Source organism: Arachis hypogaea, chromosome 18 (genome assembly GCF_003086295.3).
Source record: "Arachis hypogaea cultivar Tifrunner chromosome 18, arahy.Tifrunner.gnm2.J5K5, whole genome shotgun sequence".
In the NCBI taxonomy this organism is placed as follows: domain Eukaryota; kingdom Viridiplantae; phylum Streptophyta; class Magnoliopsida; order Fabales; family Fabaceae; genus Arachis; species Arachis hypogaea.
In genome coordinates, this window is record NC_092053.1 from 56236341 (window position 1) to 56301241 (window position 64901).

A 64901-nucleotide genomic window follows, 5' to 3' on the forward strand; every position below is an offset into this window, starting at 1 on the left:
TAGAATATATCCAGGATGGTCCATTCTGAAAGCATGTCAGAAGGACACTTTTTGGTCAACTGTTTGTATCTTTCCCAAGCTTCATAGAGGGATTCACCTTCTTTCTGTCTGAAGGTTTGAACATCAGCTCTAAGCTTGCTCAGCTTTTGAGGAGGAAAGTACTTGGCTAAGAAAGCCGTGACCAGCTTATCCCAAGAGTTCAGGCTATCTTTAGGTTGAGAATCCAACCAGATTCTAGCTCTATCTCTTACAGCAAAAGGGAAAAGCATGAGCCTGTAGACTTCAGGATCTACTCCATTAGTCTTTACAGTATCACATATCTGCAAGAATTCAGTTAAGAACTGAAAAGGATCTTCAGATGGAAGTCCATGAAACTTGCAGTTCTGCTGCATCAGAGAAACTAATTGAGGTTTCAGCTCAAAGTTGTTTGCTACAATGGCAGGAATGGAGATGCTTCTTCCATGTAAATTGGAATTAGGTGCAGTAAAGTCACCAAGCATCTTCTTTACATTATTATTATTTTCGGCTGCCATCTCCTTTTCCTGTTTGAAAATTTCTAACAGGTGCTTACTGGTTAGTTGTAATTCAGAGTCCTTTCAGGTTCTGGATCTGCTTCAACAAGAATATTCTTGTCCTTGCTCCTGCTCATATGACAAAGAAGAAGGCACAGAAAAATAATAATAATAGAGATCCTTTTTTTTTCTTTTTTTTTTTTGAATGAGGGAGAGATGTTAGTAGATGAATAAATAAATAGAATAAGATGAGAGAGAAGGAGAGATAATTTTCGAAAATTTTTGAAAAGGAGTTAGTGATTTTTGAAGATGGTTTTTTGAAAATTGTTAGTATTTTTCGAAAAAATTTTTTTTTTTTGAAATTAAAAATAAAAATGATTAGTTAATTAAAAAGAAATTTTGAAAAAGGGGGAAGATATTTTCGAAAAATGAGAGAGAGAGTTAGTTAGGTGGTTTTGAAAAAGTTAAGAAATAAACAAAAAGTTAGTTAGTTGGTTGAAACAAATTTTGAAAAGATAAGAAGTTAGGAAGTTAGAAAAGATATTTTGAAAAGATATTTTTGAAAAAGATAAGATAAGAAGATATTTTTGAAAAGATATGATTGAAATTAGTTTTGAAAAAGATTTGATTTTTAAAATCTCAATTAATGACTTGATTCATAAGAAATCACAAGATATGATTCTAGAACTTAAAGTTTGAATCTTTCTTAACAAGCAAGTAACAAACTTCAAATTTTTGAATCAAAACATTAATTGTTTATGTTATTTTCGAAAATTTGATTAAAAATAAGAAAAAGATTTTTGAAAAATATTTTTTAAAATTTTCGAAAACAATTAAGAATTTTGAAAAAGATTTGATTTTTGAAAAAGATTTTGAAAAAGATAAGATTTTCAAATTGAAAATTTGATTTGACTCATGAGAAACAATTTGATTTTTAAAAATTTTTGAAAAAGTCAACTCAATTTTCGAATTTGATGAGAGAAAAAGGGAAAGATATTTTTTTGATTTTTGACTTTTTATAAAAACATGAAAATTATGCAATGCATGAAATTTTTAGATCAAAACAATGAATGCATGCAAGAATGCTATGAATGTCAAGATGAACACCAAGAACACTATGAAGATCATGATGAACATCAAGAACATATTTTTGAAAAATTTTTAATGCAAAGAAAACATGCAAGACACCAAACTTAGAATTCTTTAATGCTTAGACACTAAGAATTCAAGAATGTATATGATAAACATGAAAAGACACAAAACAAAAAATCATCAGGATCAAACAAGAAGACTTACCAAGAACAACTTGAAGATCATGAAGAACACTATGAATGCATGATATTTTCGAAAAATGCAAGATGCATATGCAAGTGACACCAAACTTATAATGTGACTCAAGACTTAAACAAGAAACAGAAAATATTTTTGATTTTTATGATTTTCTAATTTTTTTGGATTTTTATTTTATATTTTTCGAAAATTATTTAGAAGGAAAGAAAAATAAGGATTCCAAAATTTTTAATATGAATTCCAGGAATCTTGCCATGTTAGTCTAAAGCTTCAGTCCAGGAATTAGACATGGCTCACTAGCCAGCCAAGCTTTCAATGAAAGCTCCAGTCCAAAACACTAGACATGGCCAATGGCCAGCCAAGCTTCAGCAGATATGGATACTTTTCATGTATAGAATAACTAAGTGTGTGAGAATCTCTTCATTTGTGATGGTAAGTTGAAACCCCAGTCCAAAAATTAGACATGGCTTACAGCCAGCCAGGATTCAACAAATCATCATGAAACACTAGAATTCATTCTTAAAAATTCTGAAGAAAAATATATTTTTGAAAACATTTTTTTTTTCGAAAACAGATGAGAGATTTTTGAAACTATTTTTGAAAAATTTTTGAAAATAAAATAAAAAGAAAATTACCTAATCTGAGCAACAAGATGAGCCGTCAGTTGTCCAAACTCAAACAATCCCCGGCAACGGCGCCAAAAACTTGGTGCACGAAATTGTGATGTCCAGGCTCGAACAATCCCTGGTAATGGCTCCAAAGCTTGGTGCTTTGATCTTAATTCATAATTGTCACAACTTCGATACAACTAACCAGCAAGTGCACTGGGTCGTCCAAGTAATACCTTACGTGAGTAAGGGTCGAATCCCACGGAGATTGTTGGTATGAAGCAAGCTATGGTCACCTTGTAAATCTCAGTCAGGCGGATATAAAATAATCATGGTGTTTTCGAATAATAATTAATAGAATAGGGATAGAAATACTTATGTAATTCATTGGTAGGAATTTCAGATAAGCGAATGGAGATGCTTTCGTTCCTCTGAACCTCTGCTTTCCTGCTATCTTCATCCAATCAGTCTTACTCCTTTCCATGGCTGGCTTTATGCAAGGGCATCACCGTTGTCAGTGGCTACATCCCCTCCTCTCAGTGAATAATATGCTCACGCACCCTGTCACGGCACGGCTATTCATCTGTCGGTTCTCGATCATGCTGGAATAGGATTCACCCTCCTTTTGCGTCTGTCACTAACGCCCAACAATCGCGAGTTTGAAGCTCGTCACAGTCATTCAATCATTGAATCCTACTCAGAATACCACAGACAAGGTTTAGACCTTCCGGATTCTCTTGAATGCCGCCATCATTCTAGCTTACGCCACGAAGATTCTGGTTAGGAGATCTAAGAGATATTCATTCTAGCTTAATTCATGTAGAACAGAAGTGTTTGTCAGGCACGCGTTCATAAGGGAGAAGGATGATGAGCGTCACACATAATCATCACCTTCATCACGTTCTTGGGTGCGAATGGATATCTTAGAAGCGAAATAAGAAGAATTGAATAGAAAACAGAAGTACTTTGCATTAATCTTTGAGGAACAGCAGAGCTCCACACCTTAATCTATGGAGTGTAGAAACTCTACCGTTGAAAATACATAAGTGAAAGGTCCAGGCATGGCCGAGATGGCCAGCCCCCTAAACGAGATCACAGGATCAAAATACAATCCAGGATGCCTAATACAATAGTAAAAGGTCCTATTTATAATAAACTAGCTACTAGGGTTTACATGAGTAAGTAATTGATGCATAAATCCACTTCCGGGGCCCACTTGGTGTGTGTTTGGGCTGAGCCTAAGTGTTGCACGTGCAGAGGCCATTTGTGGAGTTGAACGCCAGTTTCTGTGCCAGTTTGGGCGTTCAACTCTGGTTTTGGATCCTTTTCTGGCGCTGGACGCCAGATTTGGGCAGAAGGCTGGCATTGAACGCCGGTTTACGTCGTCAATTCTTGGCCAAAGTATGGACTATTATATATTGCTGGAAAGCCCTGGATGTCTACTTTCCAACGCAATTGGAATCGCGCCATTTCGAGTTCTGTAGCTCCAGAAAATCCACTTTGAGTGCAGGGAGGTCAGAATCCAACAGCATCAGCAGTCCTTTTTCAACCTCTGAATCTGATTTTTGCTCAAGTCCCTCAATTTCAGCCAGAAAATACCTGAAATCACAGAAAAACACACAAACTCATAGTAAAGTCCAGAAATGTGAATTTAACATAAAAACTAATGAAAACATCCCTAAAAGTAACTAGATCCTACTAAAAACATACTAAAAACAATGCCAAAAAGCGTATAAATTATCCGCTCATCAATACTCAGCCTGGTTGTTGGAGACTGGGAAGTCGAACTTGATGGATTGTTCATAGGCTATTCCTACCGAATTCTCGAGGATGATTCCAGATCCTCCGAACGGCTGGTTGGATGCTCCGTCGACGTGGAGCTTCCACCGTGTGTTCGGTGTGTCGGGAGTCTCTCCTGTGACTTCTATGAGAAAGTCTGCCATGGCTTGGGCTTTGATTGCTTGTCTTGGCTTGTATTGCAAATCATACTGGAAAAGTTCCGCTGCCCATGCCATCATTCTTCCCGCCAGGTCGGATTTCTGGAGGACTTGTTGGATGGCTTGGTCGGTTCTTAAGATGACTGTGTGCCCTTGGGAGTACTGCTGTAGCCTTCTAGATGAGATTAACAGGGTGTAGGCTAGCTTTTCCAACTTGGTGTACCTTGCCTCGGCCCCTTGAAGTATTTTGATGATGAAGTATATTGGGCGCTGGGTCTTATCTTCCTCCCAGACTAAGACTGCCGCCATTGCTTGTGCTGTCAAGGCCAAGTATAAGTATAGGGGTTCGCCTTCTCTGGGTTTGCTGAGTATAGGAGGTTCCGAGAGTATCCTCTTGAAATGGCTGAAAGCTTGTTCACATTCTGGGGTCCATTCAAAGGTGATTCCTTTTTTCATTAGGTTGAAGAATGGGATGGCTCTTTTGGCCGAGGCTCCGAGGAACCGAGACAGAGCTGTGAGTTTCCCGGTAAGTCGCTGCACATCTTTGATGCATCCGGGGCTTGTCATTTTGAGAACGACTTCGCATTTGTCTGGCTTAGCTTCTACCCCTCTCTGTGTAATCATGAACCCCAGGAATTTCCCTGTCTCCATGGTGAATGCGCATTTAAGCAGGTTAAGCCTCATCTTGAACTTCCTTAATGCCTCGAAGACAATCTGGAGGTCGTCTATTAATGTTCTCGGCTCTGCTATTTTTACCAGGATGTCGTCGATATACACCTCTACCGTTTTGCCAATGAGGTCGTAGAAGACTTTGCTCATCAACTTTTGGTAGGTGGCGCCTGCATTCTTCAGTCCAAAGGGCATTACCCTATAGCAATAGGTGTCCCCTGGTGTTATGAAGGCTGTTTTGTCTTCGTCAGGTCGGTTCATCGGGATTTGGTTGTAGCCAAAGTAGGCATCCATGAAACTGAGGTAACGATATCCTGTTGCCGAGTCAACTAGGGTGTCAATGTTTGGGAGAGGAAAGGAGTCTTTTGGGCATGTCTTGTTTAGGTCGGAATAGTCGACGCACATCCTTCATTTTCCACTGGCTTTTTTTACGAGGACAACATTGGATAACCATGTTGAGTATTTGAGTTCCTTGATGAACCCTGCTTCTAGCAGGCTTGCCGTTTGCTTGGCAACTTCTTCGGCTCTTTCTTATGACATCTTCCTTCGCCTCTGGGCTACTGGCTTGGCCTCGGGTTTTATTGCTAGTTGGTGAGACATGGCCTCGGGATCTAACCCCGGCATGTCTGATAGGGTCCATGCGAAGAGGTCGCTGTTTCTCCTTACGATCTCTATGAGGGGGCCTTTGAGTTCATGGGGGAGGTTCTTGTTTATGAAAGTGAATTGATCTGCCGACTCCCCTATCTGGAACTTTTCCATGTCCCCTTCTGGTTCAGGTCTTGGTTTGTCCTCCATCCTGACGTCTAGGCCTGCTAGGAATACGCCAGCTGCCTTCTTTGACTCCTTTCTTAAGGAGAGACTGGCGTTGTCGCAGGCGACCACCGTTTCTAGGTCTCCCCTTATGGAACCGACTATTCCCTTGTCCGTTATGAACTTCATTATTAGGAACTTGGTACATATTACAGCTGAGAATTTATTGATGGTTTTTCTTTCTAGGATGATGTTATAGGCAGTGGAGTCTCTAAGGACTACGAAGTCTGCCATAACCGATTTCTTGGCATCCCCGGTTCCTAGGCTGATTGGGAGAGAGATCGTCCCGTCGGGTTTGATGTAGTTGTCACCAAGTCCCATGACTCCGTGTTGGTGATTTTTGAGGTCGGATTCCTTGAGTCCCATGGCGTCGAACACGTTTCTGAATAGGATATTTGAGTCGGCTCCCGTGTCAACGAGGATGCGCCTAACTAGTCCTGTCCCAACCATTGCTATGGCTACCATGGGAGGGTTTTCGGGGAGGTCATCGAACCATTTGTCCTCCGGGCCAAATGATATCGTGGGGTGCCTTTTGTTGGTGGCGGGGCCGTCTGTCGAGTTGGAGAGCACCCGGGTATCCTTTCTTGCTTCCGACTTAGATTTGGGCGGACTATCTCATCCGACTACAATGTTGACCACAAAAGTTGGGGGTTACTGGCATCCTTTGGGGGTCCTTGTCTTGGCTTGACAGTTCAGTTTCGATCTTTCTCGGAGCGCTCCCTTTCTCGCCTCCTTGGTTCCCTGATGAGCCGGGAGAATTCGCTTAGTTTTCCTTCTCTGATGACCTGTTCCAAGGTGTCCTTGAGGTCGAAGTAGTCTTGTGTTTTGTGACCAAATCCTTTGTGGTACTCACAGTAAAGGTTCTTGTTGCCCTCTGTTCTCTCTTTTAAGGGTCTGGGTCTGGATAGGATTCCTTTGTCTGCAATTTGTTGATAGACTTCTACTATAGGCGTCGTGAGTGGCGTATAGTTCATGAACCTTCCTACCCGTGGCTGCTTGGGTGGCTTGTTTAGGATGCCGTCCCTGGGAGCTTCCTTGTATCTTTCCACCTGGGTTGTCTGCCGAGCTGGCGGGTTGGCGGGCTGCCGTTTATTGGCCGCCACAACCTGGCTAACTTCTTCATCGTTGATGTATTCTTTTGCTATGCTTTGGATTTCCTGCATGGTCCATATAGGCTTGGTCATGAGGTGTTTCCTAAAGTCTTCATTTAGCAGGCCGTTTGTTAAGCATAAGCTAGCGACCGAGTCCGTGAGGCCGTCGATTTCCAGACACTCATCGTTGAACCTGTCTAGGAACTTCCTGGTCGGTTCCCCAGATTTTGGGTAACTCCCAACAAGTTGATTGGATGCTTTTCCTTGGCTATGCGTGTCGTGAAGCGGGCTAGGAACTTTTGGGTTATGTCCGCGAAAGTTGTGATTGACCCTTGTGGGAGGGTGTTGAACCACCGGATTGCCGGGCCGGCTAGCATCACGGGGAACGCCCGGCATCTAACCACGTCGCCTACCCCTTCCAAGTTCATCCTTGCTTCGAAGGCTGTGACATGCTCTTGGGGGTCCTTGGTCTCATCATACCTCATGTCCGTCGGCTTGTCAAAGTTTCTCGGGAGCCGGACCTTGAGGATTGAGGGGTGGAAAGGGGTTGCTTGCATGATGATGGGGTCTTCCTGCCTCCTAGCCTCCTCTCCTTGGGACCCCCAACGGCTTTCTGACTTGCTTCGAGCGAGTCTGAAAGTCGCTTGTGTACGCGCTTCTTCGTTCCTTGTTAGGCTTCTACCTTGGGTGTCATGTGCGCGGGAGGGGGAGTGAGTGTGGGCGTGGGACCGGCTGGCGCCGCCGTGAAAATGGCTGGCGTCTCCATGTGATTGGCCCTTCGCCGCCAACTCCCGCTCGAGGTTTTGCACTCTATGCCTAAGTTCTTGCATGATCTTGACGCTGTCAGCTCCCGTTCCCCTGAAGGAGCGTCTTTCGGGGGTCTGGGTGTACATCTGGTTGGGTTGAACGGAGAGTCTCAGTCGTTCGACAGCGCCAGCTGTCGAGCTCGCTCTGCTCAAACGGGCCCCGCCTCCTTCGCGAAGTTCCTCCGACGTGATGGGTCGCTCCATGTTCGCACTGGGAATCCCCACAGACGGTGCCAATGTTCGATACCCGGTGACCTCGTGTTATCGGTAGATGATGAATGGGAGAGAGAGGAGAGTTCCGAGTTGACGTGGAGCGGTGGAAATCGTACACCGGTGACATCGGAGGGTGGACGGAGAGGGGGATGGCCACCTGCAAGGACACTCCAACGATCAAGTCAGAGTCCGTACGGGAAGTGGCAGAATTAGGTAAAAATGTGACGTACCTTGGGGGAGAGCTGTCCTCTCCCCTTATATACTATGTTGGGTGGGCTCATTAATGGTTAGGCCCACTGGTAGAGAGTGAGCTGTCACCTTCCATGTGAGCGGGTCGTTCGTACTCCGGGTCAGGGTGTTGGGTGCCGACCTAGAGGGCACTGACCCGAATGGTGATGTGCTAGAGGTGGCAAGTTGGTCGGACTTCGGGTCGGGTATAGGTGACTGACCCGTGAAATCCTTTGCTGGAGATTTTTGGGCCTGGGTGGGGCAGTGCTCCGACCCGACGACCTCTTGGGCTAGACTGTGGTAGTCCATAACAGAGTCCCTTCTTCAGAGTTAGCTATGGTGCATATGTTCCATCAAACTCTTAATTAATCTTCCATTAGTTTATTATTTATGGCTAAATATTTTTTTTTGTTTTGCTACATAATACTTGTTTGATTGTTTAATACAGCTTAATCTAAATTATTATCCCATATGGTCAACGTTTTCTTATGACTATCATTGAGATTGAAATTCTTTGTTTTATGTGAAATAAAATAAAATGAATCATTGAAGAGTCAAGAAATGGAAGCAAGGTCAAGATAGAAATTGCAGTTGCATGCACCATTATTGTTGTATTATGCAGCTTGCTCCTAGCTCTCTACTTCACTTGCATAGGTGGAGGAAGTGCCAAGGCAAAAGGTAAGAATTTTCTATTATGTTATGAGGTTTACACAAGCTGCTTCTTGAGTTATGGCAGCTACGGTTAACTTGTGTGAAAATATTGATGCAGAGAATGCAGCAATAATGAATAGTTTCATTGAAGAACAAGAGGGGCATCTAGAGCTTCCATTGTTTGATCTATCTGGTTTAGCTAATGCTACTGGTAACTTTTCAATAAAAAACAAGTTTGGAGAAGGTGGTTTTGGACCTGTATACAAGGTAATACATATGATAAGATATTTTGAAAAAATTAAGAATATAAGCTCATTATGAATTGGAATATTTGCAATTGATAATTGTAGGGATTATTGAAAAATGGGCAAGAAATTTCTATTAAAAGACTTTGTAGAGGTTCTGTACAAGGGCTTAAAGAATTCAAAAATGAAATTGCACCGATTGTCAAACTTCAACATCGTAATCTTGTGAAACTTCATAGATATTGCATTCACAATGAAGAGAAAATGCTTGTATATGAATACATGCCCAAAAAAAGTTTGGATTTCTTTATATTTGGTATGTAATCTTGATTCTCTATCCTAAATAAAATTGTTCATATTTCGCAGAAGTTGTAACTATGTAGAATTCATCTTCTGGTTTTGATCAAATTTGGAAAAATATTGATTTTTATGAACAACTTTCTAGATCAAACACGGAGAAAGTTCTTGGATTGGTTGAAGTGTTTTCGTATGATTTTTGGGATTGCAAAGGGTCTCCTTTATCTTCATCGAGATTCAAGACTTAGAATCATTCACAGAGATTTTAAAGCAAGTAATGTCTTACTTGATAGTGAAATGAATCCTAAAATCTCAGATTTTGGTTTGGCTAGAATTTTAGGAGGTGACCAAATTGCAGCAACAACGCGACGAGTGGTTGGAACATAGTATGAACACTTAACATTGTTAATTTTCATAATTGGATAGTACAATGTATTTACTTAATCATAACATTTCTTTTTTTCACCATTATGCATTATGTATTAGCGGATATATGGCACCTGAATACGCAATAGATGGAAACTTGTCAGTAAAATCTGATGTCTTTAGCTTTGGCGTTTTGTTACTGGAGATACTATCCGAAAAGAAAAACAAAGGAAATCATTGGGAAAATGAAAGCACAGATCTTATTGGCTATGTAAGTGTAAACTAAACAACCAAACTATATCATACTACTGTTCATTTACCTAACTTGATGTTGTTACAGGCATGGGATTTGTGGACTAAAGAAAGGCCTCTAGAAACTGTTGATGATATTCTAATAGAGTCTTGTAACCTCTCTCAAGTATTGAGGTGCATTCATATTAGTCTTCTCTGTTTGGAGCAACATCCATATGCTAGACCAGACATGTCATCAGTGATTATGATGTTTGGAAGTGAAATTGCCTTGCCTAAGCCAAAACGACCTGCTCTATTTATTGGAGAATATGCATATCAATATGATCCTGCCAACGAATTCAGTATCGAAGTCCTAGAATCTAGATGAGAAGTATTACTGTATCACGTCTCTAAACGTTCGGCTTATTCACTTTACATGGTATCATAGTTAGAACTTACAAGCCTTACTTAGCAATTAGGGTGCAATTTGTATAATTCACATACCATAAATTTTGTATAGTATTCATCAGGATTAATAGTTAAATTTATCTTTAAAAAATTACTCATTTTTTAAATTAATAAAATATAAAACAAATTAATCATTTTATTAGTTAGTTGATGATGTGTTACATTAAGTACCACGAAACATGATGACGTAGTAGATTAATACCACTTATCATAAGGTGATTGGTTGATTTGTCAGGTCAATAACAAATAACATATCACGTGTTATCTCATATATCATAAAATATTTAGAATCAAATTAGTCCCTAAACATAAATACGTAAGTCATTTTCATTTCTAAAATTTTAAAAATTGATCAAATTAATTCTTATATAAAGGTTTTTTTTCTTTATAATATCAAATTTTTAATATTTCTTAATCCTACTTATTTTAATCTCATTTTTCACCTTAATAAATAAAATTTTCTTCAAATAAAATAATAAAAATAATCAAATTATTACAAAGTTATTTTCTCATTTATATTTTTAGATTCTATATTTTTAAAGTCTAGTTTTTTTAGTAAAATTTTTTATATAAATAATTTTAATTAACCTTTTGGATCTCATCCAAATTTAGTCCAATTTATCATTAGTTGTCTATTTTCATCTTTCTATATTTGTTTTAATTCAAAATTCTTTTTGAAAAATTAATTTTTTTAAATCTTACAATTGAAAAGACATAGAAAAATGACGATAACTAAATAGTAATAATATTAAAAAAAGCTACATCTACTTATTAATATACTAAAATTGGGTTTTCTCCCAATTAATAAAAGTGAGGTGTCGATTCATCATGAATTCATTTTTTCGCCAAAATAAATATACTATTTTCTCTTCTAAGTTTATTTTATAAAAATATCTTTGTTATAATTATACTATAATTAGCATTAAGTAATAATACATAATTATACTAATTTAGAAAAATATCTTTATTATAGTTATATAAGATCAATATTTAATACAATATTAAACTACTTATCAATCGAAAATATTTTTAATCGTTTTAATTATAATAATAATAATAATAATAATAATAATAATAATAATAATAATAATAATAATAATAATATATGATAATTATATGATAATGGCATCAGTTATTAATAACCAATTTATATTTCTCTAAATAAATTTATTTTAAAAAAATATCTTTATTATGATTATATTACAATTGGTATTTAATGAATAATGCATAATTATACTAATTTAAAAAATATCTTTATTATAATTATATAAAATTAATATTTAAACATTATTAAACTAATTATTACTCAAAAATATTTTTAATCATTTTAATTATATTGATACAATTCTAATTCTAATTCATTATCCAATAATTTTATTAATGGCAAGTTGTTACCTTAATGGTGGTATTACTTGGATGACCCGGTGCACTTGCCAGCTAAATTGTGGGCATTCTCAGTACCGTACCAGTGGGAGAGAAAATGAAATTGGTACTTTGACGTGATTGAGTATATTGGCCATCTATGGTTAAAGATAGTGTTGATTATGCCAAAGCATGCCAAGAATGTTAGAAGCATATGGAGTAATACAACAAATTCCTGCTTCTGAATTACATTCGATTATAAAGCCTTGGCCATTTAGGGGATGGCCTTTGGATTTGATTGGAATGATCCATCCTCCTTTAGCAAAGAATCATAAGTTTATTTTAGTAGCTATCGATTATTTTACAATATGGGTCGAAGATATTCCTTCTGTGAAAGTCAATCAAAATGAGATCATTGACTTTATAGAAGAACATATAATTCATCGATTTAGAATCCCTCAAACATTGAGTATTGATCAAAGTACTATGTTTATTGGCCAACGTGTTAAAAATTTTGCAGCATAAAAAAATATAACTATGGTGACTTCAACTTCATATTATGCGAGTTGAGGCTGCAAATAAGATTTTGATTAATTTGATTAAAAAGAAAATTGGTCAAAGACCTCGAACTTAGAATGAAACTATAAGCCAAGTATTATGGGTTTATCGAAATTCACCCAGAGGATCGAGAAACATCTTTCCTTATAAATTGGTTTATGGTCATGATGCAGTTTTACCTTTAGAAATTAATCTCAACACCATAAGAATAATGAGATAAAATGAATTGCCAGTTGACGATTACTAGAATATGATCTTTGAAGAATTAAACGATTTGGATCATGAATGCATTTTGGCACTTGAAAATATGATTCATCAGAAAGATAATATTGCTCGTAGTTATAATTGACGTGTAAAAGAGAAATGCTTCCAAGTGGGAGAGTTAGTTCTTAAAGTTATATTACCAATGAAAAGAAAATCAAGGTTTTATGGTAAATGATCTCATAATTGGGAAGGCCCTTTCCGGGTAATCGATTTATATTCTGAGAATGTATATTGCATAAAGAATATTGATTCTAGTGTCGAAGTTAAGTCTATAAATGGGAAATATTTAAAGCGATATCGATGTTGGGAGAATAATGCTTAAAATATCAAAGAGAAGCATAAGTAATAGAGGGAAAGTTTTACAAAATATTCTAAATCTTTGGAAAATAAGGCTCTAATAATTCTTCTAACTCAAATCGAAGTCGAACTCTTTCTTCGTCATAAGTAGAGTAAACCATGTTCTCATCGTGTTCTTTGATTTGTAATTGTTGAGTTAAGAAATTAACTAAATTAATTAGTGATGACAAACATTATTTTTGGACAAAATAAATAATTAGTGTTGATTATTGATAATTGTATGTTACTAATTATTTTACTAAATGATTACAGGCCAAAATTAAATCTAACAGCCCAAATTGGAATGAAAATAAAATAACAAGGTTGGTGGGCTGGTAAATCAAGCGAAGCCTAAAAGAAACAAAGCCAAAGAAATCAAACGGGTTGTCTATTGGATATCCGATCCAAGCCCGATTTGAATTCAGCAAATCCCTCCACCTTGCTTCCAAAGCAACATTTTCTTTCTCTGTCTCAGTCAAATCACAGAACTCAGAAAAAGTGAGATAGAGAGCTTAGTTCCTAAGCTAGTCATGAAAGAAGAAGGAAAGAGAAGGTTAAGCAAAGAAGGGTAAGGTCTAATCAACCATTTTGAAACCACATCAAGAAAAAGATCAGAAGCTAAAAGGTAACCCATTTCCTTATACATGCATCATATATTCTTCTCTTCTTCCCAACTCTCTGCTCAGTCCGAAATGGGATACAAAGGAAAGTTATTTTCTGTCCTAATTTGCTGTGTATCTACGGTCACAAACGATTCTTGGGGACCAAGTAGTTTATCAATGGCTCAGATCCGTTTTACCATTGGAAGATTTTTGTGGTTGTTGTTTTATGGCTTTCGGTCAAGATAGAGAAGTCAGAAGCAAAGTTCCTATTTTGAGGATTACTGGGAAAAAGTGAACGGCTGGGTTGGTGAAGCTCAAGGCTCAAGAAGTTGACCTAGGGAGAGAAACCAAGCAACATGCAAGGAGATAAAAGAAGCTTGCTGTTCATTCAGAAGGCAATGAGAGAAAACCAGAGTTTGGTGAGTTGTGTTCTGTGAAGAGTTCCCTGAAGAAGTTCCTCTACTTGGATAATGCTTTCTTTCAAAGAAGCATTCGGCCAACACTGAAGAACAAAATCAGAGGCTTGCAAGTCTGGTTTATCACATGGAAAAGAGGCTGTTGATGAAGTCAATCTCCTTCATATTTTACAGATTATAATGTACTTTTCAATGTTTATCTTTCTGTAATTTCTTGAGTGAAAAGGCATATTGAGAGAGCTAAAGAAAAAGCCATGAGTGGAAAAAGCTGAGTGAAACACTTGAGAAAAAAGCCTAGAGTTATTCTCTGATTTCTTTAGGTATGTGTAAGAACCGCAACTAATCAACCGGTTAATTAAGTGATTAATTGCCCTAATTAGACTTCAAAAAGTTAGAGTGAGAATTTGAGGATTTAAAGGTAATTTTTGGACTCAGTAGGTTTTTCTGAGTCAGAAAATGTGCCTTCTGCGAAAAACTGTGAAAAGTCACGAACCGGCAGTTGAACCGGTTCAACCGGTTCAAGTCTGCCCGATACCGCACGAGAAAAGTGAAAACCGTCAAAAACCTTAGAAAAATATTAGAAATGGAAAACCGGGCGTTAATTTTAAAGGTTTGTCCCGAAGTTGGGCCAAACAGGCTAAAAACGCTAACAGGTTGAACCGGGCCCAAGTTGGGCCCAAGCCCAACATATAAAAGGCTTAATTAATGAACCAACCAGCATCACAACACACTAACAAGCACACACAATCAGAAATTGAAAGGAGGAGAGGAGAAGAGATTGAGCACTATTCATCTCAATCTTCCAAAGCTCATATCTTGAGCTAAAGAGCTCCGATCACCGCACCGTTTGCAGCTACGCGTTCCTTGTGAAGAGCTCTACAAAACCCACCCAAGAAATTCTAAAGTTAATCACGAAATTCTCCCAGTCTCTCTCTTGAAAATTTTGGGTACTTAGGGTTTGTGCCTAAGTGAGTTTTTGTGATTCTTGGTGTTTAGGTTTGCTCTAACCCTTGCTTAGCCTTGGATCCTTGCTATTAAATCTGTTGGATAAGGTAAGAGCCACTAAAATCTTGTGAATTTATGTTTAATTGGAACCCTAGGGTGATTTGAGGTGATTTATATGTTTATAGTTTGATTATTGTGGCTTTGGAGAGCTTTTGGAACTTAATTGTGCTTAGTGGAGTGGAATTGAAAGCTTGGATTTTGGTTGAATGCTCTTTGGTGCTCAAATTTTGAGTTTTAGACATATAGGGGATCGGCCAAGGTATGATTTTGGTTTTCTCTATGTAGTATATAATATTCATGGACACATAGGCTAGTGACCAATAAGATAGGTTGAACTAAAATGATGGTTGGTATGTTAAATGTTGATGAATTGATGAATGTTGGGTTGATTTGTGATGAATTATAATGATGAGATGATGTTGAATGATTGTATGGATTGGAAGTTGGTTCCTTATGATAATTGTAGTGTTGTGATTTATGAAATGGTAATTTTGATCATAAGTGTTATATAGTTGATGTTGGAATTGAGAGTAATGAAATGAGAAGGAGAATGTGGTAAGGTTAGTGTATTATGACACAGCAGGTACATTTTGATGAAAAATGGAATTTTGGATGGTTTGGTATGATTTGGTAGGGGTATGGTAAGATATGGTGGTAATTGTAAAGTTTGGTAAAATTTGGTTTTTGGTGAACTTTGTCTGATCATAACTTTTGCCTCGGTTTTCAAATTTGATTGAAATTTGTTTATAATTAAAGATCTTTGAAAACCCTTTAAATCGATATAAAGTTGGTGAAAATTAAAATTTTGTAGAGGAAATTATGATCTGGCAAAGTTGGTGTTAAAAATCTGAAATTCTGCAACATTGCAGAATTTCCTGATTTTTGATATGTGCGGGCGCACACTCTTGTGCGGACGCACACCCTACAAAATTTCGAACTGTGCGGATGCACACACACACCTATGCACACGCACAGGCAAGGGAGTGCGCTCTGTTTGCAGTGCTAGCACAGCTTGTGCGTGCACATATCTAAGGAAGAATGCCAACCTGTGCGGACGCACACGTTGGGAAGGTTAGTCTGTTGGGGGCACTGGCACAGGTCGTGCGAGTGAATAGATCAATTTGAGTTTTGACACTGTGTGTGCGCACACTCTTAAAAATTCCCTGGACGTGCGCACGCACACACCTTTGTGCGGCCGCACACGTCCTGTTTCTCAAATTTTGCTTGTTTTTCAACTATTCTACCTTCCCAACAAGGTTGTGAGCTTCTACAATACCATTTTAAGATTTTTGGGCCCAGTTTTGAGTATTATAACATGGGATATAACTTAAGGGTTCAAGTACTTGATTTTAAGATAAATTAGAAAACGGAGGCCTAGTTTCCTGGTGTGCTGATAAGGGGTTTCACGTTAGGTGAAGGATGAATGATATATGAGATGAGGAATGATGAACTGTTGATATTTAGATACTGAGTTATGAATGGACAGTGGTTGAGATGAGTTGGGGACTCGGATTGAAGTGATGGATCTCTATATACTGAAAATGCTTTTGAAAACCACTGAAATAATATTTTTATATGATATTATGAGACGCTATGCGCCTGGCAGGGACGGTGGTTAATCCCGCCTGTCGAGGTAGCGGCGACAGCGTAAGGACGGTGGTTAATCCCGCTTATGTTGAGATGTGAGGTCTGAGGCAAGAGTATCCCGGTCGCATCCCTTCGGATCTATAGGGCGAGCAGGCGCCGGTACCTGGACAGTGATCCGGGTACTATATCTCGGGGGTTCCCATATGAGAAATCCGAAGGGCGAAGTCTCCATGGAGATGTGTCGGTTTGGCAGTTGAACCGACAATGTGATATCACAGCTAGTAGGGCAGGCATTCATCATATGCATTTTCTATCTGCTTGTATGCTTTGTTTACTTGTAATGGCTTGCCTAATTGAATAACATGCTTACTTGCTATCTGAATTAATTGCCTTATATGCTTCTACTTGTGCTTTACTTGCATTGTATATTACCTGTGTTTTCTACTGGGATTGAGGAGGTTCGGAAGGCGGTGGCGATGGGATCGCATGGAGGATAGGTTGGTGAAGGCTGTGGGACAGCGGTGTTTGTTTAGAATAGAAATCCCCTAAGATAGATAACCTGGTTTATTTAAGTTAATGTTGGTGTATCATGCTTAATTGTTTTAAAATGCTTAAGTTTGAAATCTTGTGATGGATATGGAGCTTAATTAGGATTGCCTTTGGCGTCCCGGGGTCTTATATCCTACATCACTGGGCACTGTTACCATACTGAGAACCTCCAGTTCTCATACCATATTTTTGTTGTATTTTTCAGATGCAGGTCGTAACCCACCTCAGTGAGTTGCTTTGGATGGTGACAGAAGCGGAGGATCTTGGATTCTTTTGGAGTCTTTTTGGTTTATTTTGTTTATACATCTCTTCTTTTGTATTTTATTTTGCCTAGTGGCATGTATTTGAGAGAACAAAACTTGTATAAGCTGTTTTCACTGTATGGTTCTGTATACCTGTATATGGCTAGCCGGCTTAAACTCCACGAGTCGTGACTAGTTTCCTATGATATTATATACTTATCTTTTGTTATATCTTATCTGTCTCTTGTGCTTTAAACTAGTGGCTTTGCTAGTACGTTTTGTGCTTTGAAATTCTATTTTGAGCTATATCCTTCATTAGGCTTCTAGATTATACTATTCTTTCTCTATATATATATATAAGAGTTTAGAATTGTCGTAATCTCTGATTAATCTTTGCTTTACGACGCGTGGTAAGGCTTAGGCTAATTAGGGTGTTACAGTATGTCTGTGTCTTGTATCTTGTACCTGTGAGGTATCCCTTTCTTAGTTGGGTTAGCACTAAGAGTGAAGAGTTAGGTATTAGCATAGCCAATGTCAAGTTAGGTTAGAACTTGAGTGAGAAAGGATTGGGTCAATCCTGTAGAATTGGTGTATGTAATACTTTTAACTATAGTGAAAATTCCTCCATTGTTGTGGAGGAGACTGGATATAGGTTGCATAGCACAAGGCAACCGAACCAGGATACATGCTGGTGTAAGCTTATCTCTTCTCTGTTGTGTTTTGTTTTCTGATATTCATGAGACAAAAATAAATTGTCTCATAAATTTCCGCTACTGAGTTCAAATAGAATCAGAATTGAAAGTTTGTATTAGAGAGTCATTTCATTAACTTAAAAGAAAGGCATAGATTCAACCCCCCTTCTCTAAGTCTACCACAACCTTCAGTAATCTTTCATATCTTCTCCGCATCTCAGTCTGTTTGTTTTCCATTTCACAAGATCTCGATAGAGATCTTGCTTATTCTTTTGTGCTCTGAAATCAGGCTCATCTAACAAAGCTTCTTCTTCTCGAATTTGGGCAAGCTCTTTTTCGAGTTCTTTTCTGCGCTGTGCTAAATGAGCTCCAGTGCTGGCAGCATGAGCAACATTGATCTCAAAGTCCTTGAATAATTTTTGCGTCAATTTATGAGCAGTATCTAGCTTTAGAGCCTTTTCTTCAATGTTGGTCATTCCTTTCTTTACTTCATTTATTTTGTCTAGAGAGATAAAAGGTTATTGGTGACTTTCTCGAATTTTTTCACTACTCTGGAAAAAAGGAGTGGGACTTGGCATTCAAGAGGGGTACTTAAAATGTTAGAAAGGATGGTGTTCAGGTCATCTCGACTAATCCATTCATTGACAGTGTGTGTGAGAAGGTTAAGAAGAGAAGTTAATTTCTTGATATCTAGAGGGCTCAGGTCCTTCGAGAGATTTTGTTCCGACAATTCTTCATAGTCGGAATCGAAGTTGGCATCTCCGCGTTGTGAGTAATTTTGGACATAACAACGAGGAATTCAGCTAAGTTAGCATCTAGAGGACTAGATGCAGTAACTGAAGGTCTTTCTTTAATCTCAGGATCATGTTGTGAAGACTGCTCAGGTTGAGTAATTTAGTTTGATGAAATTTGGATTCCTGAGACAAGTTGAAATGGAGTGGTTTTCTTTTTAGTTTCTTTTGTATGAGGGCTTGCTTCTTTTGAAGGATAATTGATGGTGAGATCAACATCAACAGTAGGGGAAGAAGGAGGATTGTTTACAGGTTGAGCTGATGGCGATTGTGTTGTAATCGATTCTGTCGAGATGTGTTCCTCGACGATTGGTGGATCAATATTTTCAACAAGGGAAGTGTCCTTGTTGGGCTGTGGATTAGGCTGTTGGACTTCTTGATTGAGTGACAAGTAATGAGAGATTATGTTGCCACTAGAGAATGAGATTGATTGATGTTCTCCTCTTTTATCAGGCATGATTTTTGCCACGGAGGTAGAAGGAGGTTGTTGGAATGGTGCATCAACATTTTCATAATAAATTAATAACAAGTGAATAAAATTAAAGTTAATCGAATAAGATTGGTGTTTTATCAGTGATGAATATACCTTAGTAGTTATTTTGGATTCAGGATGTTGGGCCACAATAGGATTTCTCAATGAGATACTCGATTCAGAGCTGCTAGCAGAAGAAGAATTACTCGAATGAGAAGAAATTGGCTTTGATGAAGGCCTAGCACTTTTATAAGAAGAATCTTCACTAGAAGATTTTTTCTGCAATAAAGGAAGAGAGTTCAAAATAAGAAATTTGAAGATAAATCTTTTTTAAAAAGGGAGAAAGTTAAGTTGAGTGATACCTTTCTCGACTTGCAGCCTTGATAGAAGTTTTCTGCACCTTCTGTTTTTGTTGTCTCGATGTCTCCATTTTTCCTTTTGGGGCCTTTAGGGGAGGTGCTTCTGGAGTACTAGGATGAGCCTTTACTGACTTCTTCATAACATCATCTAAAGTACAATCATATCGAGAATAGTAGTTATTCCACCATTCGATAAAAGATTTGGTAACGAAATCACTGTGAAGGAAGGTAAGTGGAGAATAATGGATTCGATTTTTGTCGTTGAGATCGAGACATTTCTGAACATCTTCTTTTGTTTTGAGAATAACATGACAAAGAGCTGGGTGCTTTCTTGGGAAAGAAGCTTGGATGGCTTGTGAAAAACCCAATCGTCTAGCCACATAATGAGGGGCATGAAAGGTTACTTTGAATTGCTCTTTCTTGTATTGGGGGATGCCTGTTGGGAAGACCTAAATTGTAAGAAAGTTGGACCAAGTTATGTTATTCGAAGTGTGGACGTCATCATCTGAAAATAGATGATGTTGGAACCATGAAAGTCCACGCCTTCGATCTACGAAAGGAGCAAGTCTTAGGTCCTCATTTCGAAAAACTTTGCATGAATGGAGTTTCGAAAATGCTTTTAAAAAAAGTTCCTTTTGTTGAATGTGCATTTTCAAATTTTGGCTGTAGTGTGACTAATCAGAATCCTTCGATGTTTTGGTTATCAGAGCTTGTGATTCCACCTTGTTTTATATGTTTTTCAAAGGTGGCATTGAGCCAAAGTTGAAGTAACCAAAGGGGACCTCCTGCACTGATCGAAGTCCTTTTTCAAAGACTTTCGACCATTTGTCCTAATTTATCATATAAGTTGCCAAGGATTAATTTGGCCAAATTGAATTTATGTCCTTCATGAAGTAAAGCAACTAAGGGGGTGAATAATTTTTGCATCGAGACACTTCTCGAACAAAATATAATAGCATTTAACTAATAATACAAAAATGCTACACACTCATCATCAGTACAAGAGTGTTTTCTTTCCCCATATTGAATTTAATAAATTCACCACAAGAACTTTTTTTGATGATTTTGTACTGTCTACTTGGTTTCATTTCGAATGTGGTAACATGATTGCCCATTGGTAGTCTAGTGATAACAGCTACATCAAAGAGCGTGGAGCCAACCATACCATATGAAAGGTAAAAATTGTTGGTGGTTCTGTTGCAAAAGTAGAGGGTACCACCAATCATCCAATGATGCGTGGTAGGTGTGAAATGAAAGAGACGAAGGAGGTCATGAATACCTTGTGATTTCTAGGTTTTACCTCTTACAGATTCAATCTTTTAATACCAGGAAAGAAAGTTGGCATTTTTGAAGAAAATTTTAGGGTTATTTCGAAAAGATTTTTTACCGTCAATAAAGGGTGCTATGAACAGGTCTTGTTTGATAAGTAAATCTTCTCCTTCGGCACCTGGAAAGTGATGAACAGTTCTTTCAGCTTGCTCTAGAGAATGTATAGAGATGATGAAGCAGTAAGTATCTTCTTCAACAGTGAAAGGAGAAAGAATTTTCTTGTTAGTTCTAATGTTGCTTGGATCCTCAATGATGATGTTTCCAGTCCGAGATAAAATGTCTAGGTCAGGTTGTACAAAAACATCAATCATGACCTTCTTGCCTTCGTCTTTAGTTAATGAAGTTTCTAGAGCTTTAGATGAGGCTATTTGATTGCAAAGAGGTAGATTTAGAAAAGAAGGATGAGTTTGAAGATGAAACGATCACTGGATAAAGAGGAGAAGAATCAGAGAAATTAGAGGAGGAAAAGTGAACATTGTTAAGTGTTGTGAATATGTTGCCAAGTAGAATAAGAGGAAGTAAAAGGAGTTTTTTCGTTTTGTAATTTGTTTTTTCAAATTTGAAAAGAGGAAACTTCCTTGAGAAGGTGAAACTGGAAAAGAGAGAAACAGTAATTAATAGGAAAATATGATTTAATGGGCGTAATTATTGGATTTCTAGAGATATGGGCGGTTAATGAATGTCGTGCGAATTAATTGGTTAATTATGACATTCAAAGGACTTTTGAAGTAGGATTAAGCGTTTTATCTTCAAATTCATTTCAAAAATATGCGTTAATCCTAAGGGGACAATTTGTTGGTCGAAAATAAAATAAGTTTTGAGATATCAAGATCAAAGTTCGATAAGTGCTTTTCGAAGGACATAGTACTCGACGAAAGGGATTTATCGAGGAGAGAGATAAGGTTGATCGACAAGTCTTATCGAAAAAGATTGTTGAGTGAAGATAATTGATGGTAGTTATTCATATCATATAAAGTGCGGGAACGGTTACTTAAAGATTAATGCACGTGTGAAATATATTTGAATTTGATTGGTCGAAAAGTCTTATAAATAGATGAAGATCGGAAGGAACAAAGGTTGGAATCTTATTTCAAAAAATACTCTCGCACTCTCATATCTCCAACAAATTTCTGAATTTCTAAAAACTTTTTTTTCTGTAAGGTTCCTTCCATATCTTTTAAATTTCTTCAAATTTCTTGTAATTTTATTTTCTTTGCAAACTTACTTGTTCTTGTAAATTTACTTTCTTTGCCAAGTTGTTGCTTTCTTTATTTTCCTTTATATTTACGTATTATTTTTAAATTCAAAGTTCTTCGATTTTATCGAAGGAAAGTTATTTTCTTTTTTTTTTTTTAAATTTTTCTTTGTTATTTTAACTAATTAAAAGAACTTTTGATGCACTTTTAAAAGCTGGTACTTATAAGAAAAGTAGGTTTAACTTCCAAATTATTAGATATCGAACCACCCAGATTTGTTAAAATTCTATAAAATATTGTGTAAACGAGGTATAGGCAATTTTAATTCGTTTACACGGTAAATAAAATACATAAAAAAATAAAAATTAATAAATATACTACAAATTACTTATATTTGTAAATAAAATATTTAAATTATTTATCTAAAAAAATATCCCAAGATATATGTATTTATTTAAATAAAGTAACTTATGTTGTATACTCAATAACAAGTCTTTTCTTTTTCTTATTTATTTGTTCTAAACATGCCATGTATACTTTTTATAAAATATAAGTATATTAATTATTAATATTATTCAACTTATCCATAATGATGTGACATAAAAAAACTGTTTAATAATATTTATCTTCATATTTATTAAAAAATAATATAAATAAAGAAAAAATCTAGGAGCCAGTAACTTTTGTGTTTTCTGGCCAGCACTTAACCATCAAAACAAAAGTGAGTGATTTCCCACCATTAAATGTAATCTCACACCATTAAAAACATTATTGATGGCCAATTGATGATTACACAACACCAAAATTGCTGCCCCTAGCATTCCTCGTAAATAAATACGAACACCATGCATGTATTCAGATTCAACAATGACACATTCATATAGAGCCAAATACATTTATTTGAGTTATTTCAACAACACTACTTATCAAACTTAACACTGTAGTTCTAAAAGTAGTACATAACGGTTGCTTAACATATACTATTGTATTTGTTAAGCCACCTTTTTATTTTTCCGAATATGTTAAGGTACTAACTTAATTTAATATAAATTCGAATATTCAAATGTAACTGAATTTGAAGTTATTCAAAAACCATGAATCTTGATCTGATCCTTCATAACAAGACCAGCCTGAACCAACAATTGGGAAACGTTCTTGCGATGGTCACCTTGAAGCTGGATTATCTTGCCATGCTCCTTGTCTTGAACCACATTGCCATTGCAACATAACTCTTTCTTGAGATCTTTGAGTATCTTCTCTAAGCCCAATTCTTTCAAGCCTTGCACTGTGGTCAGTTTCTTCTTCCCATTCCTCTGCTGGATGCGGATATGGATATATTCCTTTGCCCCTACGCCACCCAATTCTTTGGCCTCAGTGAATGGATCGAAGTGGGTTGGGATCTCGATTTCCGAACCGATCATGTATTTTGGTTGTCCAGAGACAATTGGTAACACTGACTTTATATATAAGAAACTGCATAGTAAAAGGATCTTACAAGTTTTATCATTCTAGATACAAATTAAAGAAGTAAAAATTATAAAATCGTTTTATTTTAAATATAGAAAAATGTTAGAGTCATTAGAGTTTATTATTTTTTATCATCATTTAGTTATTAAGTTAATTAGACCAATTCTTTTAATTTAATAATCCAACGATATATTTTATTCTATATTTTTAAATATTAATAGTATATAATAAATTCTGATAATCTTTTAATATTTTTTAATTATATATTAAAAATAAAACTAACACTCCTATAAAATGTCTAAATAATTTTTTTTCTCTTTTTCTTAAATTAATCCTGTATTCTTAAAATTTGTATGCTTTTTTTTTTCAGAACTAAATAACATTTTAATTTGTTGCACTAAAATACTCTTTCGTAATAATTATAATTATATCTATAAAGACAAGAGAGTGTCATTTAGAAATATTACTAAAAATTAGATTATCATTTTCTGAAAAAAAAAATCTAAATTTACTAACAATAATCGAACTTTTTCTTTTTTTATATTGGATTATTAGGTGTGAAATTTCCAACAATGAACCAAATTATGTATTATATATTACTATAGATATTTACAAATCGTCACTTCATTTTGTGTTTTAATAATTAAAATAATATTTTTTATTACAAAACATTAATCTTTTTATAATTAAAAAAATATTAAAAAAATGTCATCACCATAATAATATAAAATACTAAGATAATCAAATATTTCGTAGTTTATATTAAAATTATCTATATATAAAAAAAATTTTAGCCAGAATCATCCATCCAATCTAAAATAAAAGGTAGAAAAAATTGCACAAATAAATCAAGAAAACGTACATATTATGTAGGGGGAGAGAGAGACCAGGGGTTATAATATGTGCTCGAGAGATCTGATGAAGCTTTTTCAAGAATAATGGAAAATGGAAGGGGTTATAATATGTGCTCTTTCGTTTGGTGCAGAATCCAGGGAGGGAGTTTGTGCCGTTATATAGTGTGGAGACTTGAGTGGGCCGCAAGTTTTTTCTGGACAGCTCAGCATAATAGTGTGTGTTTAAAATTTAATGTACGCCAGACCAGGAAAAACTTAATGTAGACGGAAAACAGTAATTGTGACGCTGTGAAAAATAATAGATATTTTTTTACAAATATAGAAACAATATATTTAAAACAGAAACAATATTTTACAATTTTGGTAGTTGTATTTTAACGTGTTTCTAATAATAATAAGTAAAAATATCTTAATATATCTCACGTATTCTCAATTTCTCAAGTAACTTAATGGTATTTATATACGATGACAATGATAAGTGACAATTAGCACTATTATTATCTTGATATAAAAATAATTAAATATAAATTAATTAATACTTTTTTTTTTTGAACTAAAACAAGCTCAACACATTAAAGTGGAACATACATAGAAAGAAAATAATTATACAATGCAACACCCAGAACACACAACACGCTTCTAGCAGGCTTAGGATTGGCATCAGGGCTCACAGCGAATTTCACCCACACCACTCTGTATAGCTCAACACCGTCTTAGTTTGAATTCCCTCAATGCTTGCCCTTGTATTATTGAAGATCCGCACATTACGTTCCAACTAAATGTTCCAGATCACTGCAAAGAATGCTGTCATCCACTCCTTCTGCCCTTGTTGTCTATTGTGCATGCCACGCCAACTCTCAAACAGATCTTTAATGGTTCTAGGAATTACCCACTCCCGACGAAACGACTGCACCCAATGACACCACACCTGCCATGTTACCTCACACCAAAGAAATAAATGCTCAGCCGATTCAGTTTCCTTAGTACACAACACACAAGCGCTATCACTCTGAATGTGGACTCCTATTCTAGCCAGCCTTTCCTTGGTGTTAACTCTACCAACTAGCACAAACCACCCAAAAGCTCAATCCTCGGAGGTACAAAACCTTTCCAAAGTGTAGTTGTGAAGCTATAGCTCGTGATCTCCTCCGACAACGTTTCCGATTGTATGACCTGTATAACGGACTTCGTAGAAAAAACACCTTTATTGTCAAACTTCCACAGCACAATGTCCTCGCGCTCAGCTGACAGCTTCACTGGCCTTAACCTCTCGTGGAGCTGATGGAGAAGTTCCATCTCCCATTGAAACAGTTCTCTCCTCCATTGAAAATTCCATATCCACTCTAGCCCATTCCAAAACCCGCAATCCCCAATTAAACAACCTTGTTGGCTCGAAACAGAGAAAAGTCTTGGAAAACTCACTTTCAGAGCACCATCCAAAACCCAGTTATCCTCCCAAAACCTGATTTTCCTCCCATTGCCCACTTCCATTGCCAGGCCACTAACCAATTTATCCCGAATACCTGGTTCCTTGATATTCAACTGGCAAATGTCCTTCCAAGGCCCACCTATTCCTGTTAAAGACTGAGTTGGAAGCATGACATCCGGGTTCAATTTGTTGCATGAGCACACAATCCTCTTCCACAGCGGGCACTCCTCTTTTGAAAACCGCCACCACCACTTAAACAGGAGCGCTATATTCCTCAGCACTGCATCACCAACCCCCAATCCCCCCGCTTTCTTTGGGGCCTGGACCAACTCCCACTTAACCAAAGGTATACCAGAGTTACCGTCCTCCTTGCACCACATAAAATTCCTTTGTAATGCAATAATCTTGTCTGCCACTGCCTTTGGCATCTTCTATAGACTCAGGTAATAAATGGGGAGGCTATTCAAAACCGACTTGATAAGTACCAGCTTACCCGCTTTATTTAATACCTTCGCTTTCCATAAGCTAAGCTTCTGTTCCACCTTATCTATTATTGGTTTTCAAGTCTTTACTAGTCTCGGATTCGCACCTAGAGAAATCCCCAAGTATCTAACCGGTAGCGCGGCTTGCTGGCAACCCAGTAGTCGACACGCACTATCAATCCATCCCTGCTCACAGTTTACGGAGATCAGATTCGATTTATCAAAATTGATGCTCAGCCCGGACATCAGCTCGAAGCACCGCAACAACCTCTTATAGTTGACAATTGTTTCAGTCTCCGGAGGGCAAAACAAAATGGTGTCATCCGCAAATTGTAAATGCGACAGTTCAATATGATCTCCCCCTACCAGTAGCGGTGCAATGCGCCCATTCCTCATAGCTTCCCCCACCATTCTATGCAGAACGTCAACAACTAGTACGAACAGGAGTGGAGATAGTGGGTCCCCTTGCCTTAGTCCTCTCTCCATCTTGAATGGCTTGGATGGTGATCCGTTTACCAGTACTGCCATACTAGCCGTAGTAACACACTCCTTCACCCAATTTCTCCACCTTTGGCCAAAACCCATTTTCTGAAGCACAACATCCACAAAACTCCATCTTACTCTGTCATAAGCCTTTTGAAAATCCAGTTTGATGATAGTTGCTGACTTTTTTCTAGTCTTCAACCAATGAACCGTCTCGCAGGCTATGAGTGCGCCATCATGAATTTTTCTACCCTTTACAAAAGCCGTCTGCGTCTCTCCTACTAGCCTTGGCATGATTGCTCGCATCCTTCTGACCAACACTTTCGATATAACTTTATACACACACCCCACCATGCTAATCGGCCGAAAGTCCTTCACCTCCTTGGCACCTTCAACCTTTGGGGCTAAGGTCACCCATGTTTCATTCACATCCGGTGGTAGCTTAGCACTGCGAAAGAACTCCATTACCGCTGCTAAGAATTCCGGTCCAATATCCTCCCAACATTTCTTTATGAAGTTCATATTGTACCCATCACTCCCTGGTGCCTTTGAAGATTCGCAATCGCACACTGCCTCCCTGATTTCCTCTTCTGACGGTAACACCTCCAGTGCTTCAGCCTCCTCTATCTGAATAATCTTCAGCAAACCATCCCTGACTCCAATCCTCGGAGCATAATCCTGTCGATACAGCTCCTTGTAGAACTTTTTAATTTCACCTTTTATTCTCGCCTGATTACGCACAAGTCTTCCATGTATCATCAGAGCATCTATCCTGTTATTCCTTCTTCTGGCTGAGGCAATGTTATGGAAGTATCTGGTATTCTTATCCATGTTGGCAGCATGCTTGGACCGTGACATCTGTTTCCAGTGGAGTTCCTTCCTCACGTACCATTTGTCACAGAATCTCACAAGTGCCCTCCGTCTAGCCTCTGTTGTGCCATCATATATCCCATCACTAACCAACCTGTCCAACCTGGTGATCTCCTCTTCAACCTGCTGAAGTTTCTTATCCATGTCCCTGAAGTTATCCTTGTGCCATTTCCGTATTGGTATCGTTAAAGCCCTCAATTTACATGTGAACTGGGCCTCTCCCAGGCTTCTCCATTCATTCTTTACCATTCTCAGAAAACCCTCATGCGTAAACCAGGAGTCCAGACTTCTGAAAGGTCTTGGGCCCCCTCCTACTCTTGCACCTTCTAAAATCAGCGGGCAATGATCCGACAACCCCCTTGGGCCCCCTTTTAGCCGAATATCCGGAAATCGCTCAGTCCATTCAACATTGACCAGCACCCTATCAAGCCGACTACATGATCGTCCCCTAAACCATGTATACTTCCTATCAGTAAGAGGCAAATCTATCAGCTGCATGTCATGCACCCAACTCTTGAATTCCTCCGCGGATGCCGGCAAACTAACTCCCCCTTTGCGATCCTCACCATGCAAGATTTCATTAAAGTCCCCTAAAAAGCATACTGGTACTTGGCACAAACCTGCCACATAGCTTAGTTCTTCCCACACCTCTTTCTTTGCCTCCCTCTCATGTGCCCCGTACACCAAACAAAAAGCACAGAGGAAGTTGGTCCTGGTTAACTCTCCTTCAACGCACAACCACCGCTCACCTTTATATCTATTATGTATTTTAAACACTCCATCATCCCACATTAATAACAACCCCCCAGCCGCCCCTACAGACTCCACAAATTCCCACCCAGCAGTACTAATTCCCCAAATCCGTGCAACATCATATTTAGTAAGAACTTCCCTTTTTGTTTCAACCAGGCCTAACATGTTCAAGTTATATTTATTTTTCAACGATTTCACCATACTCAATTTTTCGTCCCCCCTCAACCCCCTAATGTTCCAACAGCTCACAATCATTTAAACAAATTTTTGCTCACCTTGTTCTTATTCTTCGGCCGGCTTCTTCTTGCCTTTTCTTTTTGCTTTGCCAATCTTCGCTTCGGCGCTATTTCTTCATTTTGTGCTTGCAAAATCCCCATAATGTCTACGTCTTCATCATATAAGACCGCACCCGATTCCACTGCCAGTGCCCAGGTTGCTTTATTTTCTTGCACCTGCTCTTCCCGTGTACCCTTGCACTCATCCCCTGCTGCCTGCTCACATGTTGCCGTTTTCTTCCCGAATCCTACCCGCCCAGGATCAACACCGGCATCCACATCCTGAGTGTCATCCTCTGGGTTGCCATGCTCGTCCACGGTCCCTACATCCCCTGTCTGCGGTATCATGCTCCCTGTGTCGCGTTGCCTATCATCAATCAAGCCTGGAGGTTCCCCTTCCTGGGCTTCCTGATCCTTCCCCTGGCCTGGCCCTCTGGCGGACATCCCCCACTGCGACCCACTCACCATGACGCGCTGAACATCCTCCCCCGCGCACGGTTCAACTCCCACCACCACCTCCTCCACATCGCGAGTCTCCACCACCACCGAACGCCCCGCACTTGTCCCCACACCTCCCAGATCGGCCGCACGCTCTTCTGGGTATCCTGGCCAAACTCGCCCACCATCCAGGGGCGCCGTTGCAATCCACACGCGAGACGGCTGGCTCCGTGTCGGATCCCCAGACCCGCCCGTGCCACTAAGGGGAACCGGGCCACGATCCCTTGTAACCCGATCCCAACTCTGGCCCATTGCTACCTCTGTCCCAATCTCCCGCCCAGCCTTTTCCCCACTCACCCTGCACGCACAATTTTCCCCCTCCAGCCCAATTCTCCCCTGCATAGCTATTGGGCCAGCTGAAGACAAGCCCAAAGCACTCCCCACACACCACCCCACCTGGCAGCCCAGCGGCATCCCATGGTACACCCCATAGTCTCTAGCACACGCTATAGGAACCCCCCATTCCCATAACCGCAACCCTGCGTAACCGTCCTTTCCGAATCGCCCTCATTCATCCCCTCCAATCTTGTAACAACGGCATCCCCATTGTCCTTGGTACCACTAACAGAATCCGGTACATGGAGATCCTTTTTGAGATTCAAATAATCAACGTTCATGTCATTCAAAAATACCTCTCTAATTACCATTCTGTCCTCCTCTTGTGCATTCACCGTCTCCCCCCCGCCGATCAGTGTCGCCGCCGGATCCCACTGCACCGCCGCCTTTCCCCGGGACTTCCCATGGCCTTCTAAAACTATATTCTCAACACTGGCCCTGAGCTCTCCCTCCTCATCGTCCTCACCAATTTCCTGATCTCCCACCTCCTTCACAAACACCCCAAAAACATTATCCCCAACAGTAACTTGTATCCATTCTCGAATTTCATCAAACACCTCCGTTTCGACTTGAATTCTTCCAGCAGTAAACGAAGCATCTTTACCTGTCGTCCCATCACACTTGAGCACGTCTCCCCATTGCCCTCCTATTTTGTTAAACGTGGCTGGCGACCATGCATGCAGAGGTACGCCAGAACACTCCAACCAAACTCTACGAGTGAAGCAACGCTCCGACTCCTCCCATCGCCCAATCCTATAGAAATACTGCAGCAAGGTATCCATTTTGAAGGTAAAAGCTTCACCAGCGTGATCCACTGTATCAAAGGTTAATAGTACTTTCGATGCGCTGATCTCCCTGACATCTACAATATGAGGCATATGCTTACATACCCTTTCCTTCACCGATCTCAGCTTCACCGGCTTTAGAGTTTTACCCACTAGACTCCTCGCCAACCAGTCCATATTTGAATCAACTATGGGGACCTCAATCCTTTTCATATCCCCGCCCCTCGTTTCAGGTATCTGCTGCTGCTGGTTTTGCAACGTCTGTTCCACATCAACGTGGTCCGTAGTACCACCCATCCCTTGAGTGGACTCCCCTGGCTCTGCATCATGTTGGCTTGAGAGGATCATCCGCCTCGGTCCTACCCTCTTTTGAGCTAGTCTTCTAAATTTAGCTTCTCCCACGTTAATAACCTTACCACGTATTCTCCAATGGTGCATCTCTGCAATAGCCTTCATAGCACCGCCTTTTGTTGTGTACCGGACAAAGGCAAATAGGTAAATCAGTCCACTCTTCCATTTGCGGCAAAGATATATGTCATTGATTCTTCCCGTCCAGCAAAACAAGTGATACAATTCTCTCCTTGAAATATCTTCCGGCAGATTATCCACAAATACTGAGAATGAATCCTGTTCCAATCGTTGATATTCCTCACGGTTCCATACCCTATGATCCTTTTCGTGCATAGGAATGCCCCTGGTTCTACCCCTAATCATGCCCCTGGTTCAAAGACTGTAAATTAATTAATACTAATTCATTTTTAATTAAAAATGTATCTAAACTTCTATCTACAAACTTCAATTTAAATATATATTATATCGAAAATGATTATCGACAAATGTATCAATAATTCAGACGGTGAAGTCGTCAATAAATACATCATGTAATTTTATTAGTGTCAAATAATACAAAACGAATTATAATACATTAAAAATATTACTAACACTTCAAATAATTCTTTTTAAATTTGAAAAATATGTTAGTGATAACTTGGTCATCGATAATAGAATTTGTTCAAAATCCGATCCAAGAGTTCTCCAAATGGCCGAATCACGAATCCGTTTTTCTAGATCAGATCCCACCACGGTCCAACTAGGCCAAAAGATTTTAAATTTCTAACTAATATTCAAATTCAAATACTTCCCTTATTTTAACAAATAACATAAGATAATAATATAAATTATAGAAAAATTTTTAAGTGTACTAGTACACTGTTATTTCAGTGATTTTTAACCATTAATCTTAATTATAAAAAATATATATAATATAAATAATTAAGATCAACAGTTAAAATTTACTAATTTTTCAAATTATATAAAGGGAACTAGGCTCCCTTAAGTATGTCACACACTCTTAACTTTCACCTATACCTGTCACTTCTATTTTGACTTAAACGTTAGAGTGTCTTTGTAAATACTATTCTCATCATCTAAAAATCTCATCATGTCATCATCAAGACTAGCAAATTTCCGATCCTTTCCTCAACCGGTACTAGCGAAGTTTTGTAAAGAATTTATATTCTATATTTATTAAATTTATTATCGACAATTTAGTCATTGATAAATATTAATTAATTAAAAATAATTTTTAATGTTAAAATATTTTACCAATACACATAAGCAGTAGCTAACGACATTTAAATTTTAATTTTTTATTATAAGTAGTAAAAGTATATTATCGATGGTTTTTTTTTTATACCAAAATAGAGACTCAAACCCGCGACCTCTTAGATAAGCATGGATATTATCGATAGATTGTCGTCAATAAAATAAAAAAATGAATTTTAATTTGTCATGCACATTATATTTACTGACAACATAGCTCGTGGTAATTCTAATTTTATAAAATAAACACAGCATTTTGGCTTGTCAATAATGTTTAAAATTAAAACGTTAAACAGTCGCTCTTCCCTTATCATTCTCCCTTTCCTTGTTGTTCTTTACCAACTCACCAGTAATAGTTCTTTAACAGAATTATTTTTTTTGTCAATAAGGTGGAAACTCAGGTGAAGTCGACTTTACGTGAAGTTGATACCTGAAAGCCGTTAGATGATTTGACTGATTTGACTAAATTTTCATCCAACGGCTCTTAGGTATCAACTTCACGTGAAGTCAACTTCACTGAGTTTTCACCTGTCAATAATTAATAAGTAATATTTAAAAATATAGATTAAAGATGTATTAAATTGCTAAAATAAAAGAATTGAGCTATTAACTAAAAATACTAATTAAAAATTGAACTTTTCTCATAATAATATACAAAAATTGAACATAATTGTTAAAAAAGGACTACAAGTAGTTGAGCCCACATAATATATTTCTTATATTTCTATCAGAACCTCAATTCACAATATTCAATGGACAGTGTTGTGCTAAATTTTTCAAAAAGGGCCTTAACATATAGCAAAATGATGAATCATGCATTTAACAGCAATTACCAAGAATTAATGAATTATAATTATCAGACTCTTAAATTTAAATAGAGATTATACACATCAAGATTGGTTTTCACACTCCTTGCTCCACAACCCATTTCATTAAAAAAAATTCAAAATGAGTTTTGTACTAATTACCATTTTCGTCATGAAACATATGTCATTTTTCATGTTCCTAGGAAGGATGACCATCAAACAAGAAATCACTTCTATCTATCCACACACAATAAAATATATAAAAATAAAAAATAAAATCTAAGATCAATTCAGTTTTATCATATCCAACCTCTTTCCTTTTCCTTTTGACTATTCTTTTGTTGGATCTCCTTACCTCTTCTAGCACTTCCAACTTGCACCCTTTGTCCCAATCTCCCTCTACTTCCAATGGAAACTCTAACCTTCTCCATCCCTACATTTACACCAACCCTTCTCATTTGTGGAGACTTCACTTGTATCTTCTTATGAAGGCTTCTTCTTAGTATGCTACCTATCTTCTTAACACCACTTCTTACTTCCTTAGGACTCTCACATTGTGTCTGTTCTGCCAGCACAAACTTGGTGTCTAATTCTCTATTTACATCTTTATGATCTGTGGCTTGGTTCGCGGCTATAGGTAGCAGTGGCGATTGGAACTGAGTTAAGCTTGGTATGCTTGGGAGTGGAATGAGAGAGTTACGCCTTGCAGCAATGGCGGAAGGAACACGTGGTGTCATTGTGCAGATAGAAGCTCTTCCAGACCGTTTTGGCAGTAGGAGTTTCTCGGCCATCTCAGGGTTGTTTTCCTTTTCGGCATGATCAATACACTTGATGGAGTTCTCTATTGTGGAAAAGGGTATTAGAGGCTTTAAGAAGTTGTTTTCCGTGAGTGGTTTAGCAGAATTTACTTGGTCCTTGCACCATCCACCACTCACCGGATCATTGAAATTCTTGTTGATACTTAGTGGTCGATTCACAAGCGATGGCCTCGGAAGTGCACTGTTTGGTTCTTCTTGTTGCTTCATTTGGTGCTGCTCGGCTATTTTCGAATCCACATGTTGTCGCGCCAGCTTTCTTTCGATGAGAAGTTGTGCTTCCAGTTCCTTGACCTTCAAGAAAGAAACAAATACAAAGTTAAGAGAAAATTCAGAAGAAAAAGTTTAAATGTGAAAGAGGCTATATTCTATCCTGTGAATAAAAGGTTTAAAAATCTGTTCTAATAAGATACCTTGTCATGGAGGCTCTTGTTTTTATTATCTCTTTCTTTCATCTTGGACTCTAATACATGGATTGTTTCCTCCATCTTCTTGAGTTGGAACTCCTTCAGCTTTGCCTCTTGTTTGGTTTTCTCAGCCTTAACACAAAGGAGAGTAAAATTAATAGAATGAGTAAAACGGCGAAATCTTACAACAGCATTGCAAAAGTTACAAACAAGCATACCATCTGCTTGTGTCTAAGAAGTTCAACAGTGTCCAACTGCTTTTTGGCAGGGCCGAGTTCTATTCCCCTTGCTCGACTAGCAAAGTTCAGAGAGCAAACTGTCTCGCCCAAATCAGTTTCATTAGGACTAATTTGCACGAACATGAGTGCCTTTGAATCCCCTCCTGGAAAAACAAGCTAGTTCGTCAAAATTTAGAATAAAATTTGCATACATACACGGGATAAAAGTCAATCATAAATGCAAAGGAACCAAGTCTAAAGGAACATGTATAATAAGTACCTAATGAGTCTTGAAGCAAATGCGTAAGTTTCGAGTTCCTGAACCATGAAAACAACAATAAAAACTTCAGTAAGGTAGTTGATGTCAGTGTTTGAACTTTGAACAAGGGCTAATAATATATCTTTATTTTCATAACCTGAAAGGGATATGCGGACTTTTTGTTGCAAGGGCAGATATGACATCTCCAAGTGCTGACAAAGACCTGTTAATGTTTTGTGCCTCCTTCAGTCGATCGCCTTGGACATCTGTCTTGGCCACTCGCTCGCTTCCTGCTAAGTCCACCAGCCATAACTTGCTTCTTGTGCATTCCCCATTCAACAAGTTCTCCCCTTTAACCATAACACAATGAATGCTGTAAAGAGAAAGAACAAGTTAATGGCAAGGTTGGAAGAAAACCAAAAACTACAAATTTTACAAAGATCCAAAACTTATTTAGCCTAAATAAAAAATGAACCTGACCAGTGGGATCTACTGCTGTGTTCATTCGCATTGGTTGAGCTTACAGCCCTTGCATTGCTACCAGTTTGCAGGACTTCCCAGACTTCACTCATATTGTTCACATGAGCCTCAACTAACCCAGGAACATGATGCATTCCTTCACCGACTTGCCTTATTTCCAATCTACGATTTAACAAATTTTTTTATTAACAATCAAGTCATTGTTCATAAAATGGGAATAAGTTTCTGGGCTGATCATCGCATGAAATTTATCAAATGGTTAAATATAATATACCTTCTAGCAGTTGCTCCTGGCTGATTTCCTGAAAACAGCAAATCTCTGATTTGTTCATTGTACACTTCTAAAACACTTACTGATACATCGTAACTGTAGTGTGTCTGTCTCTCCCTGATTATGTCAAACATTTTCTCAAGAGTCCTGAAATTAACTCCACGAGCCTCCTCAGTGCCCTCCATTGTGAAAGTCTTCCCGGTTCCAGTCTGCCCGTATGCAAAAATGCAAACATTGTATCCATCTAGAACTGAGGTTGCAAATGGTGCCGTGTCTTCGAAGATATCAGCTACAAAGTAAACCAATAAAAATCAGTAAAAAATGAGCAAGTGTCTTCATATGAGAACTATCCTAAGAAATTAACGCATCGATGCTAACTACCTTGTTCAGCTTGGGGGCCAAAGACAGCATCAAACTTAAAAGTCTTTCTAGGAGCACCATTTGACATTACAGTTAGCTCACCATCTTTCGCAGATTCAAAATCTATGGCCATTGTGGCTCCTGCTGCTAACTCTTCAGCGTTAAGGGGCCTACACCTGCAAAAGACTCGTATGTTTCCTGCAACAGATAACAAGAACAGTTGTTGAACCATTGTGTATGTGTTATCATATCACATACAAATCTAAGAAAACAAGAGCAAATGAAGATCTTTTACCTCTCAATTCCAAAACCTTGTTGTAAAGTTCTTTTCGTTCCTTTTCCCCCTCGATATATTTGAACTTGAGATCTTCATGAGATTCTTGTTGTTCATTGACTATAAAAAGAGACAGCAGGACAAATTATCACCCTATATAAGATTGAAAGGTATATTTTATCAATGTCTTACTTACGTTTGGCATTTATCATTAACCCCATTTCGCTGATTTCTGCTTGACATTTCCTGTATGCCTCTGCTTCCTCTAAGAGCTTGATGTGCTCCATTTTCATGATCTACTCAGGAAATTAGTTAACAAGTTAAACAAAGTTTTACTTTTTGAATTTGGTTGCCATTCAAATGTGGTAGGATATGTACCTTTAATTTCCTCATCAAGTCTCTTAATGATGAAAACCACTTGCTTTTCTCTTTCACTTGCCCCTCTATGGCAAACGCTGCAGAGAAAACAAGATCATTTGGTCCATAAATGAAGATCAATTTTGAGTTTCAGGTGGTTATGATTCTCACCCCCAAAGATCAATTTTGAGAGTTTTTTGTTTGGTTTATAGAGAGCAAAATAATTATGGCCTCGAGAATTTTATTAAGGGGGAAATGAAAATTCACAATCATTTGTAGAGGAGCTACCAAACATAAATCACTTTATTTCAAAATCATCTCTATCTACATCATTTTGACAAAATTAATGCTTCATAGAATCAATTCTACAGACATACGTTTGGTTGTGCTTCTAGAGTCCCAAAAATCAATTGTGTCACCTCATAATTGATTTTGGATTTTCTCTTCCACTGTTTGATTCAAATTTTAGTTCAGGTCAGAATCAAATATAGTCTTCCAAAATCAATTATGGGGTATGTAAATTTTTCTTAACAGACATAAATCACTGTCCATAAATTAAAAAGATTGATGCCAGAAATTATTCCAAATAATTATATATAGAAGCAATTCTACAAAAGCAGAAACAAAACAGACGGCAAAAAGGCAGGTGAATACCCAATGATCCTACGTGCATCGACTTGCGCATGAGCTCATTCTGTAGCTCTTTCAGAGAGTTCCAAGCTTCTTGGCATTCCTTGCTCTTCTGCTCATTCTCCCTTCTAATCATTTTCAACTCCCTCCTTGTTTCTGCCAGCACTTTTTTCAGCTTCTCATACTTCTCTTCCACCCCAATATTTTCGGTATCCTACAAAATAAAGTTGAGAGCACATAACAATCTACTTTCTGCTTTCATTTCGAATTTTATTGTCAGTTTGTATAGAAACCTACTTCTGAGGATTCCAACTCAGCATCCTGAGATACACAAATATCTTCTAGCATTTCATTTTCTCCTGAATTCAAAAGCAAAACATTATTGATAAATTAAATTATGGAGTATAACCATCAACACCTATGTTGAAATTTCAAAATTCAGAATCCCTTTACAAATTATCAAGAATTGAACTCACTTGGAGGGTAATTTAGGGGTGACTCGTCTGCAGTCAAAGGCGGTGGAAGAAGCTCAAAGGAAGCATCAGGGGGCACAATCACATCATCATGTGTAAAAGTTTGACAAAAGTTAGAGAATTTAACAGTAGGGGTCTTGTGGCCATTGTCAACTTCAGAGCCATTGATTCCGTTCTCTAGGGAAAGCTCCATGGATGACTCCAAATTCTTGCAGTTCTTGTTACAAAATACCTCTGGGGAATCACCATAGCTGATTCGAGCAATCTCTGGTGATCCAGCACATATCACCAAATCTGGTGAAGTCAGAGAATACCCCAACATTGATCTACCTGGAAAAAAAAATATTCATCCCATAATTCTATTAGGTACTCAAGAACAAAAATTAAAATTAAACTAAAGAAAACAAAATAACTTTTAAAAATTTCAAAATTGTGCAAGGAAGCCAAACCCTCTTACCATCAAGAACAGTTCTCACAACTGGATCATCAAATTCTACACTATTCCTTTCAAAGCGTCCACTGTTCCCTTGGAATCCTACACCAAGAACTCAAAAACCTATTATTAGTACTGAAAAATCAAAACAACAAAATGGGGTTCATCAAAAGCATAAAAAGATTCAACTTTTAAAGTAATCCGAACCATAGCTTGGGCTTCCACCACAAGATTCGGGATCTGCAGCCATAGCTGAACAACCAGAGCTCAGCGATGCGTGTGAATCAACGTCTACGCCAAAACCCATAAAGAAAACACAAGAATTCACATAACAAACCAAAATGGTCCTTCAATAAACCACCCATTTAAGAACTAGGCATGACATCAAAGCGGAACACACACACACAAACACACACACACACACACACACACACACAGAGAGAGAGAGAGAGAGAGAGAGAGAGAGAGAGAGAGAGAGAGAGAGAGAGAGAGAGAGAGTTATTACAGTTGGAGCAGTTAGTGGAATAGGTTTCAGTTTCTTGTTGTAAAGAAACGTCGGTGAGAAGAAGTGGGTCATCTTCATAGAGACGCCATTGGTTATTCTCCATAGATAAAGAGGATAACGAAACTCTTTGTATTTTGAATTCAGCAATAATAAACAAAGCATAGGAAAAGAGAAAAGAAGTTATGCTTTAGAATGTGGTGATGGTGATGATGATGACTAAAAATTAAAAAGTGGAAGGTTATTCTTTCTGAAACTGGCTTTGATTTCGTTTTAGAATTGCAAATTTTCCTTAATGAGAAAATTGGACCGTTGGAGGCTTTTGAAATTTGAAATGTAGCAAGCGGGTCTGAAGAAATAGTTTCACAGCACAAATAAAACTACAACATGGCTTTGGGGAGAAGATTCTGCATTTGCTATACTTTGGATTCGATCATTTTGGATCAACCTCAAACCCAAAGGTATTGGAGTATGAGACACGTGACAGTGTGACACTCCTTGCGACTTTCGATTAAAAGGTGGAATGTATGTACATATACTCACCTTGTACTTGTACTTTTTTTGGTCTAGACTAACGCTTCGAAGGATTTTTTTTAATAAATAAAATAAATATTTATTTACGGATATAGATAATTTAGAATATTTTTATCGATTTGCAAACATTACTTATCTTATTTACAGTACAAACAAAAAGACACATCACAAAATTCATGTATCACATTTACACACTATAAATGAGATAAGACTTAGACGCGTCTAGATAAGTAACTTGTTTAGAGCGTCTATCTTATCTCATTTACACAGTATCACATTTGTATACAGAATCTGATGCGTGGGTTATCTCATTTACACTCACATACTTAAGTAACTCGTTCACAACATCTATAATGTTACTATTCATACCCTTGAACCTTCATTTCTCTCTTTGTCGCACGTTTTGTTGATATTCTTGAGATACTTGGACGTTATAGTGCGCGGAAATGCACGGGATGATGACACCAACCGCCTGAATCCAGGTCAGTGTTGTTATTTTTTTATCTTTTAATTAAGTAAGTATATGTGATTATAATTATGGTACTTTGATAGGTTTTGTGCTGTTACACATGAGTAGAATAGATTATGTTTTGGTAATATAAAATAAGTTAGTTGGCAAGTTATTAGTATTTATTAGGTGTCGAATGTATTTTTAATAAATGTTAGTTTATTAATTAATTTAATTTAATTTATTAATTAACTGCTTATTATGTTATCTTATTTTTTTAACTCAAATTTTATATTTTTAATTTAATTTTAAATATGCTAGAGAATTTAGTTTGAAACCAAAATTTTATAATTGAAATAGATTTGTTATTAAAATATTTCTTTTTTTAACAGAGGCCTCACCTACTACAATCTAGGCGGGTGAGCCACACTCTTACACTACCGGACACCATTGTCTTTTACCTGAGGGAGGCCGGGTTTGGCAATACTGCGCAGCTCAGGGACTTTGTCTTTGACAATTACCTAATTACTATATTTGTGGAGCATTGACGTCCGGAGACCCACACTTTTCACCTGTCTTGGGGTGAGTTCACCACCACCTTGCAGGACGTTGTGTACCACTTTAGGTTACGTACACACAGAGAGCCAGTGGGTGAGTGCTTGTGTGATTTTCACACATGGTACCAGCACTCGACCTGGGAGTGGGTAGAGGAGCTCCTTGGTGTCAGGCCTCTTCATGCTCAACAGCAGGGGCACAAAGGAAGGAGTAATTCTCCATCAAGTTAACATGGCTGAGGGACCGAGTACGATATATATCAGCTACTACAGATGCAGCAACCTTCTGACAGTACACTAGGTGTTACATCCTGTTGCTGATTGGGGGTTACCTGATGATAGACAAATCAAATAATTAGGTCTATATCAGATGGTTGCCCTTATTAGAGGACTTCGCGAGGTACCACAATCTGTCTTGGGGATCCGCTGTGCTTGCTTGGACGTACCACTCCTTATGCCCTGTAGCACATCGATCTACTACAGACATTGTTGGATGCACTCCTCTACTGGTCTTGTGGATCTACCATAGATTTTCTCAATAGTGTCCACTCGATAAACATATTTTGAAGTTTTTCGCTGACCATGAGACAACTATTTTCATATACGGTTATTGTAGTTTCTATGTATGTAATTCAAAAACTTGTTGCATAAATGGAGAGATTGTTATTGTTGTATATGTCCATAAATTGATAGGTATGGCCCAACAGAGTAAGTACCAATTTGACCAGGGAGTCCTCCGATATTACCGTTACCGCCTTGTGTAACTCCAATTAGCAATACACCACCATATTTGCCATACAGATGCGTGCTATCGACGGAGATGAAGAGCTTGCAATGCTTGAAAGCCTCCACATAGGTAGAAAAAGCCTAGAATACCTTATCAAATTGGCTGTAACCGTGTACCACCAAGTGCCCATCATAGTACGGCATGACCCTGAAATCACATATTATTCTGGGACAACAAATCTGCAATGCTTTGAGCAACCTCAGCACCTTATTATATGACTCCTTGTAATCACCATATTTCTAGACAATTGCCTTTTACTTTGCCATCCAAACCTTTCTGTATGTAGGTTTGAAGTGATAGTTTTACCTAACTGCACCTTGTAGAACAAGGATAGTGACTGATGGGATAGATTGTATAAGGGGCAAGATGACACTACAAATGACGTTATTGTTCAATTATCGATGGTCTTGGGACATGGTGGGGCTAAACAGGTGTGCATACCTCCAAATTTATGCACCTCCCTAACGAAATAAAATATATACGGTAGGCATTTATAACCAAAATAGTCATGATAAATAAGAATATACACCACAAATAAATTTGACCTCACCAATATCCGAGATCCTGTCGGAGGACAACACGGAGACTCCAAGGATATCATGCTGCAAATTGCCTGCAATGTGTAACACCTTACTACACAGAGCTTTACGCTTAAGTTGTAAATCAAAGGTGGTGAGGTATTACGACCACTAAACAAAGAAGTACATACGTATATATATTTGAAAGATAGTTTAACTAGGAGTCTTGAAAGAAAGAATAAGCAAAAACAAAATAGGAATTGCGTCAATCCAAAACGTTAAGAAATAAAAGCTCGATACAGAAAACCAAAGAGATAGATATAAATATAGATATAGAATTTCAAGAGAGTTATATAACAAGCTCTAGTCTCGACCTGCGAAGTAAGGGCCGGCTGGATATATATATATATATAGCCCAAAATACAACAAAAGCACAATCCTATTTTCTCCAAAGTCAATCTCTAAAAAGGATATACAAGTTAATATAAAAAGGTAGAGAATATATATATATATATATATATATATATATATATATATATATATATATATATATACATATATATATATATATAATAAAATCTAAAAGACTCTTCGCATTCCAGATAGAATCCAGCACATTCAACGAGGTGCATCATGTCTTGTATCTAAAAATAGAAAAAAAATACCCGAAACGGGTGCCAAAAGGTTCCCAACAGGGTAATAGTTCTAAATAGAGACGATGTAACACTACACGAATCCATTAGGTAATTCTAAACTCTAACAACCAAGATCCAAGCCTAGGGTTATACTAGTCTAAAACCGGATAAACATACTACATATTTTTCTATATCAATGGTCCAAAATCTCAAGTTCTCTTTAATGCTCCTATCAACCTTTCTCTTTTCACTTTAATACCACAGAATTTTCAGTATTAAATTTAGTAAATGTTTAGCAGAGACAAACATAAGTAATAGGTTGCAAACACAAGCAAGAACAACTACAGCATATATTGCAAATAACAGATAAACAGAGATATACACATAGTGTAAGATCCCAGATTTTTGAAAATTAAATAATAAGTAATTTATGATTTATTATATTTATTCAAAATGAATTTTTAGAGATTTTTATATTAAACTGGGTATTTTCTTATTTATAATTTAAAGTTTTAGTAATTGAAAAATAATGAGAATTTTATGTGCTTTAATTTGAATATTAAGCTTTTGAACCTTATTTTATAAATGAAGGAGAATTTATTTAATTATCTCTAATTTTTGTTAGATTAGTATTTATTTAAAAATAATTTACAATTTAATAATAAAATGGTATTCCAACGATTATTTTATATTTAATTTGAATTTAAGTTATCACTCTATCCTTTTATTTTTATTAAAATTACCATACTACCTTAACCCCAAAATTACCAAAAGAAACCCTAATTTACACACTCTTCAAACCCGAATTCTAGCCACACCCACTCTCCTTCACCCATTCCCAACCGCTCACCCCTTTTCTTTACACACCCCTACAGTGGAAAAGAAAAGAGAAAAGGAAAGAAAGAAGGAAGGGAGAACTGAAGGAGAAGGAGGGGAGAGAGAGGGAGCCGCTATCCAGCCTGCCGCTGGAGCCCCGCCGTTGCCAAGTTGTCATCGACGTCAGTTTGAGGAGAGATAGGAGACGTTGAGAGAGGGACACCGTTGGAGCCATGAGGATCATCATCATCATTCAGCGACTGCTGATGCGTGAGCATCTTCCCTATCTTTTCCTAGTGAATTTGTATTTAATTTATTGAGTTTAATCAAGAATTAATTATCTTTTAGCCACTATAGATGTTACTTTGAGTCGTGTGCAATTCTGTTTATTTTAGGTAGCATTTGGCTGGATTTGATGGAGTTTCCACAGAAAAAGAGAAGAAGGCGAATGATACTGTCAACCCTGACCTCTCTACACTCAAACCGAAATAACTCGAGCTATAGAGGTCTAATGGATGTGATTTAAGTGGCGTTGAAAAGCTATCTTCCAGAGCTTTCCAACGATATATAATAGTCCACACTTTTCTCCCACCAATTTGGCTAAGGCTGCGCCTAACTTGAGATTTCTCAAGTTAGGTGCAAGACAGCATCAACAACACGCAACAATGAGCATGACTCCAAGTAAGGCGCACTAAAGCTTGAGTTAGGCACATGCCACAACAAAAGCACGCCACATTGATTTTGCTTCACTCAAGTAGGGCGCAGTAATACAAGCCTTGTAGCTCCAATCACTGCATACCTCAAGTAAGGCGTGGCTTGATGCCAAGTTAGGTGTGCCTCCCTACGAAGCAAGTGGTCCCCATTCATCAATTGAAGACGCTCGGATTGCTTTAATTAATTCTGATTTAAACTTTATTTTTATTTAAAAATAGAAAAAGATATTATTTAGTTTTAAAAAAAATATAATTTAAATTTATTAGGATTAGATATAAAAGGGAAAAGAAACTTCTCTTCTGGGATATTCCATCTCATCCCAAAATTCACAGTTTACCAGAATCCTAGTTTTCACTCTGAACCATGAGCAATGGTGCACGAATTGTAAATCACACTTTTCACAACTCGTACCACTAACCAGCAAGTGCAATGGGTCGTCCAAGTAATACCTTACGTGAGTAAGGGTCGAATCCCACGGAGATTGTTGGCTTGAAGCAATCTATGGTTATCTTGTAATTCTTAGTCAGGATATCAATTATAATTATTAGTTTGGATTGCAAAAAATAAAAGAGCATGAATTAAATACTTGTTATGCAGTAATGGAGAATATGTTGGAGTTTTGGAGATGCTTTGTCTTCTGAATCTCTGCTTTTCCCTTGTCTTCTTCTTCACGCACGCAAGGTTCCTCCTATGGCAAGCTGTGTGTTGGTGGATCACCGTTGTCAATGGTTACCATCCGTCCTCTCAATGAAAATGGTCCAGGTGCACTGTCACCGCACGGCTAATCATCTGTCGGTTCTCACTCATGCTGGAATAAGATCAATTGATCCTTTTGCGTCTGTCACTACGCCCAACCCTTGTGAGTTTGAAGCTCATCACAGTCATTCAATCCCTGAATCCTACTCGGAATACCACAGACAAGGTTTAGACTTTCCAGATTCTTAAGAACGCTGCCAATGGATTCTAGCTTATACCACGAAGATTCTGATTAAGGAATCCAAGAGATACTCATTCAATCGAAGGTAGAACGGAGGTGGTTGTCAATCACGCGTTCACAGGTTGAGAATGGTGATGAATGTCATGGGTCATCACATCCATCATATTGAAGTGCGAATGAACATCTTAGATAGAAACAAGCGTGTTTGAATAGAAAACAGAAATAATTGCATTAAGTCATCGAGACACAGCAGAGCTCCTCACCCCCAACAATGGAGTTTAGAGACTCATGCCATCAAAGAGTACAAATTTTGGATCTAAAATGTCATGAGGTGCAAAATAAATCTCTAAAAGTTGTTTAAATACTAAACTAGTAACCTAGGTTTTCAGAAAATGAGTAAACTAAGATAGATAATGCAGAAATCCACTTTTGGGGCCCACTTGGTATGTGCTGGGGCTGAGACTTGAGCTTTACACGTGCCTAGACTGTTTCCAGAGTTGAACGCCAGGTTGTAGCCTGTTTCTGGCGTTTAACTCTAACTTGTAACCTGTTTCTGGCGTTTAACGCCAGAATACAACATGGAACTGGCGTTGAACGCCAGTTTACATCATCTATCCTTGAACAAAGTATGGACTATTATATATTGCTGGAAAGCCCTGGATGTCTACTTTCCAACGCAATTGAGAGCGCGCCAATTGGACTCCTGTAGCTCCAAAAAATCCATTCCGAGTGCAGGGAGGCCAGAATCTAACAGCATCAGCAGTCCTTTTTAAGCCTGAATCAGATTTTTGCTCAGCTCCCTCAATTTCAGCCAGAAAATACCTAAAATTATAGAAAAACACACAAACTCATAATAAAGTCCAGAAATATGAATTTTGCCTAGAAACTAATGAAAATATACGAAAAATTAACTAAAATATACTAAAAACTACATGAAATTAACCCCAAAAAGCGTATAAAATATCCGCTCATCACAACACCAAACTTAAATTGTTGTTTGTCCCCAAGTAACTAGACAAATAAAATAGAATACAAATAAGTCAAGAAGCAACAATATCTCAGAGTTTTGAGTGAAGCTCAGATTCTAATTAGATGAGCGGGACTAGTAGCTTTTTGCTTCCGAACAGTTTTGGCATCTCACTTTATCCATCTCACTTTATCCATTGAAGCTCAGAATGATTGGCATCTATAGGAACTTAGAATTCAGATAGTGTTATTGATTCTCCTAGTTCAGTATGTTGATTCTTGAACACAGCTACTTTATGAGTCTTGGTCGTGGCCCTAAGCACTTTGTTTTCCAGTATTACCACCGAATACATAAATGCCACTGGCACATAATTGGGTGAACCTTTTCAGATTGTGACTCAGCTTTGCTAAAGTTCCCAATTAGAGGTGTCCAGGGTTCTTAAGCACACTCTTCTTTTTGCTTTGGACCTTGACTTTAACCGCTCAGTCTCAAGTTTTCACATGACACCTTCACGCCACAAGCACATGGTTAGGGACAGCTTGGTTCAGTCGCTTAGGCCAGGATTTGATTCCTTTAGGCCCTCCTATCCACTGATGCTCAAAGCCTTGGATCTTTTTTATTACCCTTGCCTTTTGGTTTTAAGGGCTATTGGCTTTTTCTGCTTGCTTTTTCTTTTTCTTTTTCTTTTATTTTCGCCATTTTTTGTAAGCTTTTGTATTCACTACTTTTTCTTGCTTCAAGAATCATTTTTATGATTTTTCAGATTATCAAATAACATTTCTCCTTTTTCATTATTCTTTCAAGAGCCAACATATTTAACATTTATAAACATCAAATTCAAAAAACATATGCACTGTTCAAGCATTCATTCAGAAGACAAAAAGTATTGCCACCACATGTAAATAATTAGAATTTTCCTTATTAAAAACTCAAAAAAAATATTGCCTCCTTATTCTAAAGAAAATTTGCTATTTTATTCATGTTTAATGATGATGAGAAAAATAAATTATAGCTTAATTAGAGATAAAATCAAAATATAGATACTAATTACTACTACTCATATATAACTTCTAAGGTAAAACTCAAATAAGAACAATTATCACAGAGTTAAGGCTAAGATTAGAACTCAACAACCTTGAATTTGGGAGGTGGATGCCTCTTTAGTCTGTGGAGTACTTGGCCCTTCAAGAGATAGTTTCTGATGCTTTAATTCCTTCAGTTCACGCCCTTGCTCTTCTTGTTCTCTAAGCAGTTTGCAGAACATGTTGTTTTGATTTTGCTGTTTTTCCTTCAGTTGATCCACAACTTCTTGCAACTTGGTGATAAATGCTTCTAGGTGCTCCCAGTATTCAATTTGAGGAATTTCCGGGAGGAACTCCTGTGCTTTTCTCTTGATGGGGTCGTCCTGCACTTGTTGTCCTTCCATAAACTTTTTGGTAATTGGTTGCTCAACTGAGATATACCTATCTACTCCTATTTTTATCCCAGTATCCTTACATAACAGAGAGACTAAGCTTGGATAGGCCAATTTGGCATCTTTGGAGTTCTTATTTGCAATTTTGTAAAGCTCACAAGCAATCAGCTGATGAACTTCCACTTCTTTTTCCAGCATAATGCAATGAATCATCACTGCTCTTCTGATGGTGACTTCAGAGCGGTTGCTAGTGGGCAGTATAGAGCGCCCAATGAAGTCCAGCCAGCCTCTGGTGACTGGTTTGAGATCTCCTCTCTTGAGTTGGTTCGGGGCACCCTTTGTGTTGGTTGTCCACTTGGCTCCAGGGAGGCATATGTCCTCTAGGATTTTATCCAAGCCCAGGTTTGATCTCATCATTCTCCTATTAAAGGAGTCTGGGTCATCTTGCAGTTGAGGCAGCTTGAAGATCTCCCTTATTTTATCAGGGTGGGTGTGAACAATCTTCCCTCTGACCAAAGTTCTATAGTCATAGAATGCGGTTTCAGCTATCCTCTGCCTGTCCGTCTGCCATAGATTAGCATAGAATTCCTGAACCATGTTTCTTCCCACCTTTGTTTCAAGATTAGCTAGGACTTTCCAGCTCCTGTTTCGAATTTGCTCTTGGATCTCCGGATATTTGTCTTCTTTAAGATCGAATATAACTTCCGGGATCACTGACCTTAGACTCATTATTTTGTAAAAATAGTCTGAATGTTCTTTGGTTATGAACTTCCCTTGATTCCAAAGTGGTTTTGGAATATTTTCTTTCTTGCCTCTTGAGTCAGTTTGTTTTCCCTTAGGAGTCATGATCTTAGTGGGTATTGGCTTAGTGATCATGGATAAACATACCAAACTTAGAGGTTTGCTTGTCCTCAAGCAAAAGAAAGGAAAGAAGAGGGAGATGAGGAGAGCCAAGTCCGAATTGTGTGAGAGAGGGGGGAGGCCAAACTAGGATTTAAAAGGAAAGGGGGGTGGGTTTCGAAAAAGATATGATAGAAAAAGTGATTTGGAAAAGATAAGTATGATATGAAAAGATGTAATTTAAAATTGAAAAGATATGAAAGATATTTGAAAAAGATAAATCTGAATTTTGAAAAAGATGTTGTGAAGATTTGAAAAAGATATTGATGAGTTGAAAAGATTTTAGAAGGAAAAGAGATAGATTTGTTTTGAAAAAGATTTGAAAATAATTTGAAGAGGATAAATAAAAGGGTTTATGAATTAAGATACATTTGATATCTTTTGAAAAAGGATTTGAAAAATTAGGATTTGTAACATGTTTGTGCAAGAAATCATGAATTGAAACATAAAAATTGGAAAAAAATTTGAATTGAAAATGAAATTGCCTACTGGTGCACGAATTGTGAATCGCACTTTTCACAACGCGTACCACTAACCAGCAAGTGCACTGGGTCGTCCAAGTAATACCTTACGTGAGTAAGGGTCGAATCCCACGGAGATTGTTGGTTTGAAGCAATCTATGGTTATCTTGTAAATCTTAGTCAGGAAGTCAATTATGTTTATCAGTTGAATTGCGAATAACCAGGAGAGCATAAATTAAAGGTTACTTGTTGTGCAGTAATGGAGAATATGTTGGAGTTTTGGAGATGCTTTGTCTTCTGAATCTCTGCTTTCCTCTGTCTTCTTGTTCACGCACACACGTCCTCCTATGGCAAGCTGTGTGTTGGTGGATCACCGTTGTCAATGGCTACCTTCCATCCTTCCAGTGAAAACTACGCTCACGCGCTCTGTCACAGCACGGCTAATCACCGGTTGGTTCTCGATCCGGTTGGAATAGGATTTACTATCCTTTTGCGTCTGTCACTAACACCCAGCCTTCAGGAGTTTGAAGCTCGTCACAGTCATTTAATCCTTGAATCCTACTCGGAATACCACAGACAAGGTTTAGACTTTCCGGATTCTCATGAATGCCGCCATCAGTTCTAGCTTATACCACGGAGATTCTGATTAAGGAATCTAAGAGATACTCATTCAATCATAAATAGAACGGAGGTGGTTGTCAGGCACACGTTCATGAATTGAGGAAAGTGATGAGTGTCACAGATCATCACCTCCATCACAGTTAAGCGCGAATGAACATCTTAGATAGGAACAAGCGTGTTTGAATGGAAAACAGGAATACTTGCGTTAATTCATCGAGACACAGTAGAGCTCCTCACCCCCAACAATGGGGTTTAGAGACTCATGCCGTCAGAGAATACAAAGTTTAGATCTAAAATGTCATGAGATACAAAATAAGTCTCTAAAAGTTGTTTAAATACTAAACTAGTAGCCTAGGTTTACAAAAATGAGTAGACTATGATGGATGATGCAGAGATCCACTTCTGGGGCCCACTTGGTGTGTGCTGGGGCTGAGATTTAAGTGAGTCACGTGCAGAGGCCATTTGTGGAGTTGAACGCCAGTTTTTGTGCCAGTTTGGGCGTTCAACTCCAGCTTTTGATCCTTTTCTGGCGCTGGACGCCAAAGTTGGGCAGAGAACTGGCGTTGAACGCCAGTTTACGTCGTCTATCCTTATGCAAAGTATAGACTATTATATATTGCTGGAAAGCTCTGGATGTCTAATTTCCAACGCAATTGGAAGCATGCCATTTCGAGTTCTGTAGCTCCAGAAAATCCACTTTGAGTGCAGGGAGGTCAGAATCCAACAGCATCAGCAGTCCTTTTTCAGCCTGAATCAGATTTTAGCTCAGCTCCCTCAATTTCAGCCAGAAAAATACCTGAAATTATAGAAAAGCACACAACTCATAGTAAAGTCTAGAAATATGAATTTTTCCTAAAAACTAATGAAAATAGACTAAAAACTAACTAAAACATACTCAAAACTATATGAAATTAACCCCAAAAAGCGTATAAAATATCCGCTCATCACAACACCAAACTTAAACTGTTGCTTGTCCTCAAGCAACTAGACAAATAAAATAGAAGACTAATAGGTTGAGAAGCAATAATATCTCAGAGTTTTTGATTGAAGCTCAGATTCTAATTAGATGAGCGGGACTAGTAGCTTTTTGCTTCTGAACAGTTTTGGCATCTCACTTTATCCATTGAAGCTCAGAGTGATTGGCATCTATAGGAACTTAGAATTTAGATAGTGTTATTGATTTTCTTAGTTCAGTGTGATGATTCTTGAACACAGCTTCTTTATGAGTCTTGGCCGTGGCCCTAAGCACTTTGTTTTCCAGTATTACTACCGGATACATAAATGCCACAGACACATAATTGGGTGAACCTTTTTCAGATTGTGACTCAGCTTTGCTAAAGTCTCCAATTAGAGGTGTCCAGAGTTCTTAGGCACACTCTTCTTTTAGCTTTTGGATCTTGACTTTAACCGCTCAGTCTCAAGTTTTCACTTGACACCTTCACGCCACAAGCACATGGTTAGGGACAGCTTGGTTTAGCCGCTTAGACCAGGATTTTATTCCTTTAGGCCCTCCTATCCACTGATGCTCAAAGCCTTGGGATCCCTTTTATTTGCCCTTGCCTTTTGGTTTTAAGGGTTATTGGCTTTTTCTGCTTGCTTTTTCTTTTTCTTTCTCTCTCTTTTTTTTTTTGCAAGCTTTGTTCTTTGCTGCTTTTTCTTGTTTCAAGAATCATTTTTATGATTTGTCAGATTATCAATAACATGTCTCATGTTCATCATTCTTTCAAGAGCCAACATATTTAACAGTCTTAAACAACAAATTCAAAAGATATATGCACTGTTCAAGCATTCATTCAGAAGACAGAAAGCATTGCCACCACATTTAACTAATTAGAATTTCTTTTATTAAAACTCGAAATTTTATTGCTTCTTATTCAAAAGATCTACTACTTTATTCATGTTTGCTGATGATGAGAAAAATAAATTATAGCTTAATTGGAGATAAAATCAAAATAGATACTAATTACTACTATATGACTTCTAAGGTAAACTTTTATAAGGACACTGTCACAGAGTTAAGGCGGAAATTGGAAATTAACAACCTTTATTCTGGGGGCATGGGGGTTCCTCTGATCCTTGGGGTGCTTGGTCCTACAAGAGAAGACTTTTGGCGCTTCAGTTCCCTTAAGTCACGCCCCTGCTCCTCTTGTTCTTTAAACATATAGGTCTGCATTTGACTGTGTTCCTTCTGTTCTTTTATTATTTGCTCCATAGCTTCCTGTATCTTGGTAACGGACGTCTCAAGATACTCCCGGTATTCAGATTGAGGGATCTCTGGGAGGAATTCATGTGCTCTCTTCTTGATGGGATCCTCCTGTGCTTGTTGTTTTTCCATTGATGCTTTGGTGATTGACTTTTCAATTAGGATATATTCAGTTATTCCCATCCTTACTCCAGCGTCCTTGCAGAGCAGAGAAATCACGCTTGGATAAGCCAACCTGGCCTCTTTAGAATTTTTGTTAGCAATCTTGTAGAGTTCAGTTGAAATCAGCTGATGAACCTCCACTTCCTTTCCCATCATGATGCAATGGATCATCACTGCTCTTTTGACTGTGACTTCAGAACGGTTGCTAGTAGGCAACAGAGAACGCCCAATGAAGTCCAGCCATCCTCTGGCGACTGGTTTGAGATCCTCCCTCTTGAGTTGATTTGGGACACCCTTTGTGTTGGTGGTCCACCTGGCTCCAGGGATACATATGTCCTCTAGAATCTTTTCCAGGTCAATGTCTGCTCTCATCATCCTCCTGTTGAAGGAGTCTGGATCATCCTTTAGCTGAGGTAGCTTTAAGATCTCCTTGATCTTGTCAGGGGTAGTATGAACAATCTTTCCTCTGACCATGGTCCGAAATTCATAGAAGGCAGTTCCAGATAGTTTTTGCTTGTCAGTCTGCCACATATTAGCATAGAACTCCTGGACCATGTTCCTTCCTACTTTCGTTTCAGGATTAGCTAGGACTTTCCAGTTCCTGATTCGAATTTGCTCCTGGATCTCCGGATATTCATCTTCTTTCAGATCGAATCTAACTTCCGGGATCACTGATCTCAGACTCATTACTTTAAGATAATGGTCTGAATGTTCTTTAGATAAGAACTTCCCTTGATTCCAAAGTGGTTTTGGAACGCTCTCTTTCTTGCCTCTTGGAGTGGGTTGTTTTCCTTTAGGAGCCATGATCTTAGTGATCTCGGATAAACACACCAAACTTAGAGGTTTGCTTGTCCTCAAGCAAAAGAAAAGAAAGGAGAGGGATAGAAGGAGAGCTAGGTGGAATTGTTGATGGAGGAGGAGGGAGGCCGAACCCAAATTTAAAGGGATGGGGGGTGGGTTGTCGAAAAATTGGAAAAGATAAGATAAAAAGATTGAGTTGAAAAAGATAAGATAGAAGATATAGTTTAATTTTGAAAAGATATGATAGATTTTTGAAAAAGATAAATCTGAATTTTGAAAAAGATAATATGGAGATTTGAAAAAGATGTGGATTAGTTGAAAAGATTTTTGAGTGAAAAAGATAGATTTGTTTTCAGAAAAGATTTGAAAAGAGTTGGATTGAATTTGGAAAGATGGATTTTTAGAAATTAAGGATTTTAGAAATCAGGGTTCTTGACATGTTCATGTAAAAATCATGCATTGAAGCATAAAATTTGAAATTAAAATGGAAATACGTGTGGAAAAAATGAATTTGGCTCCTCCCTGCCTTCCTGGCATTTGAACGCCCAAACACTGCCTGTTTTGGGCGTTCAGCGCCCAAATGCTGCTCTCCTGGGCGTTCAACGCCTAGTAGGTGCCCCTTTCTGGCGTTGAACGCCCAGCTGCTACTATCACTGGCGTTCAGCGCCCAGTGGATGCCCATTTTGGGCGTTGAACGCCCAAAATGCACTGTTACTGGCGTTTTCGTGCCAGTGGGATCTTTTTCTCTGTTTTGTGTGCCGAGGTCTTCTGTAAATGATTATTTACCTTGTTATCAATGAACTCTATATAAACAAATAAAAATAAAAATAGAAATAGGGCAAAATGCTTAGAGGATTGTTGCCCCATTGCTGGGTTGCCTCCCAGCAAGCGCTTCTTTATTGTCTTTAGCTGGACCTTGCTGAGCTTTTAATCTAGCTTCAGCCTTGAGCATTCTTGCTCAATGTTGCCTTCAAGATAATGCTTGATTCTCTGTCCATTGACAATGAACTTCTTATCAGAATCAATATCTTGAAGCTCCACATAACCATATGGTGACACACTTGTAATCACGTATGGTCCCCTCCACCGGGATTTCAGTTTTCTGGGGAATAGCCTGAGTCTAGAGTTAAACAACAGGACCTTCTATCCTGGTTCAAAGATTCTAGATGACAGCTTTCTGTCATGCCATTTTTTTTATTTTTCTTTATAAAGCTTGGCATTTTCGAAAGCTGTGAATCTGAATTCCTCTAGCTCATTTTGCTGGAGCAATCGTTTTTCTCCTGCTAATTTGGCATCAAAGTTTAGGAATCTGGTTGCCCAGTAGGCCTTATGTTCCAGTTCCACGGGCAGGTGACATGCCTTACCATATACGAGTTGGTATGGAGATGTCCCTATGGGGGTCTTGAATGCTGTCCTGTAAGCCCACAGAGCATCATCCAGGCTCCGTGCCCAATCCTTTCTACGGGTATTTACTGTCCGTTCCAGGATTCTCTTTAATTCTCTGTTAGAAACTTCAGCTTGCCCATTGGTTTGTGGGTGATATGGAGTGGCCACCTTGTGGCGAATTCCATACCGAACCATGGCAGAGTAAAGCTGTTTATTGCAGAAGTGAGTGCCCCCATCACTGATTAGTACTCTAGGGACACCAAACCTGCTAAAGATATGTTTCTGGAGGAACTTCAGCACTGTTTTAGTATCATTGGTGGGTGTGGCAATAGCCTCAACCCATTTTGATACATAGTCAACTGCCACCAGAATATAAGTGTTTGAGTATGATGGTGGGAAAGGTCCCATGAAGTCAATTCCCCATACGTCAAACAACTCAATTTCCAAGATTCCTTGTTGAGGCATGGCGTAACCATGAGGCAGGTTACCAGCTCTTTGGCAACTGTCACAATTACGTACAAACTCTCGGGAATCTTTATAGAGTGTGGGCCAATAGAAGCCACATTGGAGGACCTTGGTGGCTGTTCGCTCACCTCCGAAATGGCCTCCATATTGAGATCCGTGGCAATGCCACAGGATCCTCTGTGCTTCTTCTCTAGGCACACACCTACGGATAATTCCGTCTGCACATCTCTTAAAGAGATAAGGTTCATCCCACAAGTAGTACTTTGCATCAGTAATTAATTTCTTCTTTTGTATACTGTTGTACTCCTTGGGTATGAACCTTGCAGCTTTATAGTTTGCAATATCGGCAAACCAGGGTGCTTCCTGAATGGCGAATAAATGCTCATCAGGAAACGTCTCAGAGATCTCAAGAGAAGGGAGGGACGTCCCTTCCACTGGCTCTATCCGGGACAGATGATCAGCCACTTGGTTCTCTGTCCCTTTTTTGTCTCTTATTTCTATATCAAACTCTTGCAGAAGTAATACCCATCTAATGAGCCTGGGTTTTGAATCCTGCTTTGTGAGTAGATATTTAAGAGCAGCATGATCAGTATACACAATCACTTTTGATCCTACTAAGTATGATCTGAACTTGTCAATGGCGTAAACGACTGCAAGTAGTTCTTTTTCTGTGGTTGTGTAATTTTTCTGGGCATCATTTAGAATGCGACTGGCATAATAAATGACATGCAGAAGCTTGTCATGCCTCTGTCCCAATACTGCACCAATGGCATGATCACTGGCATCACACATTAGCTCAAATGGTAATGTCCAGTCTGGTGCAGAAATGACTGGTGCTGTGACCAGCTTAGCTTTCAGCGTTTCAAACGCCTGCAGGCACTTTGTGTCAAACACAAATGGCGTGTCAGCAGCTAGCAGATTGCTTAGAGGTTTTGCGATTTTTGAAAAATCCTTTATAAACCTCCTATAGAATCATGCGTGCCCCAGAAAGCTTCTGATTGCCTTAACATTGGCAGGTGGTGGTAATTTTTCAATTACCTCTATTTTTGCTTGATCCACCTCTATTCCCTTGTTTGAGATTTTATGCCCAAGAACAATTCCTTCAGTCACCATGAAGTGACACTTTTCCCAGTTTAAAACTAGGTTGGTTTCTTGGCATCTTTTCAAAACAAGTTTTAGGTGATCAAGACAGGAGCTGAATGAGTCTCTATATACTGAGAAGTCATCCATGAAGACTTCCAGAAATTTTTCCACCATGTCAGAGAAAATAGAGAGCATGCATCTCTGGAAGGTTGCAGGCGCATTACATAGGCCAAAGGGCATCCTTCTATAAGCAAACACTCCGGATGGACATGTGAATGCTGTTTTCTCTTGTTCCTGGGGATCCACTGCAATCTGGTTATAGCCTGAATAGCCATCCAAAAAGCAGTAATAATCATGACCTGCTAGTCTTTCTAGCATCTGGTCTATGAATGGTAAAGGAAAATGATCCTTTCTGGTGGCTGTATTGAGCCTTCTGTAGTCAATACACATGCGCCACCCTGTAACTGTTCTTGTAGGAACCAGTTCATTTTTTTCATTATGAATCACTGTCATGCCTCCTTTTTTTGGGACGACTTGAACAGGGCTCACCCAGGGGCTATCAGAAATGGGATAAATAATCCCAGCCTCTAGTAATTTGGTGACCTCTTTCTGCACCACTTCCTTTATGGCTGGATTTAGCCGCCTCTGTGGTTGAACCATTGGTTTGGCATTATCCTCCAATAGGATTTTGTGCATGCATCTAGCTGGGCTTATGCCCTTAAGGTCACCTATGGACCACCCAAGAGCTGTCTTGTGTGTCCTTAGCACTTGAATAAGTGCTTCCTCTTCCTGTGAACTTAGAGCAGAGCTTATGATCACTAGAAAAGTATCACCTTCTCCTAGAAATGCATATTTCAAGGATGGTGGTAATGGCTTGAGCTCGGGTTTAGGAGGTTTTTCCTCTTTTAGAAGAAATTTCAGAGGCTCTTTCATGTCCTCTGAATCCTCCAAATCAGGCTGAACATCTTTAAAGATGTCTTCCAACTCTGATTCGAGACTCTCAGCCATGTTGATCTCTTCTACCAAGGAGTCAATAAGATCAACTTTCATGTAGTCTGTTGATGTGTCTGGATGCTGCATGGCTTTGACAGCGTTCAATTTGAACTCATCCTCATTGACTCTCAGGGTTATTTCCCCCTGTTGGACGTCAATAAGGGATCGTCCAGTTGCTAGGAAGGGTCTTCCTAGAATGAGAGTAGCACTCTTGTGCTCCTCCATTTCCAGCACAACAAAGTCAGTGGGAAAGGCGAATGGCCCAACCCTGACAATCATGTCTTCAATCACGCCTGATGGGTATTTAGTGGAGCCATCAGCAAGTTGAAGACATATCCGGGTTGGTTTAACTTCTTCAGTTAAACCAAGCTTTCTGATAGTGGATGCAGGTATTAGGTTGATGCTTGCCCCAAGATCGCATAAAGCTGTCTTGGTGCAATCACCTTCTAATATGCATGGTATCAGAAAACTCCCAGGGTCTTTAAGCTTTTCAGGAAAGCTTTTCAGAATGACTGCACTGCATTCTTCAGTGAGGAGAACTCTTTCTGTTTCTCTCCACTCCTTTTTATGACTCAAGATCTCTTTCATGAACTTGGCATAAGAAGGTATTTGCTCAAGTGCCTCTGCAAATGGAATCTTTATTTCAAGAGTCCTTAGATAATCTGCAAAGCGAGCAAATTGCTTATCCTACTCCTCTTTCCGGAGTTTTTGAGGATAAGGTATCTTGGCTTTATATTCCTCGACCTTAGTGGTTAAAGAAGCCTTTTTAGAGGGTTGTTATCAGCACTTGTGTGTGTCTGGTCCCTCACTGGCAATTGAGTGCCAGAGTCAGAAGCTGGAGTGAAACTGGACGCCAGCTCCTTATCTGCTTCTGGCGTCTGAACGCCAGAAATGTGCCCATTTTGGGCGTTCAACGCTAGATTCTGCCCTATTTGGGCGTTCAACGCCAGATTCTTGCCCATTTCTGGCGTTGAACGCCAATCTTGCCTTGTTTCTGGCGTTGAACGCCAGTTTTGGGCATGGTCTGGGCGTTCAGCGCCAGCCTTCCACCAATTCTCTGGCGTTTTAGCGCCAGAATTATTTTTCCCTGGGCTCTTACTGTCCTCAGGTGAATCTTTGGTGGGTTGCTCATTTCTTGACTTTTTGATGCCTTGAGGTGGGGTATTTAATGGTTTCCCACTTCTTAATTGAACTGCTTGGCATTCTTCTGCTATTTGCCTTGATAGCTGCTGCTTTGTTTGCTTAAACTGTTCGTCCATATGTATATTAGCTATCCTTGTCTCTTGTAGCCTGTCCTTGAATTCAGCTAGCTGCTTTGGTAGAAAATCCAATTGCTGATTGAATTCAGCAGCTTGTTTTATAGTACTGAATTCAGTAGTTACTGTTTCAACCTCTTCATTCATGGAAGGGTTGCTGCTTAGGTACAGATGCTGATTCCTGGCAACTGTATCAATGAGCTCTTGAGCCTTTTCAATTGTCTTTCTCATATGGATAGATCCACCAGCTGAGTAATCTAGAGACATCTGAGCTCCTTCTGCAAGCCCATAGTAGAAGATGTCTAACTGAACCCACTCTGAAAACATTTCAGAGGGGCATTTTCGTAGCATCTCTCTATATCTCTCCCAGGCATCATAAAGAGATTCATTATCTCCTTGGTTAAAGCCTTGGATGTCCAGCCTTAGCTGTGTCATCCTTTTTGGAGGGAAATATTGATTCAGGAATTTTTCTGTCAGCTGTTTCCATGTCCTTATGCTGGCCTTAGGTTGGTTATTTAACCACCTCTTAGCTTGATCTTTTACAGCAAATGGAAACAGTAATAGTCTGTAGACATCCTGATCTATTTCCTTATCATGTACTGTGTCAGCAATCTGTAGAAACTGTGCCAGAAACTCTGTAGGTTCTTCCTGTGGAAGACCGGAATACTGGCAACTTTGCTGCACCATGATAATGAGCTGAGGATTCAACTCAAAGCTACTGACTCCAATGGAGGGTATGCAGATACTACTCCCATATGAAGCAGTAGAGGGGTTTGAATATGACCCCAGAGTCCTCCTGGACTGTTCATTTCCAGTTAGATCCATGATGGAGAAAGGGAGATGATATAAAATAGGAAAAAATATTTTTATTTATTTATTTTGAAAATGAAATAAATTAAAATAGAATAAATAAAAATTGAGTGAAGATTTTCGAAAAACTGAGGAGAGAGAAAGTGGTTAGGAAGTTTTGAAAAGGATATGATGATTTTAAAAAAAGTTTTAAATTTTGAAATAAAAAATCTGAATTTTTAGAAATATATTTCGAAAAATTGTTTTTAAAATAGAGAGAAAAGATATTTTTGATTTTTAAGAGGAAAGAGAAAAACAATAAGATAGCACAAGATTTAAAATTTTTAGATCTAATGCTCCTTATTTTCGAAAATTTTGGAGGGAAAACACCAAGGAACACCAAACTTAAAAATTTTAAGATCAAGACACAAGGAAAACTCAAGAACACTTTGAAGACTCACAAGAACACAAGAATATGAAGGAAGAACACCAAACTTAAAGTTTGGCACAAAATTTAATAGAGAAAATATTATTTATGAAAAGGATTTTAAAAAGAGTGTACCCAACTGCCACGGGCTTAGACTAATACTCTAGCCAACTGGGCAGTAAATGTAACACTTGTTTTAAAGAAGGATATTTTTAACCAAGAACAATAATAAGAGACTCTAAACCAAAAAGAAAAATTTTCCTTATCTAAGCAACAAAATAATCCGTCAGTTGTTCAAACACGAACAATCCCCGGCAACGGCGCCAAAAACTTGGTGCACGAATTGTGAATCGCACACTTTTCACAACGCGTACCACTAACCAGCAAGTGCACTGGGTCGTCCAAGTAATACCTTACGTGAGTAAGGGTAGAATCCCACGGAGATTGTTGGTTTGAAGCAATCTATGGTTATCTTGTAAATCTTAGTCAGGAAGTCAATTATGTTTATCAGTTGAATTGCGAATAACCAGGAGCATAAATTAAAGGTTACTTGTTGTGCAGTAATGGAGAATATGTTGGAGTTTTGGAGATGCTTTGTCTTCTGAATCTCTGCTTTCCTCTATCTTCTTGTTCACGCACGCACGTCCTCCTATGGCAAGCTGTGTGTTGGTGGATCACCGTTGTCAATGGCTACCTTCCATCCTTCCAGTGAAAACTACGCTCACGCGCTCTGTCACAGCATGGCTAATCACCGATTGGTTCTCGATCCGGTTGGAATAGGATTTACTATCCTTTTGCGTCTGTCACTATCGCCCAACCTTCAGGAGTTTGAAGCTCGTCACAGTCATTTAATCCTTGAATCCTACTCGGAATACCACAGACAAGGTTTAGACTTTCCAGATTCTCATGAATGCCGCCATCAGTTCTAGCTTATACCACGGAGATTCTGATTAAGGAATCTAAGAGATACTCATTCAATCATATATAGAACGGAGGTGGTTGTCAGGCACACGTTCATGAATTGAGGAAGGTGATGAGTGTCACAGATCATCACCTCCATCACAGTTAAGCGCGAATGAACATCTTAGATAGGAACAAGCTTGTTTGAATGGAAAACAGGAATACTTGCGTTAATTCATCGAGACACAACAGAGCTCCTCACCCCCAACAATGGGGTTTAGAGACTCATGCCGTCAGAGAATACAAAGTTTAGATCTAAAATGTCATGAGATACAAAATAAGTCTCTAAAAGTTGTTTAAATACTAAACTAGTAGCCTAGGTTTACAAAAATGAGTAGACTATGATGGATGATGCAGAGATCCACTTCTGGGGCCCACTTAGTGTGTGCTGGGGCTGAGATTTAAGTGAGTCACGTGCAGAGGCCATTTGTGGAGTTGAACGCCAGTTTTTGTGCCAGTTTGGGCGTTCAACTCCAGCTTTTGATCCTTTTCTGGCGCTGGACGCTAGAGTTGGGCAGAGAACTGGCGTTGAACGCCAGTTTACGTCGTCTATCCTTATGCAAAGTATGGACTATTATATATTGATGGAAAGCTCTGGATGTCTAATTTCCAACGCAATTGGAAGCATGCCATTTCGAGTTCTGTAGCTCCAGAAAATCCACTTTGAGTGCAGGGAGGTCAGAATCCAACAGCATCAGCAGTCCTTTTTCAGCCTGAATCAGATTTTAGCTCAGCTCCCTCAATTTCAGCCAGAAAAATACCTGAAATTATAGAAAAGCACACAACTCATAGTATAGTCCAGAAATATGAATTTTTCCTAAAAACTAATGAAAATAGACTAAAAACTAACTAAAACATACTCAAAACTATATGAAATTAACCCCAAAAAGCGTATAAAATATCCGCTCATCACAACACCAAACTTAAACTGTTGCTTGTCCTCAAGCAACTAGACAAATAAAATAGAAAGACTAATAGGTTGAGAAGTAATAATATCTCAGAGTTTTTGATTGAAGCTCAGATTCTAATTAGATGAGCGGGACTAGTAGCTTTTTGCTTCTGAACAGTTTTGGCATCTCACTTTATCCATTGAAGCTCAGAGTGATTGGCATCTATAGGAACTTAGAATTTAGATAGTGTTATTGATTTTCTTAGTTCAGTGTGATGATTCTTGAACACAGCTTCTTTATGAGTCTTGGCCGTGGCCCTAAGCACTTTGTTTTCCAGTATTACTACCGGATACATAAATGCCACAGACACATAATTGGGTGAACCTTTTTCAGATTGTGACTCAGCTTTGCTAAAGTCCCCAATTATAGGTGTCCAGAGTTCTTAGGCACACTCTTCTTTTAGCTTTTGGATCTTGACTTTAACCGCTCAGTCTCAAGTTTTCACTTGACACCTTCACGCCACAAGCACATGGTTAGGGACAGCTTGGTTTAGCCGCTTAGACCAGGATTTTATTCCTTTAGGCCCTCCTATCCACTGATGCTCAAAGCCTTGGGATCCCTTTTATTTGCCCTTGCCTTTTGGTTTTAAGGGTTATTGGCTTTTTCTGCTTGCTTTTTCTTTTTCTTTCTCTCTCTTTTTTTTTTTGCAAGCTTTGTTCTTTGCTGCTTTTTCTTGCTTCAAGAATCATTTTTATGATTTTTCAGATTATCAATAACATGTCTCATGTTCATCATTCTTTCAAGAGCCAACATATTTAACAGTCTTAAACAACAAATTCAAAAGATATATGCACTGTTCAAGCATTCATTCAGAAGACAGAAAGCATTGCCACCACATTTAACTAATTAGAATTTCTTTTATTAAAACTCGAAATTTTATTGCTTCTTATTCAAAAGATCTACTACTTTATTCATGTTTGCTGATGATGAGAAAAATAAATTATAGCTTAATTGGAGATAAAATCAAAATAGATACTAATTACTACTATATGACTTCTAAGGTAAACTTTTATAAGGACACTGTCACAGAGTTAAGGCGGAAATTGGAAATTAACAACCTTTATTCTGGGGGCACGGGGGTTCCTCTGATCCTTGGGGTGCTTGGTCCTACAAGAGAAGACTTTTGGCGCTTCAGTTCTCTTAAGTCACGCCCCTGCTCCTCTTGTTCTTTAAACATATAGGTCAGCATTTGACTGTGTTCCTTCTGTTCTTTTATTATTTGCTCCATAGCTTTCCGTATCTTGGTAACGGACGTCTCAAGATACTCCCAGTACTCAGATTGAGGGATCTCTGGGAGGAATTCCTGTGCTCTCTTCTTGATGGGATCCTCCTGTGCTTGTTGTTTTTCCATTGATGCTTTGGTGATTGACTTTTCAATTAGGATATATTCAGTTATTCCCATCCTTACTCCAGCGTCCTTGCAGAGCAGAGAAATCACGCTTGGATAAGCCAACCTGGCCTCTTTAGAATTTTTGTTAGCAATCTTGTAGAGTTCAGTTGAAATCAGCTGATGAACCTCCACTTCCTTTCCCATCATGATGCAATGGATCATCACTGCTCTTTTGACTGTGACTTCAGAACGGTTGCTAGTAGGCAACAGAGAACGCCCAATGAAGTCCAGCCATCCTCTGGCGACTGGTTTGAGATCCTCCCTCTTGAGTTGATTTGGGACACCCTTTGTGTTGGTGGTCTACCTGGCTACAGGGATACATATGTCCTCTAGAATCTTTTCCAGGTCAATGTCTGCTCTCATCATCCTCCTGTTGAAGGAGTCTGGATCATCCTTTAGCTGAGGTAGCTTTAAGATCTCCTTGATCTTGTCAGGGGTAGTATGAACAATCTTCCCTCTGACCATGGTCCGAAATTCATAGAAGGCAGTTCCAGATAGTTTTTGCTTGTCAGTCTGCCACATATTAGCATAGAACTCCTGGACCATGTTCCTTCCTACTTTTGTTTCAGGATTAGCTAGGACTTCCCAGTTCCTGATTCGAATTTGCTCCTGGATCTCCAGATATTCATCTTCTTTCAGATCGAATCTAACTTCCGGGATCACTGATCTCAGACCCATTACTTTAAGATAATGGTCTGAATGTTCTTTAGATAAGAACTTCCCTTGATTCCAAAGTGGTTTTGGAACGCTCTCTTTCTTGCCTCTTGGAGTGGGTTGTTTTCCTTTAGGAGCCATGATCTTAGTGATCTCGGATAAACACACCAAACTTAGAGGTTTGCTTGTCCTCAAGCAAAAGAAAAGAAAGGAGAGGGATAGAAGGAGAGCTAGGTGCAATTGTTGATGGAGGAGGAGGGAGGCCGAACCCAAATTTAAAGGGATGGGGGGGGTGGGTTTTCGAAAAATTGGAAAAGATAAGATAAAAAGATTGAGTTGAAAAAGATAAGATAGAAGATATAGTTTAATTTTGAAAAGATATGATAGATTTTTGAAAAAGATAAATCTGAATTTTGAAAAAGATAATATGGAAATTTGAAAAAGATGTGGATTAGTTGAAAAGATTTTTGAGTGAAAAAGATAGATTTGTTTCAGAAAAGATTTGAAAAGAGTTGGATTGAATTTGGAAAGATGGATTTTTAGAAATTAAGGATTTTAGAAATCAGGGTTCTTGACATGTTCATGTAAAAATCATGCATTAAAGCATAAAATTTGAAATTAAAATGGAAATACGTGTGGAAAAAATGAATTTGGCTCCTCCCTGCCTTCCTGGCGTTTGAACGCCCAAACACTGCCTGTTTTGGGCGTTCAGCGCCCAAATGCTGCTCTCCTGGGCGTTCAACGCCCAGTGGGTGCCCCTTTCTGGCGTTGAACGCCCAGCTGCTACTATCACTGGCGTTCAGCGCCCAGTGGATGCCCATTTGGGCGTTGAACGCCCAAATGCACTGTACTGGCGTTTTCGTGCCAGTGGGATCTTTTCTCTGTTTTGTGTGCCGAGTCTTCTGTAAATTATTATTTACCTTGTTATCAATGAACTCTATATAAACAAATAAAATAAAAATACAAATAGGGCAAAATGCTTAGAGGATTGTTGCCCCATGGCTGGGTTGCCCCCCAGCAAGCGCTTCTTTATTGTCTTTAGCTGGACCTTGCTGAGCTTTTAATCTAGCTTCAGCCTTGAGCATTCTTGCTCAATGTTGCCTTCAAGATAATGCTTGATTCTCTGTCCATTAACAATGAACTTCTTATCAGAATCAATATCTTGAAGCTCCACATAACCATATGGTGACACACTTGTAATCACGTATGGTCCCCTCCACCGGGATTTCAGTTTCCCGGGGAATAGCCTGAGTCTAGAGTTAAACAACAGGACCTTCTGTCCTGGTTCAAAGATTCTAGATGACAGCTTTCTGTCATGCCATTTTTTTGATTTTTCTTTATAAAGCTTGGCATTTTCGAAAGCTGTGAATCTGAATTCCTCTAGCTCATTTAGCTGGAGCAATCGTTTTTCTCATGCTAATTTGGCATCAAAGTTTAGGAATCTGGTTGCCCAGTAGGCCTTATGTTCCAGTTCCACGGGCAGGTGACATGCCTTACCATATACGAGTTGGTATGGAGATGTCCCTATGGGGGTCTTGAATGCTGTCCTGTAAGCCCACAGAGCATCATCCAGGCTCCGTGCCCAATCCTTTCTACGGGTATTTACTGTCCGTTCCAGGATTCTCTTTAATTCTCTGTTAGAGACTTCAGCTTGCCCATTGGTTTGTGGGTGATATGGAGTGGCCACCTTGTGGCGAATTCCATACCGAACCATGGCAGAGTAAAGCTGTTTATTGCAGAAGTGAGTGCCCCCATCACTGATTAGTACTCTAGGGACACCAAACCTGCTAAAGATATGTTTCTGGAGGAACTTCAGCACTGTTTTAGTATCATTGGTGGGTGTGCAATAGCCTTAACCCATTTTGATACATAGTCAACTGCCACCAGAATATAAGTGTTTGAGTATGATGGTGGGAAAGGTCCCATGAAGTCAATTCCCCATACGTCAAACAACTCAATTTCCAAGATTCCTTGTTGAGGCATGGCGTAACCATGAGGCAGGTTACCAGCTCTTTGGCAACTGTCACAATTACGTACAAACTCTCGGGAATCTTTATAGAGTGTGGGCCAATAGAAGCCACATTGGAGGACCTTGGTGGCTGTTCGCTCACCTCCGAAATGGCCTCCATATTGAGATCCGTGGCAATGCCACAGGATCCTCTGTGCTTCTTCTCTAGGCACACACCTACGGATAATTCCGTCTACACATCTCTTAAAGAGATAAGGTTCATCCCACAAGTAGTACTTTGCATCAGTAATTAATTTCTTCTTTTGTATCCTGTTGTACTCCTTGGGTATGAACCTTGCAGCTTTATAGTTTGCAATATCGGCAAACCATGGTGCTTCTTGAATGGCGAATAAATGCTCATCAGGAAACGTCTCAGAGATCTCAAGAGAAGGGAGGGACGTCCCTTCCACTGGCTCTATCCAGGACAGATGATCAGCCACTTGGTTCTCTGTCCCTTTTCTGTCTCTTATTTCTATATCAAACTCTTGCAGAAGCAATACCCATCTGATGAGCCTGGTTTTGAATCCTGCTTTGTGAGTAGATATTTAAGAGCAGCATGATCAGTATACACAATCACTTTTGATCCTACTAAGTATGATCTGAACTTGTCAATGGCGTAAACCACTGCAAGTAGTTCTTTTTCTATGGTTGTGTAATTTTTCTCGGCATCATTTAGAACGCGACTGACATAATAAATGACATGCAGAAGCTTGTCAGCCTCTGTCCAATACTGCACCAATGGCATGATCACTGATCACACATTAGCT

At 38.6% G+C, this 64901-nt stretch overlaps 3 protein-coding genes and 1 non-coding gene across 4 annotated transcripts; 2 read left to right on the forward strand and 2 right to left on the reverse strand.

The window, feature by feature from the left end:
- Window positions 1-29: 29 nt before the first annotated feature.
- On the forward strand, window positions 30-137 carry LOC112773646 (small nucleolar RNA R71). The gene has a single exon (XR_003188186.1). It is a non-coding gene; the product is annotated as a small nucleolar RNA R71 (small nucleolar RNA).
- A 9713-nt stretch (window positions 138-9850) lies between these two features.
- On the forward strand, window positions 9851-10342 carry LOC112770028 (cysteine-rich receptor-like protein kinase 10). The gene is made up of 2 exons (XM_025814460.2): window positions 9851-9994; window positions 10064-10342. Exons 1-2 carry the CDS (start codon window positions 9851-9853, stop codon window positions 10340-10342), a joined length of 423 nt encoding a protein of 140 aa, XP_025670245.2.
- Window positions 10343-23063: 12721 nt separating this feature from the next.
- LOC112771306 (protein translation factor SUI1 homolog) lies at window positions 23064-24628 on the reverse strand. The gene is made up of 2 exons (XM_025816002.2): window positions 24512-24628; window positions 23064-23655 (listed from the first exon to the last, which is right to left on the reverse strand). Exon 2 carries the CDS (start codon window positions 23601-23603, stop codon window positions 23268-23270), a length of 336 nt encoding a protein of 111 aa, XP_025671787.1. The 5' UTR covers window positions 23604-23655; window positions 24512-24628; the 3' UTR covers window positions 23064-23267.
- Window positions 24629-32912: 8284 nt separating this feature from the next.
- LOC112771305 (kinesin-like protein KIN-14Q) lies at window positions 32913-38821 on the reverse strand. The gene is made up of 17 exons (XM_025816001.3): window positions 38305-38821; window positions 38007-38090; window positions 37824-37901; window positions 37370-37696; window positions 37191-37252; window positions 36918-37107; window positions 36285-36361; window positions 36103-36202; window positions 35928-36026; window positions 35654-35830; window positions 35276-35561; window positions 35002-35163; window positions 34679-34894; window positions 34543-34580; window positions 34263-34426; window positions 34051-34176; window positions 32913-33931 (listed from the first exon to the last, which is right to left on the reverse strand). The coding sequence occupies exons 1-17, from the start codon at window positions 38405-38407 to the stop codon at window positions 33122-33124; spliced, it is 3099 nt and encodes a 1032-aa protein (XP_025671786.1). The 5' UTR covers window positions 38408-38821; the 3' UTR covers window positions 32913-33121.
- Window positions 38822-64901: the final 26080 nt, after the last annotated feature.

Bases quoted from the DNA above. Each gene is read 5' to 3' on its own strand.
- LOC112771306 (XM_025816002.2), bottom strand. From the start codon at position 23,603: ATGATCGGTTCGGAAATCGAGATCCCAACCCACTTCGATCCATTCACT.
- LOC112770028 (XM_025814460.2), top strand. From the start codon at position 9,851: ATGGCACCTGAATACGCAATAGATGGAAACTTGTCAGTAAAATCTGAT. The intron at 9,995-10,063 runs GTAAGTGTAAAC...ATGTTGTTACAG, and splicing joins GCACAGATCTTATTGGCTAT to GCATGGGATTTGTGGACTAA.
- LOC112771305 (XM_025816001.3), bottom strand. From the start codon at position 38,407: ATGGAGAATAACCAATGGCGTCTCTATGAAGATGACCCACTTCTTCTC. The intron at 37,697-37,823 runs GTAAGAGGGTTT...TTTTTTTTCCAG, and splicing joins TGTGAGAACTGTTCTTGATG to GTAGATCAATGTTGGGGTAT. The intron at 36,027-36,102 runs GTAAGTAAGACA...CTCTTTTTATAG, and splicing joins GTTAATGATAAATGCCAAAC to TCAATGAACAACAAGAATCT.